This window comes from Hypomesus nipponensis, chromosome 1 (genome assembly GCF_054491055.1).
Source record: "Hypomesus nipponensis isolate SF chromosome 1, ASM5449105v1, whole genome shotgun sequence".
Taxonomy (NCBI): Eukaryota; Metazoa; Chordata; class Actinopteri; order Osmeriformes; family Osmeridae; genus Hypomesus; species Hypomesus nipponensis.
In genome coordinates, this window is record NC_140361.1 from 10,757,783 (window position 1) to 10,829,871 (window position 72,089).

At 44.1% G+C, this 72,089-nt stretch overlaps 1 protein-coding gene and 1 long non-coding RNA gene across 3 annotated transcripts; one reads left to right on the top strand and one right to left on the bottom strand.

Annotated features, from left to right (window-relative positions):
- Nucleotides 1–3,476: 3,476 nt before the first annotated feature.
- On the bottom strand, nucleotides 3,477–6,666 carry LOC146302544 (uncharacterized). Of its 2 annotated transcripts, none has more exons than XR_014746441.1 (3): nucleotides 6,439–6,666; nucleotides 3,701–3,764; nucleotides 3,477–3,561 (listed from the first exon to the last, which is right to left on the bottom strand). It is a non-coding gene; the product is annotated as an uncharacterized LOC146302544 (long non-coding RNA). The 2 variants fall into 2 exon arrangements; XR_014746452.1 differs by lacking the exon at nucleotides 6,439–6,666 and adding an exon at nucleotides 3,862–3,999.
- Nucleotides 4,227–56,244, top strand: pcdh19 (protocadherin 19). The gene is made up of 5 exons (XM_084690918.1): nucleotides 4,227–7,405; nucleotides 9,934–10,261; nucleotides 33,200–33,258; nucleotides 35,065–35,237; nucleotides 53,490–56,244. The coding sequence occupies exons 1-5, from the start codon at nucleotides 5,253–5,255 to the stop codon at nucleotides 54,047–54,049; spliced, it is 3,273 nt and encodes a 1,090-aa protein (XP_084547044.1). The 5' UTR covers nucleotides 4,227–5,252; the 3' UTR covers nucleotides 54,050–56,244.
- Nucleotides 56,245–72,089: the final 15,845 nt, after the last annotated feature.

Here is a 72,089-nt window from a genome sequence, read left to right on the forward strand (position 1 = left end):
GAATAAGATATGATTTACAACATACTCATTTGGTAAATGTTCGGATCCACATAATTGCCTAGTGACTGCAGAAACAATCTGGGGGTTATATATAATAGCAGCTAATTAGTCAGACATCTTGGATGTTTAGCAGTAAAAGAGCATTTTGCAACAAACATGGGTATATGACACACAATATGGTAATTGCTAACTAACTGCATAAATATTCTGATTAATCATGCACAAACAGGGCATATTTCTCTTAAACATGTTTCATTTCAGAAGCAAATGGGTTATTGGGTTACAAATTATTAATTGCTTAAATATCCACAAACTGCATACTAAATCATTTCAGCTTTGATGACCCAGAACCTGCCCAACTCTCCTGGAACTTCAAACACAAACATTCAACAATGACTTGATTCATTTGCATCTCATTCTCCATCTAATGATCTGCATTTCCCTTCTCATACAGCAACATCTGCATTAGTTTTTTATTTTACCATGCCAGGAAAACATGGAAGGCGAACATTTGTTGAATGAAACCCTGGACAGCATGCCCAGCAAAAAAAACCTCATAAATAAAAACCCAGACATATTTGATAAGAGAAACTTCCAAACACAACACAAACTGAAACGCAAATGCTCAGTTTTTTTCTGAACCAATAGTAGCCAGAGCCACATAGTGTTATTGACAGAAGCCATGGGGAAAAAACACTTATTTTTGGCAACAATGAATAATAGGGAAGGGACATAGCTCAGAACCGGTTTCCACAAATACTTTGGACGTAATAGTTACATGCCATCACACACATACATCTACAATATTTCCACTCTATGAGAGGCGAGGAGTGGGGTATTATTACTGGGTGAGTGACAGAGGGCCAGGCTGAAACCTCTGTACTATGCCTTCCTCTACTGACACCATTAATAAGCCCCTTTGGTTTAACTGAGAATGAGCATTCAGAAACAACTAAAACATCCGACTGGCAGACAAACAGCATGGCAGATGGCACAGTAAAAAAAAAAAAAAAGTTTAAATGTGAGACTCGGCAGTGTGTAATGTGGGACGAGAAGACTTCCTCAGACGGAGAGCACAAAGTGGGGACATTAATTGATGTATCCTGAGCGGGCATGATGTGCGATCAGATGTCATGGAGTGGAGGGCGTAACGTCATTGAGGACAGGCCCGTAGATTAAGCCTGTCAGTTCCTGGGCCGCATGCCTCTGTCCAGGGGCACTGGGGAGGAATCAATTTCTGGGGATGAGGACCGTAATAATAAGGTCATCCTCTGCCTCAGCCAAAACAAGCACGGCCATCTTGCCCATTCCGAATCAATGGGCTGCTGTCGGTCTCAGTCTTCCTCCAGCACCTGTAAAGCCATGTCTGTCTTAGCCTGTGCCAAGTTACAGCGGCAGACTGGCAGGCTAGGGGCGCAGGGTGATAATGCCAGCATGCGTCAGAGAAACTCAGATATTCCTTTCCAACTGAGCAGCAGGGACAAGGATAGAGAAGTGTGCCATGCCTTGGCAGTAAGAGAGAGAAAAAAGCATTACATTAAATCCGTCATTCTCTGTGTACTCTGTGTTCAAATCTTGAGGCGAAAAGGATTCAAAAAATGGTTAAACCTTGACTGAGTTTGTGAGATTGGGGTTGACTTGAGTAGTTTTTGGCATACTATCTTAGATTATGTACTTCCAAAAAACTTTCTTAGGTGTAGCTTTCCTAATTACAAAGTATGTGCTTGTACATAATGGATGTTTAATTAAGACATACAATAAAACGGTTTGGGTTACTTTTGGTTCATCAATGTCAGTGGACTAAACTGTAATCGTCATCTCAGGTTGACAGTCCTTTTTTCCACTGTTAGTCACTTCAAAGTATCTTTTCAGCAGGCCTGGGTTGTTGTTTTGTACATGGCTATCTTTCCTCTTCTCTTGACTGACATCTGGAGCCTTCTCTGATTGTCTCTCAGCACGTCACTTCCTTTGATGGTCATTTGAGATCCATTCAAATAAATGCTACCATAGACTAGAACTCCCTACATATGCATCACTCAGTGTGGCAAGATCAAAAGCCCTTGCAGACTATCAAAAAAGGAAGCAGATTGCTAAGTGCAACACACAGAGAGAGGGAGAGGAGAGAGAGAGAGAGAGGAGAGAGAGAGAGAGAGAGAGAGAGAGAGAGAGCGAGAGAGAGCGAGAGCGAGAGAGAGAGAGAGAGAGAGAGAGAGAGAGAGAGAGAGAGAGAGAGAGAGAGAGAGTTTATCACATAATTGCAACCATCATGGAAGAGACAAATCAGTAGTATTAATTGCTGGCCAACTCAAAATATTTAGATAACCTGTTTAACCTTCCCCCCCAAAAAGCTACTTTATGTTTATAAACTCCATCACCAAATAGAGTGCATTGTATCAGACAACAATCTGTTGAGATTCAATTTCAACTGTCTTTTCAATATGGCCTTAAAAAATCACAAGAAAAAAGCCTTGCCATTATATGGTTTATAATACCCTATCACTTTGTGATAGGGTATTATAAATTTGTCAAGCTAAAGATAGTTTGTCAAGCTAAAGATAATTCTGAATTTGTATGTACAATCTTGAACTTGACGTGTGCTGTGTCTTCACTTCATGTAAGTGTGTCAGAAAAAAAAATCTACTTGAGGGAAGATGGAAAACGTGCTTGGGTCAACATCGAGCGCAAAGTCAAGCAGGAAAAGGACGCTAGGTGTCACCCTTGTGACTTTAAAACGTGGTTCCTCTAGTCTTGGATATCGTGAGCCAAGTTTACCTCAGTGAAGAATCCAGAGAATGGGAAATTTTAGGAGTTATGCAGACAAGAACACAGAGCACAATGATACAGAGTAATATGTTGAAACATGTACTCTACAACAAAAATGTTTTAGGTATTAATCTTGTGCGGTGCCGCCTAATCAAAATCGGATTACGAGCGAATATCAAAAATATCTATCGGAAGAACCCGAATAATATTGTGAAAGCAGAACAAAATCATCAAAAGAACCATGTATTGGGCCTACCTAAATTTTACATGAGAGCGGGTATTGGGGAGGTTCCCATGAAGCGACGTGACACCTGTAGGATTAGATAGGCTACGTTTTCTCATTAACTTCCTCTCTTACTTGCAGATTGTATTCATCTGACTAAACAGAACAGACATGCAGCAGTGAGCTTTTCTTTGAGACATTCTAACGGTAATATACCATGATGCTTCCAACTGTATCTTTGTTTCCTAGTTCGGATTCAACCATTCATAGTAAATACATAGAGGAAGAGAGCGTACCATGTGCTGATTTGTGTGTGTTTGTGTGGAGAGAGGGACAGACAAAACAGACAACGGAGAGAGAGAGAGAACAAGGAGGAGAGGGGGGGAAGAGAGATAGAGATAGAGAGATGACTTACGTGGACCTTTATATACTGTCCTACAACTGAGTTGACTACAAACACAACCTAGCCAATTACAGTCGTGTCATTTTTCAGCACAGTGGGGGTTTTAATGAAAGAGCAGTTTTCATCTTCTCTGTTTATGTCATAGTCATCGACAACAAGTGTAGCCTATCCGCTGTTGAAAACAAGAAACAATAAAGATATCTTCACAACATTTCTTGTAAAAAAATAAGAAAAACATGTCTGTGCGCAAGCAACAAGCCCATCGACTACAAGCTCAACATGATGCTGTTCTGCGCATTCGTTTAGCCTACGTTGCAAGTGTTGCCTCCCGAGTCCTGATGTCCTCCCGTTTAAATTGGCCGCAATCACCTGTTTCTGCCAGAGGAAAAATCCATTCCCTCTATGTTAGACCAAAATATATGTTTTATATCTAAAAATGTGAGTGCATAAAGGAATATGCATGCATACATACCCTGGAATGGAAAGTTGAATGAGGCTACTAATCATTCAGTTGTCGACTAAAAAGATAAATGAAGCGACCAGACCACGAAGTAGCCAACGCCATGTTGTGGAGCTTTGGAAATACACACACGAGCCTACCTTATTATGATTATTAACATCCAGAAATATAACCTATGTAGTGCCATTTAACCCATTCCATTCTCACGCAGCAAAAGTACAGGTAGTTGGCAGAGTTTCATTGCTGTACTTCGCCCCACCCACCAGCAAATCCAGCCCCCCTATGTAACCTCTGATTGGTTGAGGGTATTGCGGGTCCTGAGACGGAGCGCTAGGCGCTGAGCTGTGCATTCGGCAGTGTTCACTAGTGATGCGAGAGGAGCGTGTATTGGAGTCAACTAACTGGCTACTGCCAACGAGTGGAGATTTTCGCCTCATCCAGGCTGGATATTCTAATGCTTTTAGTTCTGCTGCATTCTGACATGAACTGCTTCTTCTTGTGACAGCGCTTCATCTTTTAACTCTGGTTGTGCACACAGTGGATTTTACACGGACAACACTGGGATTTGTTAAACAGCATTTTTTCCAAGTGACAGATTTAAGGAAATTAATTAGCAGGAGAAAGCTTCTTGCAATAGTGAGAGGAACCTAAAGCTCCGCAGCTGGAAATAGAAAGGTAACTGTGGACATCAATGAGACCATTCCTGCTACAGCCTAAAATAACTGGACTTATTCCATGATTTTCTCAATCCGGAGTCGATTTTGATGTTTTCATCGGATGTGCAACTTGATTTAATTGCTCAAGAGGAATAAACGCCACAATTTTATTCAATCTATCAATTAATATATTATTCTAAAATACGCTTTAACAATGGACAAATCGTGATTCTGATTATAATTAAACTGGAACATTTCTAAAACCTCTATTCATATCTACTTATCATAGGGGACTTGTTAATCGGAATTTTCCTTTTTGAATAAATCATTGAGCTTATTTTTTTTATTTGATCGAAATGGTCTGTTCATCTTTTCAGTCGTGCGTACCAGGTTATATGAGCTGCGCCGATTTACATGGGTAAATCACTGTTCTGAGACCATTCAGTATGTTTTCACGTTGCTGCCCTCCCCAATATCTCGCGCTCTGCAGCAGGCTGGAGGATTCGGTTTAGTGCAATGAAGTGCAATGAAGTAAAAAGACTTTGAACTTACATATTGATTAAAACAAATCTGCATATCGGTCAAGAGCTATTCATGCCGTTAAATCTATTCCCCGGACAACTTTTTGATTGAAATGAACACATTCGAAAATTTAGCCTGTTATCTCTAACGTGAAGGCGTGCGCGTTATTTGTTTATATACAAGATCCTAATCACGGAAAAGGAAGAAAGAACATCAACAGGTACAATGCAAAACAGAGAAATGGATTTGATACAATGTCTTTTGGTCGTCCTTTTATGTTGGACTGGGGCTGAGGCTGTAATCAATTTGAAATATTGGATAAACGAGGAGCAGAAACCAGGTTCAGTCATTGGAAATGTGACAAAGGACGCACAACTGCAAGGATTTCAGATTGCACCTCAACCTCCGTACTTGCGCGTGATCTCCAATTCGGAGCCGCGATGGGTGGAACTCAGTCCGGCTGGAATCCTTACGACCCAACAAAAAATCGACAGGGATGTAGTGTGCCGACAAAACCCCAAGTGCATTATCTCTCTGGAAGTGATGTCGAAGTCGAACTCTATGGAAATCTGTGTCATAAAAGTTGAAATTAAGGATTTGAATGACAATGCACCTAGATTTCCAACAAACCACATTGACATCGAAATTTCAGAGAATGCCTCTCCAGATACAAGGTTTCCCCTAGAGGGGGCAAGCGATCCGGACTCTGGCATCTTCGGTGTGCAATCATATTCCATCACCCCGAATGAGCTTTTCGACTTGGATGTAAAGACTAGAGGGGATGGGTCCAAGATTGCTGAGCTAGTGGTGCTAAAATATTTAGACAGGGAGACGCAGTCTCACTACACATATCAAATCAGTGCGGAAGATGGGGGAGACCCTCCTAAAATTGGCGCTGTTCAGTTAAACATCAGAGTTATAGATTCGAATGACAACAATCCCGTTTTTGATGAGTCTGTCTATACTGTTAATGTGATGGAGAATTCTCCCATCAATACAGTAGTTATAGACTTAAACGCAACGGATCCCGACGAGGGCACTAATGGCGAGGTTGTGTACTCATTCAACAGTTACGTCACAGACAAAACGAAGGATGCGTTCAAAATTGATCCCAGGACCGGCGTTATCACCGTAAATGGTGTCCTGGACTATGAATCCATGCACATATATGAGATTGACGTTCAGGCCAAAGATTTAGGTCCCAATTCAATACCAGCGCATTGCAAAGTCACAGTGAACGTGATGGACTCTAATGATAATCCACCTGTCATTAGCTTATTGTCGGTGAACACTGAGATGGTGGAAGTAAGTGAAAACGCACCTCGTGGATACGTGATTGCTTTGGTGAGGGTTTCAGACAAGGACTCGGGCGCCAACGGCAAAGTGCAGTGTAGGCTTCAGGGCAACGTACCTTTTAGGCTGCAAGAATACGAGAGCTTCTCAACCATACTTGTTGAAGGCAGACTGGACAGAGAGCAAAGAGACACGTACAATCTCACAATTCAAGCAGAAGATAGTGGTATTCCACCTTTACGCGCCACAAAGTCTTTTGTCGTTAGAGTAACTGATGAAAACGACAACCCCCCTCATTTCCTAAAACCCCACTACCAAGAAATGGTCCTGGAGAACAACCTGCCTGGTTCATGTTTGCTGGCAGTATCAGCTGTAGACCCAGACCTGGGTATGAACGGAACCGTGTCTTACACAATAGTTCCAAGTGAAATAAAACACATGGACGTTAACACTTATGTCAGTATTAATCCATCAGGTCGTATCTATTCCATGAGATCTTTTGACCATGAATACACAAGGACATTTGATTTCAAAGTGTTGGCCAGAGACAATGGGAATCCATCTTTATCAAGTAATGCAACAGTGCGTATTGTTGTACTGGATGTCAATGATAATACACCTATTATGACAACACCCCCTCTGGTAAATGGCACAGCCGAGGTGTCCATTCCAAGAAACGCTGGAGTAGGTTACATGGTGACACAAGTTAAAGCCGACGACTACGACGAGGGAGAAAATGGAAGGCTAACATATACCATCTCAGAAGGAGACAGGGCTTTCTTTGAAATAGACCAGGTGAATGGCGAAGTTAGATCAACGAGAATGTTCGGGGAGAACGCAAAAAACACCTACGAGATCACAGTTGTGGCACGAGACCATGGGAAGCCATCGCTATCAGCATCTGCATACATTGTGGTCTACCTGTCACCAGACTTGAACGCACAGGAGTCTATCGGACCTGTAAACCTGTCTCTGATCTTCATCATTGCCTTGGGTTCAATTGCTGCTATCCTGTTTGTCACCATGATCTTTGTTGCTGTGAAGTGCAAAAGGGATAACAAGGAAATCCGAACATACAACTGCAGGTACTGACAACATTATACATAATTTCTTATTTAATGTCAAATATTTCCTTCTATACATTACAACATCATTCCACCTTATGGTGTTTGCTGTGTGTGTGTGTGTGTGTCTGTGTGTGTGTGCCTAGGATGGTATTAGTGTGATGGTTTAATGGTTCCACGGCAGAAGGCCTAATGCACGACAATATACGCCCAAACGTAAATTGGCTTTAAGGACTGTAGGCACAACATAAAGACATGTAAGACATGCAACGGGGTTCATAGGAACATACAGGTGTTTATTTAAGCTATTATGAACAAAATATATCGAGAGGTTATGAAGAAGAACAATTCAAAAGATAGATTTTAGTGTTTTGGTGTGAATGTGACTTTGGTGATCTAACCAAATTGAAATTGTATCAGTGGTGCCTTGGTTTATTGATTTACATAGTCAATCTCTCCTGGTAAACAATTGGCTCATAAATATGGGAGTGGAATTGCCAGGTTCAATTTGTGGGTGTGTCACAGGCCAATTAATAACCCACTTGTCCTAATCAATCAAACATTACCCACAAATATTGTGCCACCCACCATCTCCCAAGCTCCTTTTCATAAAATTAATGATGATTTGATTCTTGATAAAGCAGATAGATATAAGATCATTTACCAAATCACTTAACTGTAACATCTCGTTTCTCTCCTAAGATAATGAAGCTAATTACAACAAGCAGCTCATTATCTTTGAATAATTCAAAGTGATCCGCCTTTGACCTCTAACTCATGAACCTTTGGGCTGATGACAAGCCTGGCCAAATACATAATTTGCTTGATTTTTCATATTGAAAAGGCAGTTTTCTTCATAAATCTGTAACATCAGCTCCCACTCTGATTTCCCTGTGCTACATTACCTCTTCAAATTTACATATAGATTGCATTTATGAATTTAACCTGGAGCCATTATCATATTTTCTTCTGAATGTAATTTTGTTGATGTGAAGTTGATTTAGGCCAATCATGCAAAGACTAGGATTTCCCCAAGCTTGTAAAAGCATGGGAAGTGGTCCATATTTTACAAAGAATATTATAGGCCAAATGGATTGCAATATTATCTTAGATAAATCTTAAATATCTTAAAGTCATACATGTCCAAGATTACTTTGTTGGTCAGAGCTTGTCTGAAAAAAACAATACAACGTCTGAATTTCCACAGGTGTTTAGGCCAAACGTTATGTGTGACATGACACCTTTAAGGCATCCTTCTAGCTTTATCATAAAGAGACATCATCTTGCGGGTAGACCACATGGGAGTTTGGCTTGGTGGCATTAAAAGTAAAACTGAAAATTCACAATTTTCAAAATCAGCAATTTATTCTGAATCCCACATACCCATCTATTTGAAAGTCCTATGTGGGAATGAGTTTTCCGTCTGGCTCCTTCAATCAGTATTGATGTGCTGTTCTTCTGAATAGCTACAGTACTGCGAATATGAGCTGTGTTTTATCTGCACTTCATTGCCTGTCCTCTGTCAGTCGGAAGATGTTTCTAGACAGGTTTTCAATTTGGGCCAGGACCAGTATGGACAATGACAGTCACTTTTTTATTTTTACCCTCACAACCTCCCTTTTTCTCCCCTTCTGAATCTAGGGAGAAAAACTGTTTTCAGATGGCCTGGAAAAGATTACAGTCCAGTGCCGTTTTCATACATTTTCTTTGATAATGTGCAGAGAGAAGAAGACATACAATGACAAAACCTTGTTAGTATGTTTAATATATACAAGACATCAACGATTGTTTTTTTGCATTTACAATATAAAGGTCTAATATATCTTTCCACTCAGGCTATATATAGTCTTTCTAAAGGGGTTTCAATGCAAATGTTAACAACATGTTAAAAAACCAGTAGACTAGACCATGGTCAGATGGGATTCATGGCCTGAGAGCACAAGCTGATTAATATACAGGTTCCATTTATACATTTGCAAGCCAGAATGAAGAATGGACATTTTCCAGTTTTGGCATATTTTGATAAAAAAAATCTCTGGCTTTCTCATCTGGGCTGATTAGAGTCAAAATGCTTTTCTCAAGTTAGCACCAGGCACATATAATTTTTAAATTAATCTGAATCTACAACTCTCCTGCACTCCATATTGCCAGTGGGGCTTGGTAATGAAAAAAGGGAATTAGTGTGGGCTGCGCTTTGAATATGACTGCATATTCTGGTGGTGCTCTTTGATATCATGTGTTCTTGTGTGTGCGCGCGCTTCTGTGGTTTTGGCATGTTTGCATTGTGTGTGATTGTTTGTGACATGGTGACTTGCAAAGCATGCAAATGCAAACAAATGAGCTTTGACGGCTCCATTGGTGGCCGGGAGAGGAAGATCATCCGAGCGTGAACTTCCTCTCTTGGACACGGCCAATGAGCGTACGTCTGGCATGTCAGAGGTCAGTGCCCTGGCATGGCGGGCATGGCGGACCCTGGCTGAATGGGTGGGCGAGAGGGGAAGATAGAACACTGCTTTATTGAGTCTGTTCAGTTTCTTCTACCTGCGCAGGGTGGCGGAGTACTCCTACGGCAACCAGAAGAAGTCCAGCAAGAAGAAGAAGCTGAGCAAGAATGACATCCGTCTGGTGCCGCGCGACGTGGAGGAGACGGACAAGATGAACGTGGTGAGTTGCTCGTCTCTCACCTCCTCGCTCAACTACTTCGACTACCACCAGCAGAGCCTGCCGCTGGGCTGCAGGCGCTCCGAGAGCACCTTCCTCAACGTGGAGAACCAGAACTCGCGCAATGCCGCCCCCAACCATGGCTATCAGCACGCCTTCACCGGCCAGGGTCCCCAGCAACCCGACCTCATCATCAACGGCATGCCACTGCCAGAGGTGAGACCCTCTCCGCTCAACTCCGATCTGCTCTGTCCATCTACAACCTGCGCTGCCAGTGCCAGGCAAAGGGGGGGGGGGGGGGGGGGGGGGGTTGGTGGGGGAGGGGGGAGCAAAGGAGGATCTGGGGGATATAGGGAAGCAGGTACTGGAAGGGCATAGCTGACTTTCTCGAGTCCGGTTTCGTGATTGGGTGCAGAAGGTCAATTATCAAACCAGTGAGGACGCCATTTTTTTTTTGTTTATCTGTTGTACCTGATCCGAGGTGATGGGAGAAATGTCCTCATACATATTAAATCACAGGGTTTGACATTTTCGGTGCCAGTTACAAGGTCGAACGTTATGGAGCGTTTCAGATAATACTAGGCCAGGTATCAACAGACTAACGGTTAATTTTCTATTCATTTGAAGCCAGGCCTATTTGAAGTGCCATGTGTGGCCTGGTATAGGGCCATGAGAGAGGATTCCATCCAGCCATTTCAAGGGACAGGCGACACAGGGACTGACCTGTGGCTGAGAGAGCAGTGCCAAGCTGAATTTGGAGGCCTGACAAAATGGATTATTTGGCTTCCCCTACCCACTTGTTTTTTTGTGTGCTGAGCTATTGCGAAAGAACAGGAGTCTGAACACCTGCCAGATGCATTGACCCAGCTAATCAGCTCCACCACATGTCATTTCAGGTGCTAGCAGAAAGAATAATCATTGTTTAAATGCTCTGTCTGCCAGAGAACCGGTCGGCTTAACGTTGTGTTCAGAGCAAGGCAGAGGTTGCTGTGTGTAACTCTGTACAACTATGTCATACTATAGTGAGTCCCCATGCATTCTGTTTATCATATTGACGTTCAGTGCATGGATGGAGATGGCAAAGGTCTCAACCGAAAGACTATTCAAGCTGACAGTGTAAACCTACCAGCGGATCTTTAGTTTATAGATTTGCTGATCTTTTGTTTATAGATTTGGGGCTCTATGAACTGGTCTGTTGAAGTCCTAGGACAGCTTCTCTCCCTGACCCACTTCTGCTGTCTGCGTAGTCCCACAGGGCGAGGGTTTTCACAGCCATGCTTAGTCCTTAAGACAGCTGCAAACAAAGCCTCTCCACATACACGCATACACCCAACCGCACGTGCACACACACACACACACACACACACATATAATTGATGATTCCAATCTCCAGTTGACAGTCACTGTGAGGAGTAAAATTTAAAAAAAATCCCAAAACAAAACAAAAAACATGGCAATGGTATTGATCTATTGATTGGCTGATCCATGGAGATCTGGGCACCTATAGATCCCGAGAGGTCGATAAGACCCACTTACAGCCATGCTGATTTACAGACACTGTCTGGATTAGATGGGAGAGAGAGGTAAAGAGAAAGAAATAGGGAGGGAGGAAAAAAAATAGAAAAATGATTGAAGGGTGCACTGAGTTCATGCACTGAGCAGTTTTTTTCATGTACCTGAAGGTAAACATGCAGGTCACAACCCTCACTATAAGTAAAACAGAGGGAAGAATGGAGAATCCAACTGCACAGAGGAATTGCCTAGTGTTGTAGGAGCTGTAGCAACGGCCTGTGTCTGAAGCTTAAGCATCCAATAAAAGCACCTGTGCTGCAGGATTAGAGAGCCTTTATTTGTTTCGGTTAATGAAAAAGAGGAGAGGGAGACAAATAGCACGGCGGACTGATTTTGATGATTTCATATGCAAAGCTTGGAGGTGTCTGATAGGGCTGTATTAGAGCAGTGTGCTAGATAGAGAAGGATGAAGAGAGGGAGGGGGGAAGGGGGGGAGGGAGAGAGGGAGGAGGGGAGGCAGAGAGTCTTAATGCCAGGTGTCTGGGCCCCACCGCGTTTTCTCATTTTCTCAGAGCCGCTTGATTGGCCTGATAAAGGCAGCGGCTACTTAACATGCAAGCTCCATCGCACCCTGCGTTCCACATGACGTTGACAAACATCTCTTTGACCACAGGCCGTGCATATTTTTTTTGGATAAAAAAAAAAGTGCTGAAGGCCGTTCAATTGGACCAAGGAAAAGAGAGCAAGTGAGGTAGACAATAAGAGAGGGAGAAATTGAGAGTTTTCTACCGGGAGTGTTTGTGTATGTGCATCCCCCCCCCACCCCCAAGCGAAGGAAGGCAAGCCCAAGATAGGCTTTTTATTGACATTTACAAAAAGCTAGTAGCTCCATTGTAAGACACTGCTGTTGAATACGATGTTGTCATTGTAATTCTTTAGCCATTTATGTGCAGGACAAACAAATGCCTCTGCTGTGAAATGACCGATAATAGCTTTGTCACGGTGAGCAAGCCAGGACTTGAAAACCCCTTGACTCCACTAGTCTATCCATCTCCCAGAAGGTCTGCTTAGAACACACCGGCTGCTGCACTATTGTGATTAGAGATGCTGCTCTGTCCCCCCCCACCCAAATAATTGTTGTCACTCTCAGGATGACCTTGCAATCATGTGTGATTTAGCCTTCCCACTTGTTTTTTTCTGCCATAATCTCCATATTTGTTCACAAGCAAAGCCGTAATTGCAGGCTTTGTCTCATGGAGACAGAAGTTGTATGGAGACCAGTTGACTTTGAGCTTAGAGGTCTGCAGTGTGAGAAGGCTAATAATACAGAGAATACCCTGTAGTTCCTGTAGATCACACCACACACACCAGAGCTACACACCAAGCACGCTAGAAACCAAGCAGATGCCCAACCTGCTTTGTAGTGAGGGAGAGCAAAATACACATTACAGTAGAGAAACAGCGGACTGGAGCAGAGTTCGCCATGACAACACTGTCATGTGTCCCAAAGGGTGCAATAGCAGTGTGTGTACAGTATCCCCCTCCTGTGACAACTCAATACTAGCACCGGTTTCCCTCAGAACACTGCCTGTTGTCCTGCAAAGCTTCCACAGAGAACTGTTTGGCTGACCTGCTTGTGTTGGGCAGGAGGAAGATAGTTGACTGGAGAATAGAACAGTCTTACATGGCTTAATTAAGGTAGATCAGTTGGTCGGAGAAGACAATTATACAGTAAAGGAATGGCCTCTGGCTAGCATGTGTTTTTGAATTGGTAATGTGTACTGTGTCTCTCTGCACCTGTGATATCAGATAATGAACGTAGCGAGAAAATACGTTTCCTGGATATTGATTCCTTTGACATTAGCCTTGTGGGGAAAAATAAATTGCAGATTTATTTTATTGAGTTTCATTATGGTGCTAAATGAAACGGAAAAAGGTAGGTGTTCTTTGCACTCCTCGTGTTAAGTACTAGATTTCTTTGAGGTGGGAAGTCTACAAAAAAGCCTTATTCCTCAGCCCTCCGATTTTGTCAAGTTCAGTTCGATGTTAATTGAAGTAATCCTCTCCAAGATGCTTTCATTCTGCTAGCTAAAAGATGGCAACAGAAATGCCACTGTAAGCATATGGTTGCATACCATGTAGTTGCTGTCCTGGGTTTTGTACAAAGTAGAGAAGGCACTCAGAGCTTGGCTTTGTTAATGAATCTCAGTCTGACTGAATTTCCAGCACCGCCCAAGTGACTCAAGGAACTCCACAAACAAAAACAAAGGTGGCCACTGCAATATGATAATTGTTCTGTTTTCCCAGTTAGTGGTTAAGACATTTTAATGTCGCTTGGTTGGAAACTGACAGGGAGTGGTCCCAGCTTGCCTGCACATCCCCCGCTATCTCTTCACATCAGGACAATATGCAGCAAATGCATTCAATTGTGTCATATTGAGCATGCAAAATAGATGTCATGCTGTCGCCACGTACTACACATCTGCTTGGCCTGCCAATCACTTATCTTCTCTCACTTTTGCTTTTAAAAATAGTATATATATATATATATATATATATATAATTTATATATATATATATATATAATTTATATATATACATTTTAATGAAGAGATTCCAATCTGAGTCTGAAATAAATGTGATGAAAATTAGTGTTTTCTGTTTTCAGCTATTTGTTGTCAGATCTGGTACTTTTGATGTTTTGTCTCTCACCAATTTGGGTTGTAATTTATCGAAGCAGTCATTACTGTTTTGAGCTAGTGTTCTTCACATCCCTTGACCCATTGGCTTTCACGAGAGTGATGGATCTGGTTGAGTGGTATTATACAAACTCAAGTAGCTTCGTTAGCCTGTGATCTTGATGTCTTTTGTTGTGTTCTGACAATCTAAGCCCTTCGTTTCCCCATCACATTTCAGTTTTCCAGAGTCTTTCTGTCTTCTTTAATCTGGTCGCTTTCCTTTTAAGCCACTGAGATATGTGGCACATGTGATGAGCACTATGTGGAGAATGAGATTTTTGACTTCCATTTAAACAGACAGCCTTTTTGTATTTCTCTAAATTTCATCAGACTAATCCAATTAATCACCCTAAATCCCAGACAAGATAAAGTAAAGGTCACAGCATGCCGTCTCAAACGTCAAGGCTTTCTGCAAAGACTCCATTGAGCTCAGGAGAGTGCTATTCAAACACTTTCAGTAAGAGGTGTCCTCTCCCTATCATGACAAGGAAGAGAAGAGTTGTTCGGGGAAGAGGGGGAAAGCCAGATCTCTCACACGTAGAGGCTGCTGATTCGTGGAGGCCTGAACGTTTTATCTGCTGAACGAGTTGCGGGCGTACTTCCCTGGCTTTAATGTCTTCTCTTCTGAGTTTGGTGAGAGAGCTGCATCTTATCTTCGACCCTTTCCGATGCACACTGATTGAATCCTGGCAGATGAGCTTGGGAATTATCAAGAAAGGTTGTTTGTATGCCAGAGACTTTAGCGCGTGCTGAGCCTCAAGTGTTTCTTTTTTGTCAAAACAAATAAAGTGCCAGTCACGCAGAGAGATGAGGAACACAGTGACATTTATGCACATAGTGGAGTTGTTATGGTGTGTTGTTTTACCGTTGCTTTCATGATGAACCACTGTGAGGGAGGGGCCACTGTTTGATATACTGACGTTGTCCTATTCGACGTGTCTACACAGGGTTTACAAGGAATGGCAGCCCTGCCCTTGGTTGGGTTTATATAGCCTTGACCTGCCATCACTGGGCGTTCTTTTCTATGTGGGGGAGGTACTGTAAACATGTCAAACCAACCTGAGGCAGCCAATCAGGACTCTTGAAGCCTCTGGACTGTTGCCCTCTTGTTGAGATCAGAGCGTGCAGGCAACAGCTGAGGTGTCAAATCAGACATGAGTGACAGGGCCTGACATACACGTCACTGTAGTCCCGGCCTAACCATATCTGATGACAGAGAGCTAGGCACGTCAGGCAGAGAGAGAAAGAGGGAAAGAGAGAGAGAGACCATTCATTTTCTACAAGTAATTCAGCAAGCTCTCTTATTGCTCTACCTCCTAAACAACATTTTCGGTTCAAAGTCAATACCTCCACAAAGATGTGCATTTCAGTTGATGAAGTGTAAATAGCTACTCACCCAAAATGTTTGCATGCACATGCTGTGCCCTAAAGCTATGGGAGTCCAAACAGCAACCATCAGATGGTTGCAGAGTTTATAATGTCAGCACTTCCTTGCTTTGACCTGATTGAATCTTGATAGTTACGTTTTTAAAATGAAAGCAAATAAATTGCTTTGGTATATTTAGAGGTTGTTCTCATACCAAAAGAACAATACAATTGCTATAATTACTTTCCTACAGTGTCTTGTTCAACATGTGATCTTTAGTGGTATGATCTTAATCAGATTGTTGCCCAAAATCCCCCACATTAAAAGAAAATCAGATGATACACATTTTATTTCCCACATCTTAGCTGTGTTCCACACCAAAGAAACACAATACTTGGAGTTTGTCATGACTAGAGGAGAATGTAACACAATCTAATAAATCCCTGGCAATTTAAATATATTTAATCAATACATAATAATCATAATTTAACATCATTTTGAACGCATCCAGTGTCCATCTTGGACATGTGAGTAGTTTCTAATGGTGTTGGGCCTGTCCTGGCATTTTCAACCCAAACAAGGACAGTAGAGGCCACCAGAATAAACGGAATGAAGGAAAATGACATGGTGATGTTTATCACCAGGGAAGGAGAACATCATTATGCACCTTGTTAAGCCCTTCTAGCAACGTTGGTTTGGACGTAATTACCCATTTAAATGAGTTTCCTGCAGCACTGTTTTTATTTCTCAAATTAAACCCTATGACACAAATATGCCACACTCCATTTTCCTTCATTGCCGGTCTTGGGCTATCTCAAGTACATCCTTGGGCAGGTCTCAGGGCAGCATGTTGAGGAAACATACCTTTGAGCTATTAAATGTCTGGTATCCGTCTGTACTTTGACTCAGCATTTACTGCTCCAGTCAGTATTCTAAAGATAGCCCTGGATGGATCATAACAATCAAAAATTACAAACAATATTCCTGTTGAAATCCTTTAAATGAATGAACACGGTAGACAAGCTTTGCCCCACAGTAAGAGCATGAATGCATCTTAATCTCATTTTAATCTTTTGTAAAATTTTACATTTTGTGTATTTGGCTCATGAGAATTCCCGCGGCTGTCTGTTGCTTGGTATGATGGAAATCCACCGTACTGGTTTAGCCCAATCCCGTCTCATTTAAGAGAAGCACAGGATCAAGTGCAGTGTAAAGCATTTCACAGTTTTGTGTACACAATTCATGTGTAGGATTTCTTTGTTGGGAGAGGAAACAAGATGGCAGAGGTGAAAGCAGGCCTAATAAAGGTGAACAGGTCGAACAGATTGAAGCCCAAATGGAAGTGAAAGCTTCAGGAGAGGGAGAAAATAACTTCATTAAATGATTTTTGTCTCTCCTAAGCTCATCTCTCATTAACACAGATTTGGCTGCCAGCGTTTAAAAACGCCTGCAGTTAAATTAATAGGAGACAAAAGGTCGGCCTACATTCTTAAACATGAGCCGTACCTCTTGTTATTGCCTGGAGGAAAGGTTACTGTATATTCGGACTGGAGGACACAAAATATTTTATTCTATAGTATTTTTCCCGTATATTCCTGTATTTTAGAATCAGAATCAAGTTTAATTGGTAGTACGCAAGTAAGTGTACACAAACAAGGATTTTACTATGGTGGGCAGGTGCATACAGCAAAGATATACAAGTATAAGGTGTTGTTTACCATTCAGAGCTGTTTCATCATGGGATTGAAGATAGTAGACTCCCCTCCAGTATGTTAGCGCCCCTCGGCCGAATAATATCAAGTGACAAGGGACTTTAAGGCTCTTTAGGGAAATTAAGATAATTCTTTTCATATCCAATGTGTGAGGAACAACCAAACCAAGCTATTTCCAATCGTGAGAAAGAGCATGAAAAAAAGTAATTATGACTTAGTATAATGACCATTTGAGTGCACAAACATTCATTTTGTCAAAATGTGTAGAGTAGAAAGGTATTAACTAAAACTCATGGATAACGATAAAACTTTTACGAACGAAATCCTTTTTTGCGCAGTCCTCTGTTGCCTTGCCAGTTAAGAAATATGTCTATACTCTCGCTACTCTCTCTAAGGGGGGTTCTCACAACCTCAATAGTAGATGGTGATGTTGTTAGAGTGATTGAGAAGTGGGGGATGGATGCAGTGGAATGTAACAATGCTCATTGTGAGAAGCAGGGTCATAGGAAAGCTGGTCTTTCCAGGCACCTAACTCCAACACTAGGGAAGAGTGACCTTTCCAAGTGTCCTGCTTTTTGCCTTAAACAAGAGGAAGTAGAAGGATGTTAGTTAGCATCTTCACTATCAGATTAAATGTCAACTTCTGCATTATTGGTGGAAATAACTGCAGAGAAAGATTGGAGAAATATAAATGTCCTATTTAGCCACTGCAGTGCAGAGGTATATGTCACTGGAGCCACGCAATTTCAGTCTTGTTTGGTCACACATTATTGCCACTTTACCTGCCTTCAATATAGGAACAAGAAATGCGCATCATTTAATTTGGGAATAATATAATAATCCAGTTATCTATTTAATTCTATACAGGGACAATACATATTTTTGAGATTAGTTCATTATAGTTGTGTAACTGACTTTCTGTTTCTGTCTTTTGAGGAATGCAGAACAGATTTTATTTTTTGCGTAGCATACAATACATAGTAGCTGTGCAATGACGGCGTAGCCTAGCTACAGCGATAGCTGCAGGCTCAGAGGCAGGCAGGATAAGGCTAAAGAAACAGCAGGCTAGCGTAATTGCGCATTGTTCATCCACAGAACAGGAGGCAATGCATGTAATGAGCTGTAGCACTCTCTCCCGACCTGCCTAATGGGCTATGACTAGCCATAGGCCTCTCAGAGGGGCCCCATCCCCCTCGGAGTCTCTGCCCGCGCCATCAATACCACGACCATCGTCTCAGACCTCATCTGTCTTTCTCATCTTACTTTTTTTCTCTTCCCTTAACCTCTGTCGTTCTCTCACTCCCTCCTCCACCCCTTCTTTTTGTCACTCTGTCTAAGGAGATGGTGGGGAGCCTTAATGTGTCACGTTGTTACAATGCCTGGTTCTCTTTCTTATTCATTATGTCAAGGCTTTGAGCAGTCATTCTGATGCACAATGCTATAGTATGTATTCAGAATAGCCCACTGGCTGTGCAGGATTGTTTGATGGGATACTACTGCGTAAGCGAGCAAAACACACTGACAAATGCAAGTTTCTGTGGGGAAATGCTGATGTTACGAGTAAGGGATTTGTTTTTAGAAATCGGTTTACTTTTTTTTTTCTTCTTCAATGTCTGTTTAGCATTTTGATTATCTAGTTCTGAAAGCAATTCAAGTGGGCCTTGTTTTGCTCCGAATTGTTTTCCTTGGATTAGGGCTTTGGAGAGAGGCCCTATGACATATTGTTTACGCCCATACAGTATCTTGTTTAGTGGGAGACAGGGAAACTGTTTCCTGGGTTGAGTTATATCAGGTCAAGTTAGAAAGACAAGAATGTGTGCCTTTGAATAGATTAAATACACACTTTCAACTGAGCAGGGCAGCTGAAAGGGGCAATAATGATAATGGCTATGGTTGTCTAGCTCTGGAATTCATAACTACATCGCTTTTATCACCTCGCTCATGTCGTCAGACAGCAACGCTCCGCATCCCAGCCAGTGTTGGTGCAACACAATAGGATGTCAGTCTTTGGGTTTCCTGTCACGTACGCCGTTTGACATCCCGCTGCACAAGTGACCGAGTTAATGAATGAAAGCGCTCCGGCTCTGACGTGCTTAGCTGTTGCGAGCGCAGTGGGTTTCAACAAGAGCCCTCAACTTCCCTTGCTCCCCTCTGCCCCGCCAGCTGTTCTTAGACTGGCCTTAGAGGGAGCTAGAGTGCCAGGGAGAGCGCCCCTAGTGGTGCCATGGGAGACTACAGCTTGTTGCTGTACTGTAATGATGGGGGTTTAATGTCCCTCCAGGGAGCATGGTGGCAGGGTCACCATGGAGTTGTGCTCGCTCACTCTGATCCTACCCAAGTGCTGAGGGATCATTATATTAAACCGGGCTGACAGGGCTGTTAATAGTACACACACATACACACACTCACGCAGTCGCACACACCCACGCAGTCGCACAGATGCACATGTACACATACACACAAAGTCAGGAATATATGGAAGGAAGGTAAGTTAATGTTTTACTCAAACACCCAAACTTCATCCTAATTAAAACAATGTCACTTTCTCACATATATCATGTTCTTGTAGTTTTTTTGAGAGCATCACTGGTGCTATCCAGGGATTTTAATATAGCTTCGTGTTGCATGAGCAATGTTATTGCACTGTTGGGGTACTTTGTCCTTTGTCTAAGAATGGGAATGGAGATGGTTGCACTGGGATCGATTTGAACCCTCCATTGCACACTCCATACTGTTTGTAATTTCCTTTAAAAAAATAAAAACCCAAAAATATATACCTAGAACATCTTGAATCTAGTTTCAGGGGTGTTTAGTGGCCCCTTGCCTACAATAGCCCTTATAAAACCATTGCCTGACTAGTGTGTTTGCTTGTGAGCTTTTCTTTCTGTTATTGGAGTCTATTCCTAAAGAAAACCAGCAACACTATCGGGGGAAGGGCTACAGAGGGGAGTGACTTTTCATTTATTTGCTCCTCGGTAATGATTATTGTAGCCACTAAGCCCCAGATTTGGCCTTGTTTTTCTGTGAGTAGTAGCAACGACAACAGGGACAGGACAGCCTAGCACTGGCTGACAGTGTTGTCTGGAGCTAAGCTGGGAGGCTAGTGGTGCCAGGTGAAGAGAATGGAAGACAATGGCTGGGCAGTCACAGGAGACCAGCTGGGCAAGGGCAGAGAAAAGGAACAGGGGGGGATTTGGATGGGCAGGGACCGGGCTTGGCGGGTGTGGTACCTGAGGGCTTTGGGTTGTCAACGGAGCAGGATTTTTATTTATTTATCAGAGCCCACTCCAATTGGTCTGTTTTGGTGGGACACGCCAAGCCTAGTGACTAGGGTCAGAGCCAGCCTGCATGAGCAACTGCAGAAAGATGACTTTTGGTTTAATTTGGAAGACCAGCCATAATCCAGACTAAGTCTCTTAAAGCTGTAGCCCCCCCCACCCCCCGGAGGATTATGGGAGCGTCTTTAAAAGGATAAGGGGCTCCTTATCAGTGCCTCCCTCAACACTTCTTAGCAAACATGGGGGTGGAGGGCTCCCAGTCACCCAGTACTGACGCGTATTCATGTGTTTGTGCCACGGAGATTGCTGATCAAACAAGTGAGATCAATAAAAATCACAATTGACCATTCTAAACCTCTAAAGTCATGAAGGCAAATGGATTATAACAACCTCCAACGTGTCCCACTAACTGTGGACTGTATGTAAATCTGGAAATCTGGACTAAATATAAGACCATAAGGGGATGTCCAGCTGTTCTTTATAAGCTGAATGCTTCTAGCCTTTATAATCACCTTCACATGCACACCGAGTAACTCCATTTGACACTAGTGCCCCAGCACTTATTAAAGGAAACATTTTAAACATGTGCATTTAAGCCCAAATGGGAATGCATAAATGCTTCAATGTCAGAGATATGAGGATCAAAGCCAAAGTATGAAATTAGCACATTTCCTCAAGTTTATCTTGTTAATAAATGCACAGCCTCCACAAAAACACACCCACTGTTTTGTTTTGCAAACAATTATCTTAGTCCTTTCAGGAAATGTATTGATATGAAAAACAAGATATTTATATATATTTTTTGTCAGAATGAGAACTTTGAAGATTGGCTTGAAACACTCCTTCTATTTTTAAAGTGCCAAAGCAAATGGCAATGTGTTTTTTTTTAGCCAATTAATAAACACTTGTTTCTTGAACTACCATGCTGTGATGTACCTATCACATGGCACATGCCAAAATCAGTAAATAGAAAACTTGTTTATATTACATGTTCAGAGATAAGAGGAGAGTGAAGGAGGACTCCAATTTAAACCTGTTTGTCTCACTAGTGCTAATGAAGTATTGTTTTGGAGGCCTGACTGGCTGTCAGAGTTGCAAAGGGAATAGGCACCAATATACCACTAGCCATCGTACGTGTCGCTTGAGATGCTATATTTGAGTGCGAAGCTGCTATGTATCTCATTGGTGTGTGGAGAGGGAGCAGTGAGGCTTCCCTGGAGAAACCATCCTGAGGATCCTTGGTGAGAGTTTTTGGAGTCCAGGGAGAGGGGTGTAAAGCAGAGGGAGCAGATGGAAATAGAAGTGCTTCTGAGTCTGCATACTTGTTTACCTGGTGACACCATTTCAGGCTTAGCTCATTAACCCCTGCACCTGGGCTTGGCAGCTCCATCTCTCTCCATCTCTATCTTTTTCTACTGATGTTAATTAAAGGTGACACTAAAACACAACACAAACAATACAGGGCTTAGGACAGCTGGAAGGTAGAATGCAATGTCTATTTCACCTAGTTCTATTTCCAGTATTCACCAATTTTCTCCAGCTCCTAAGCTTGAAACCTTTCAACTGAACTATTTTATTAGATGTTGGAACACAGGCAACATGATAAAGTAAAAGGTCGGTCTCAGCGATCCCCAGATGCCAGGTCCCTTGCTCTCACAACATCTTCTCTACCCTATCTCTATGCAGTGAACAAGCCTACAAATTGTTTGGCTTGACCTTTGCTACAGTAGCACTAATTATTACCATCACAGAGGCCCTGGAAACCACACTGCTAATTATATTAGATTTATTTGAAGGGACGGCCATGCCATTTCTTTCTGGCCTGTCAGCACTGCTGTCAATGTGGGTGATCGAAACCCAGACTAGGTTCATTTGGGTAATTCAGTAATAGCAATTAGTGTTACAATAATTGCTTTGCTGTAATATCAACAAGGAGCATTACCATCAGTTCATATGGACCTAAATTAGCTTCACTCATGCAAACAGTACCCCATGCAAATGATTGACCCTAGACTGTCGAATAAAGAGTGATCAAGAGCCAGAAATGTTGTGTAACACGTGTAGTTACCCTATTACCCTGCTGTTTTTAGTTTCCATCTCCAACACCATGTATAGGTGTTTTAGAAAGGAAGCACTTTCAAAGATTTCTTATTGCCCATTAAAGTAGGACCTGCAACCTCAGGTATCACATCTTTTGTATTACATAAAGAGCAGGGATGATAGGAAGCGATATTTCTCAAAGCTCCAACATGAATGAGCAGGGGCAGAGGGAGCGGGCTTTTGGCTGGCGTGCTACTCATGTAATGAGCCTAAGAGGAGCCCAATTATTCCAGTTGCGATCAAAAAGAGCCCAAGATTACTTCTCTTCCCCTTTTTCTTTGACATTTCCCACAGTAACATCTCTTGATGGGGATAAAGAACAGAAGCAGAGAAAATAGAAGCTGCCAGTGAACAGTATTTCGCAAGTGCTTAAGAGTCTTTGAACAGTTGCATGGTGGTAGCGGCCATAGCCATGGTAGTAGAGCGTTCTCTTGTTTGACGTTGTTTAGCTCTTCTTAAAACAAAACTCCCTCTCCCTGTCCACTGTAGATGATCTGCTTTAGCGAGCCTGTCACTTGGCCAGGACAGAGTAGAGGCCTTCCAGTGACTGCCACCTTTAGTTGTGGTAGACCGATGGCTGCACACAATAAGCTATTATTCAGGGTTAAGGAAATCGCAGGGAGGCAGAGATATAGTTCTTTACTGGCGCTCATCTCCGAGACTTCTCCTTTCCATCCACAACTTAACAGTGGAAGTCGACTTCCAGGCTGCACAAAGAAAAGCAGAAGTTATTCTATTATGTTCAGATTTTGCACCCTTTTCATTTAATTAATTCCCCAGATTACAAGCAAAAAGCATATTAGATGTCTCAGGGTAAATAAAATGATCGCTCTGCCGTAGGATATCAAACTACATCAGCCTGCGAGGAATTAGATTGGCTGTTAATCACAAAGCCATGAATATGGAAAAATGAATAACATTATTCACTGTTGCGCTGAGACAAAGACTAACTCCCCCAATCTACATCAAAACAGATAAACATCCACCCGTAAGATATGTTCTCCACTGATAACCATGCTGTGTATGTAGAAGACTCCCTCCTTCTCTCAGTTGCTCTCAGACAGCTCAGATAAGCAACAACAATTACGGCATGTTGTTTACGGCAGCAGAACAAAAGGATTTCAGGTCTTCATTTCAAGGAAGTCGAGGTGTGGAGAGATGTTTCGTCGGGTGTCTTACTCATTTCAAAGCGACTGCCGGGACTTCATTATGTCTAGGCAGAACAGTCAGACAGCAGCAGGCATGAGTGAAGACAGTACAGGACGTGTTGAGGCCGCGGTGGCCTGTGTCCTCTGTCCCCTTTGGAACCAGGAGCGGTGGGAGAGAGGGGGTCAAGGGGAGGCCTGCCGTCTGTTGTTGTTTTCAGCAGCCCTGGATTTCCTCTCTGTCCTTCCTTACATTCCTCTCTCTCTCTCTTTCTCTCTCTTTCTCTCTTTTTCTCTATCTTTCTCTCTTTGTATCTTTCCATCTCTCTCTCTCTCTCTCTCTCTCTCTCTCTCTCTCTCTCTCTCTCTCTCTCTCTCTCTCTTTCTCTCTTTCTCTATCTTTCTCTCTTTGTATCTTTCCATCTCTCTCTCTCTCTCTCTCTCTCTCTCTCTCTCTCTCTCTCTCTCTCTCTCTCTCTCTCTCTCTCTCTCTCTCTCTCTCTCTCTCTCTCTCTCTCTCTCTCTCTCTCTCTCTCTCTCTCTCTCTCTCTCTCTTCCTCTCTGAGTCAAAAAACCTGTTTTCCCCCCAAAGACGGCCCTAATATAAATTCAATTAAATGAAGTCGGAAGCTAATCCCTGTGTGTTTCAGCTGCTGGAATCCCCTCTGCCCGCCCCCCCCGTCCCCCGGTGTACCAGCGGGTCAAGCCCGCCGCATCTGGCCCCCTCTTTGCCGGGCACGCTCTCAAGCTGCTTCTCTTCTGCTCTCTGACGGAGTCGACAGCAGGCCCCACTCTACCCAACTCCCCCACTGAGACTGCTGCATGTGTGTGTCTGTGTGTGTGTCCACCTCCCTGCAAGCCCATTGTACGCTTGGAGATGTTTAATTGTGCATTTACAGTATAGACAGACCAGCACTGTGGTCTTCTTGTCATGTTGCCACTATTAACAGCCATAGTTGTCACGCTTACGTCTGTAAACACTGCAAGTGCTGAAACAACACAAACGTGGTTATCACATGAGATAAGTAGACAATGTGCAACTAATAATAATGCTGAAGAGGCTGGCTGACCGGTAGAGATGTCATTTGGTATGTTATGCCCTGTTGGTTGTCTGTTGTGGCTCTGCTTTCCCATTTTGGGAAAGATTCCCCCCACACACACACACACACTCCAGCCCATCCTGCAGATGTGACGGCCGGTGACATGCTCGAAGCTAATGCGCTCTCGTCAATCCCGCTGCTGACAGATGCCCAGAAAGGCCATCCTGAAAATGAGCACCAGATGTGCATCACATGTAACCACCGGCAAACAGGATCAACAAGCTAACTAGGGCTCCATTACTGGATCCCTGATTGGAGTAGCCTTGTTGTGGTTGGAGACCAGGATCTATGCCCATCTGGCCTAAGCTCTTATGTCTGATGCCCCTCACAGCATCAGACCCTACACATCTACCACTGCTCTGAGGCCTGCCTCTTATCCACCAGACAGAGGTCTGGTAACTGGTTTAATGCAGATATTGGGTGCAGATATTGTGTGAGTGTGTGTGCGTGTGTGTGTGTGTGTGTACCTGTGTGTTTGTGCTTTGGGTCTCAGAACTAGCACACGTGCCTTAGCAGGGTTCCATCAGCCCTTTGGCCAGATCGAGCTCAGTGTAAACATCGTTTGTTTGAGTGAGTGGCCTGGTTTGCAGGATTAATGAGTACTGATGAAGTTCCACCTGTATCCAGGGTGCTGCCTTCCTGTTTGCCTGAGTGTCTCGGCCTGGTCTGGAGGCGGTGACTCATGCCTTTACCGAGTGTCAGATTAAGGCATGTCAATAACGAGACCGACTCAATCCATCTCAGAGTGAGTGCATCCGCTCCCAGAGCCTCCCAGTCTGTAATGAGCTGCCGCAAATCTCCATCCAACAAAAATGTCTGGAAAGATGCCTTGTCATGGTGATGGAGCTGGAGAGAGAGAGAGAGAGAGAGAGAGAGAGAGAGAGAGAGAGAGAGAGAGAGAGAGAGAGAGAGAGAGAGAGAGAGAGAGAAAGCATGAAAGGGAGAAAGAAAGAGATGGGAAGATGGAGAGGGGGCGGCTGCGATAGAAAGCTTGTCTGCCGCCCGCCAGCCATTTGGGGAAAACACAGCCCAAAGGTACCATCTCATGACTCCACTACTCCATATTGTGTCACACAGTTGAAATACACCCACAACAATGGCAGGAAGTCCTGAATTTACAGCTTGCTAGTAAACAAACTTGGACTCAGCAAGTGTTGTGTACTGTCAGTAGCTTTTTTAAATAACTAATAATAACTATTATGTGCAATACCACTACGGTTAATTTAGTTCAACAACAGACTGACTGAGACAGTTTGTTCTCTGAACTTAACTGAAATGAATGAATTACACTGTACAGACACAGTGGCAGTAGAGGTATACTTGATTTCTGAGACTGCTTTAATTTTTTCCATGCAAGATTTTGCTTTTCTGAGGGGGAACATTCAACAAATCTCTGAAAATTTTTAGATCAAATAACAGTGGCCCCTCCTCTGTGGAACTGTGTTTAAAAGATCGGCCACAATTGAGAACATTCAAAAAGTGCTTCCTGCTAATTCACTTGGAAGGCTAAAATGGCTGCTACAATAACAGCTCCTGTTTGTCATGCTTATTGCCTGAAGGACTGAAAGCCTAGCAAATCTGTGTGGATTAAATACTCCGTATTTCCTTTGACAAAGCCTGTGCAGAGATGTGCTACCCACATTTCTCAGGTGACGCCAAGCGGACGCTGCCGGAGTTTAGGAGGAAGGGTGTGAAAAGTTTTCATCCTGACATCCAAATTAAGGAAACCCCCCGGGACTCGCCGGAGGGGAAGTTTCTACTATTGGAGTTTGATTAGGTTCTGCAAGCTTAAAGAAAAGTAAGCCGATTTATCCTTTGGAAAAAGCTATGTGATAGGCAAGTTTTTTTCTTTCTCTCCCTCCCACTTCAAGTACAGTATGTAAAATGCTAAATCTTAATCTCATTGACTTATTTTCTCTTTTCAAAAAGACAGGGTTGATAAAAGTAAGCTTTGACACACACATGCACGCACACAGACTTGAAACCGCAGGTGTCAGATGTAACCATCTCCCCATCCTGACGACCGTGGTTTGGAGCTGTGGGGAGTGAGACATGATGGCTCCCTATTCTCAGTAGAAACATTGCCTGTGTCTAATTTCCATGTTGCCACAAAGGCAAAACGGACGACAACACAGGTGCTACTTTGCTGCTCTCATGACTGGCACCTAGCAACAGGGGTGCAGTGGGGTGGAACACAGATTCCCCCGTGCAACAACAGGCAACACTAAACCCCAGCCTTGGCTGAATGCGCTGGAATGCAGACGTCTGCAAGGGGGGTGGGGGTGCGGGGTTTGGGGGTGGGGGGGGGGCGCTATTATTTAAAATCTTTTCATCATCCTGAAAGAGAGGAAAATAGCTTTGACGTTGAAGACCTCATGAATTATGAATGCTGTTGCTATTAATGTATGTATAATTAATCACATCTCCTCTGACTGCACTCAAATGGAGTCTATAGGGCTGAGTGTGGGGAAGCCTGTCCCAGGCTATTGAGTAAGTTACAGGATAAAACACAAGGGCATGATCTGCTTCCCTATCTCTGGCTAACACAAAGGCAGAGCAGGGAAATAACTCAAAATACCCCAGCCTTTTTCCCTCAGTTTATTAGAGCAGCCGGTGATAGTTTTCCACAGAATGGGTAAATATTTGTTTAGTTTCACACGGGAAAGAAGCTAGATGAAGGGAGAGAGAGACAGAGAGAGAGAGAGAGAGAGAGAGAGAGAGAGAGAGAGAGAGAGAGAGAGAGGCTGAGGCAGGAGGGAGGCTGAGGCAGGAGGTGGTGTTCTGTTGACGTACGTATCTGTTTCATTGTGTTTCCTCCTGTCTTGCCGTCCGTCTAAACAATGCAAGGGCTTCACACGTGGTCAAGGCCATTCTCATGATAGTCTCAGATTCTATTCATCACTGTCTCTTTCCCATTTAAAATACAGTAGTATCTGCAGGCAAACAAAGCAATGTAAAATGCTCAATCCAGTGCAGCTTTAAAAAGCCATTACAACATTTTCTCTCAGAAATCACTCATGTTCATAATAAGATTGATTCCCAATTGGGTAAATTGAGTTTGGGCTGAATTGACAAGTGATAAAGTGAAATGATGCAGAGAACGTGACAGGTTATTTGTCACTTGTGCCCCCTTGTCACGATTGATTGCCTATAATTTGAGTTTGCAGGGGAGCCAGTTGATATTAAATGGTAACAACTCCTCGTATTCATCATCATGGCTCCTTTTAGCAAGCAGAAATAGAAAATGTAATCTCATCCACAAGCATGGGTGTGCCCGGGGCGCTCCTTCACCCTTTTTATCGCTGATCCCCCCAGAGGGACCCTGCCTTTTCCAGGGGAAGAGACAAATCTATAATCTAGCAGATGGCAGAGGATCTATGGGAAATTCTATAACGGGGGAGGTGAAGTGTGTGTGTGTGCGGGGGGGGGGGGTTAGTGGAGGGTTTGGCAACCTAACAGAGGCTGAGGAGTGTTGCCTCCCTCTCTGGGGTGGTAAACACCGGGGATAAATCCTCTCCCACTGCAGCAGGGGCTGTGGTGGTCTGTGTCACCATTGTCAAGGGTGCCACACAGAGCGGAGCGGAGCTACTTAGAGGTGCAGGGTGCAGACCTGGAATGCCGAAGGTGCTGGTAGAAGCAGCAGCATTGGTGGGGGCGCCGGCACAGGCGTGCAAATCGGAGCTTGTCGGAGCGGTGCTTTTTGGAGAGGGAGAAAAGGGAGACGCTCTGTGTGTGTGTGTGAGTGTGCGTGTGTGTGTGTGTGGAGAGAGAGTGTGAAAGGCTTGAGGGCGAGCGTCTTTCTTCTCTGTTGTTGGTTGTTGGAACAGGGGGTGTAGGATGAGAGATCTGCTCAGCTCTCTCATGTGTTCTTGGTCATGCACACACACACACACACACACACAGTGACGACATGACCAAATCAACAGAAAAACAGAATCTCCCCTGCTCTGCAACTTCACTGCAGCATTACACAAGAAGGAATATATGCATATGTAAACAGCTGCCTCAGACATTGACCTTTTCCCAGCCAACAGAGTTTGCCCCTCTCCTCTCTCCCCCCCCCTCTCTCTCTCTCTCTCTCTCTCTCTCTCTCTCTCTCTCTCTCTCTCTCTCACTATCCTTTTTCTCCCTCATGACTTTCACAGTCCTGCCTTCCTAAGCCTGGCCTGACAATAGGGCTTCTGTTATTTCTAATTACCAATGGCTTGCTCCACTGACAGCATAAAACCTCACCTACACGTTCAGAGTCTTAGTGTCCTGGTAGAGTATATCAACAACAGTTGCAACAGAGTGTGGTGGCTCATTACATGTCACAATTCCTCCATGGACTCAGGGGACTGATGAGTAAGTTCTTACGATGAGTCAAAACTAAACCTATACACTGAAACTGTGAAGACCAAATCTGCAATCTGTTTGTAACAGAGGTTCATGCTACCGTATGTGTTTTCAGACACTAGATGACATTTGGGCTGTTTTCCTATTTGTAAGTGGTTAGTATAGGGGAAAAGATATAGCCAAGGGCAAGCCTGTCTCCAGTCATACACTGCTGTAGCTGAGTGTGTTTGCAGGCAGCTTGATGGGATTAGAAAGCTGCATCCATGACGGAACTAAAGCATTCCTCTTCCAGACCTCATTTTTCAGTGCTTATTTTTCAAAACACGTTTTTATCTAACCCTTTCCCATTCCATCCACATTTGAGGAAGATTTAGTCCGCGAATGAAGTAGTTTGCTCTCTAAAAAGGAATTATACAGTGAATTAACAGGCATTTTATCTAATGCTTGCAAAACAAGGACACAGTCTGATAATTAATAATTTGCTGTTAAAGTATGCTGCTTCAATTAGTCTTTTCATTTTTTTTTGCCGCAAACCTTCCATGTGTAAATGTGCGTTTAATTGTAATGGTTGATGCATCGCCCTTGGTAGAGATAATGCGTAAATTGCTACCGCCGTCTGACATGTTTTTTCTTCTTCTTTTTTTTCTATCTCCCTGACACCTGCTTAACTTGCTTGGTACTTGTGTCCCCCTCCCTTCCCCCCAACCTGGCACCCTGGCACCCCAACCCTCTCCGCTCGCTCCCTGTGCCCCCATACAATGAATACACTTGCATCCAGACTACGGAACCAATTGTCACGCTGGGAGGAAGGCAAATCAAATCTCACGGCAGCAACTAGGCGAGGAGATTGCTTTTCCTCTCTGCGGCAGAGAAGTGAGGCCCAGCATCCCTCGACTCACTTTACGGAGGAAGTGAGAAGAGGGGCAGAGAGGGAGGTCGAGGGGGTACATCTGGGGCAGAGAGAGGCGTCCTCTTGGTCATGCTTTACCCATCTTGCTCTCTTTTTCCCCCCCATCCTCCCCTCCCTTCATCACTTTCTTCCACTTTGCCCCCCCAAAACCCCCTCCACATCAGTCACCAGTGAGAAAAGGAGCCTCTCCACTCTCCTGGTACCCCAGTCCTCTCCAGATGAAACGGAACAATAATTACGGGGATAGAGTGACTCTGGCCGCCAAACCGGGGCCACTCGGATCACAACAACACATTGTCCAACCTGATTAAGTAGCCATTTGTGGTTGCTGGCTGTAGTTAAGCAGTCCTCATCCTCTAGCCTGAAACTTGACCTCTAGGCAAGAAATATTGACATGCCTTCCAATTTGAAGTCAGTCAGGGGCACAGGGTACATTTCCTTACAGGAATCCCTTTGCTAATGCATCAGATTCACAATCAGGTCAAGCTTTTCAGAGAGTTTCATGAATGCACACGTTTATGCCCTCTCATGGTTTGTGTTGGATTGTTTCCATTGACCCTTTGACAAAGAGGAAATACATAATTTTGTAGTTTTTTTGTTAAAGTGTGTCAAGAACTATAGCTTGATTTCAGATTGATCATGACAATCACAGAGACCTTGACTTGGTCTAAACAGAACCAGGGATGGACAAGCATTGCAGTATTGGCACAGTAAATCGTACCACCATTACACACCACCGTGTTTTGTACTTCTAATGAGACCATACATGAATAAAAGAGATTGCAGTCCAAACCAATTACAGTTCCAGTCCAGTTAGACTTACACGGTTGTGTTTGTAGCCTTTAGCATTACGGGTGTTTCCCTGTTACTCCCTCCATGTATGTTCAGTAGCCCCTCTCTGGGTGCTATAGATAGAGCCTTTCTAATGACTGCTCACCAGAATTAAAGTGGGGCACAGGTAGAAGATAAATAAATATACACACGTGGGTACACATACAAACCTGTAAGACTAGCAAAATAATTGGCAACACCAATTACTTGAATATTAATGGAGTCAAGTCAGACAGGAACAAAGCAGTGGAGTGTCAGGAGTGTGGTGGTGAACAAACACAGTGTGATCCAAATTAAGGGTCGCTAATAAAATGTTAATTAGAATGGCTTTTTACAAATTATCGTCTCCTTGATAACAACGAGTTAAAGTTTAATTAACTGTGGACCCAAAAAAGGACACCCGGGCGTTAACCTTCAGTGCGTCCAGATTGCATCACCATCTCGCGAATCTCAATCAGAGGCCTGCCCTGCCGTCACCGCTAATTACAGTATTATCTGTCTGCTGAGATAATTAGGACGCGGAGAGGTGCAACGACAAACAATGCCTTATTTGCCGGTGATTGAAGGCATTGCAATGGGCCTTGGGTACGTAGGCATGGCCGGTAAATGTGATATTTTGGATGATAATTATCTCTGTGACACACTTACATTGTTAGACCTGCAAGTTTCGGCAAGGCGAAGCCTGACAATACTGCCGCCGAGCCTTATGATAATAGTTCCATTGTGTTGCCTTTGAAGCTTTCAAAAATGGCAAGACTACGAGTGAAACAAACACAGACATGCATTTGCTAGCATTAACAAGCTGTTACATTTTCAAAGACCGCAGCAGGGTCATGGCGTGCTATTTGCCAGAGGTAAACAATACACAGTCCCCTGTGATTTTACTGTTTCTATGCTGTGACTTTTAACAGTGGCAGATTCAAGAACACAGGGGGTTCCACATGCATCTAATTTATCACCCAACGTCGGCACTGTGCTTTAAATTTGACTGCTGTATAAGTTGTACGATGTAGAAAATCAGATCTGGACCCTAATACTGGCTAACAAGGAGAATGTGCGCCTGCATGACTGCCATTTTTAATCTAAATGTGTTTAGTCACCCTGTGTTGCGGTTGCACACGACTGCTAGTCCCTGAACAGCAGGGCTGTGTTGAACGTGTCCCTCATTTGATAATCAGTGACTTTGTTCCAACACCTGCATTAACTTCTTATCGTAGGGGTGACTTTTGTGTCTAGGTCTTGATAGGTAGACTTCCCCTAGGAAGTCAGGCATTGACTCCATTGTTTATCTGGCTGCATTATCGCTCCAGTGGAATTTAATGGGGAGGGGGCAGCTTTTTACTCACCTGCATCTTATCAAGACTTGTCGACAGGGTCGTATCCTGGCCTTCCTTTGGGCAGCAAAAGCCCTGAGAGACTCTCCATCTACCCCCACTGACATCTTATCTGGTGTGAGTGGAGGCTAACCAGACACAGGGGCTACCTGTTCAACGTCCCCTCACCTCTGTCACTGCCTCTCTCTCTCTCTTGAAATGTTAATGGGGAAAAAAAGTGAATGCCTTTGAACCATGTTTTCTAATGTGGGCCAGAGATCCATCGTATGCAGATTTTCTGAGGCTTTTCATCTGCAATTGCAAAGTTAAGATTCCCCTGGTATGCTCTTAATTTCATCTCCTTCTCCTACATTTATTTATTTAATATTTACACATTTATATCTGCTTGAAAATTGTTAAGGAGAAGAGTTTGGAGGAAAAGAAAAAAGGGAAACTTTTCTATCTCGCCCTGTCTGCATGATGCACTGTCCTCCCTAATGACTCCATTTTGAAGACTGTGGTCTGACTGGCTGTGGAGGAGAGGATGGAGGGAGGGAGTGAAAGGCGGGGAGGGGAGAGACTCACTGCAGCACTCTCTTCCTCTGCTCTCTCAGTCAGCCCGTCCTGATGTGTGCTTTGAATGGGATTCAGCCTTTGAAAGCTGAGGCTGCTCACTGGGGCCTTTTGTGTAAAATAACATTTCTATTGAAAGCCAATTACTGGTTACATTATTTCGGTTCCCTCCGTAATTAAATGCATCTCTGTTTTTCTCTCCCTCTCTTCCTCCCCCACCCCGCCCCACCTTGTCTTACAGACAGAGAATTATTCCATTGACTCCAGTTATGTGAACAGCAGAGCACACCTCATTAAAAGGTAGGTCTTGATTAGACAGTCTGTCTGTTTCTTGCTCATTGTTGTGGTGGTCGTATTGGCTGCACCTGCATGGCTATTGAATGTGAGCATGCTGTAAAACCAAGGCTTATTATTTCTCATCCTGCACAATGAGCATGAAGGAAGAACGGGTCTTTAGAACACAGCCTGTGACTGTGAAAAGCAGATCCTCCTCTAAAATGCGCACACGGCCCTATTCAGAATACTAGATCACTCATCGTCTTCAAAACATTAATTCTCACTCACCATTAAAATTGTATCCAACTTAGGAGTAGTAGAAAAAAAAACTCTTGCATAGGATATGACATACATAAGATTTTAAATGGTATTAAATATGTCAAAGAGAATTACATTTTACATGGACGTGCCTTGAATGTTGGTGAACATGGTGCAAATAAAAAGTACACTATACAACTAACTGATTTAGGAGCACCCATTTGGGCCGGGAACAAGGCTTTTCATTGTGTGCCTACGGAGTCCGGCACATTCCTAAGTCAACCTAAATGAGAATATTAGGGGTATAGGGTAGGCATCCATAATAATGCAGTGCCTGACGGGCATTTGTGGCTGGGCTGTATTCCAAGAGTATAATTCGTCCCTTTACCTGCAGTCATGGGACATTCCAGGCTTCCTTTGTTTGAGGCCGTCCCAGCTTTCTGAAAACCCATTATAGCAATTTTCCCCTAAAAAAGATTCCCGGTGTTTATGTAAACAAAGAGCATTCAAGTGCGGGCTCTGCAGCACAGTACAAAGAGATCCCCTCAGGAGCCTGTGGGCCTGTGGGCCTGTGGTCTGGGACAGGTGCAATTACACTGATAACATCACAGAGAGCCAGCTTTACCTCCACTGCAGCCCTCTCTCTTCCAGGACGAGCTCTCACAAGAGAACTGGAGACGAGAGCTGGGAGTCGCTGTCTTGCATCTTCTTTTCTCGCCTCTCTTCTCTCCTTTGCTCTTTTTCCTTCTTTCCTTCTCTTTACTCCTCCTCCTTATTTCCAGAGGAACACTTTCTGAACATACATGCATGGTGTACATTAAATACAATCTTCCTATAACACTGTTTGCAAAGCAGACTATGTTCCAGTGGGGTATCAAACAAATGAAGGGAAATCATGCTTATACTCTACAGCTGTTGATGGAATTTCCCCCCAACCCCCTCTCTATTGTCTAGACCTAAACAAGCCACAGATGCAAGTTGCAGATGCTGTTTCTATGCTCTCAGTACTTCCTGTGGTATTCCCCTTTTCCTACGAGTATTTCCTCATCATAACCTTTCTATTTAGTTGTAGTGAGTGAATGAGTGCTTGCCTCTTGTTTGTGGAACAATGACTGTTTATATCACTGCCATTGAAGTCACTGCACCCACACCAGCCCTTTAAGTAACATCCTGCAGCTTCTCTGCTATCGCTGAAGTTTAAAAATGGTTTCCTAATCCAAAAATGCCCCAACACTTTAATCTTCGCCTCCTCCCCCTCTCTCATATTACCACTCTAAAGGAGCTAGGTGCTGTACTTTATGTTCTCTGCCGAGGAACAACATTGTGAAACGTTTTGTCTTCATATGCCAGCTGAACCCAGAACTTTGTTCAGAGGAAGTACTTGAATAATACCTCAAGGTTTTGTTGTCCTTTAGATAATCGAGCTGGAAAACAAATTATCTGGAACAAAAAAGAAACAAGCAAAGAACTAATAAAAAAAGAGAGAGTGGAGAGTGAAGGAGAGGAGAGAGAGAATGTCTGAAAAGTTGATGTGACAGTAAATCAACATCTTTCCCCCATGTCCTTGTGTAGCACGTCGACATTCAAGGACCTGGAGGGGAACAGTCTCAAGGACAGCGGGCATGAGGAGAGCGACCAGACTGACAGCGAACACGACGTCCAGCGAGGCCACTACGTGGACACGGCTGTCAACGATGTGCTGAACATGACCGTGCCCCCCAACATCTGCCAGCTGCCCGACCAAGGTAGGAGAAAAGGTGTGTTCATGCGACGAGACAGTTCATGTTTTAGTTTATGTTTGAAAAGAGCAATCAGGCATGTTTCTACTGTAGATAAGACCTCAGTGTCTGTGTTTATAGTATGTCTGTATGTGTGTCTGTGTTTGGTTGCATTTGTGTGTGTGTGATTATGCCACAAGAGCATACAAGCAGTGTATCTTAGCCATTTCTAGATAAGGCCTCAGATCTTTTAGCACCTTAATGTACACCCTTTGATGTCCCGTTAAGGCAGCTAATGTTGAGGGATCTCGCCTAGCCTTTGATACAGGCCTGGGTAACATTATTGACTGATAGTACCCATGTCTGTATTCCACAGAAGCCAACTTCAGATGCGCTTGAATGGCAGCAATTAGGCTGACAAAGGTGGAAGGTGGAAATCTACATATCACGCGTCCTCTCATGCATTATTCAGACGGATCATTTAACAAGGGAATTAATGTTGATGTTTCTTTTTGAGTTGGCGTTTAAGAAGACATCCACTCTGCTGGCACGAGTCAGAGGAAGGGTCATGTTCATTATTAGCTACTCCCTGTCACTGTACCGGGCTAGTATGGGTCTCATTGAGAGAGGGAGCGTCCGTAAGGAGGAGGAGGGAGGATATGTGAGATGAAGCAAGGGTGAGAGACGGCGTGACAGTGACGAGAGGAAGGTGGAGAGAGGGTGCAGGGAAGGGAGAGTGCGAGACGGAGAGATCTGTGGATGTGGATAGTTGGCACAGACCTGTGTGTAACTGTATGCACCTGGGGGTGTTTATCCAGCTCAGAGGAAACACACAGGTGTTCAGGTTGGGAGAGCAGGGGAGTCAGTGTGTGGAGTCGGCAGCCATTTCACCACCTCTCGCTCCAATAAGCATTTCTCTTCAAACAGAGAAGGTGGAGGAGTAGGAGGAAGCAAGATTTGCAATGTTTTGTTTGTCTTGGTGTAATGATCTTTAATCTCTGTCACTTGAAAGAATGAGATGCCTTCAGCACTCAAAGGGAAGACAATGTTAGATAATAAATGTTTGTCCTCAGTAGTACACCTTCCTCTTCTGTTTCGTTGAATTGGCTTTTGCTACAAGAGGAGATCGTTTAGAATGTCTACGGAGGAATGAGATTGAATTGGAGCTGTATTGTGATGGTGTCCAACCAACGTTCTTACCCTAAACTCATTTCCCCTCAGCTAACCCCCACTTGATTTTGGTCCCATTTTCTCAAGCTTCCCCAGTGAGTTCCTCAACACATTAGCAGTTCCTTCGCCCTACATTTTTGTGTTTCATGCCATTACTCTGTAACTTGTGCAGGAAATAGTCTAATGAGTGAGGAGGAATGACTCAAGAAAAGGAATCACACTTTCTGAAAAAAATGATGGAAAATTATTTATGAGTGGTTTTATGTATTTGTTTAATATTTGAACTAAGGCAGATTGTGAATGGTTAGGGATCGGCAGAGGAACCAATTAGGTACTTGTTATCTCAGGATCATCTGCCCCTCTGGCTGCTCTTCCATGGCTAATTCACCCACCACTTTAGGCATTATGGGTAGAAAAGAATGTCACCCATCATGATTGGCGAATATATGCTTCCTGTTCCTGGTTCAGGCAAACTGCCCACATATCACACAGGGTCTAGTTTTGAAAGGAATTACGATGATTTGAAATGTGAATTTAACAGAGAAAAAGGTAGTGCTAGGGAGCAGGAACAGGAGGATTTATCTGCAAGGGATTCTGGGAGTGCTGCTTCGGCAGTGTCAGATGGTAATGAACAATGATTAGTGAGTTCGCAACTATTGGTCGCTGCCCGTAATTATTTCACAACCCGAAAACTGCCAGCGCCTTTTAAAATGCATACTGACAGGTCCTCTGGTCCAGGGATCTCATTATTGGAGACAATTAGGAAAGATGTACATGAAGAATATAACAAGTGGGTAGAGCCCACGGAGCCAGCTGTTTTTTCATCAGCCCGGCCTATGATTGTATCTGTTTCACCAGGACGGATGCACGCCTCTTGAATGTATAATGTGAATAAACATTGTCGGTAAACAGGATGAGAGGCTATTTCACACTGCCATCCACTGTTTTGACCATAGCAAATAGATAAGGACGACAGTTCTGTTTGGAATTGCAATTGGATCCTTTGCGTTGTTATTGCATTCTTCCCCAAGCCCAGTTATTACACCATCCATTAGGCCATTTTCGCTTTAGTTAAGGAGCAGTGAGCGACGGGCAAAGTGGCTTCATTTGGGCCTGTCTTCTCATTGTCTTGAGAGAGACATTGTGGCAGCGGTGCTTCTCTGCGGTAATGAGGGCCTGTACATAATTATTAAATGAATTGACCAAAGACCCTTACACATCCAGAAATGTAATGACATAGCAAATGGAATTGTCCTTCCATTACGATCTCAGTGGTCTAATTACACAGTTGAAGTGTATGAAGGGCTGGTTAAGCTTGACCGATTCAGCACAACGCACAATTGAATCTCCTTCTCCTGGCATCATCCTTTCTCAAGAGGACATTAGCCGAAATCCCTGTTACGTATTCCTCTGCGATAATCGACCCTGTTGCCAAGAAACAAAATGGAGCTACTCGGTTTCGGATAACAAGTGTGATTGTCTTTGGTCACGAGGACCTATTCCAACATACTCATCTGGCTTAATTGACACCAAGTAAATTAACACCAACCAGCATCTTGGGTGAGTGGAGTGAATTGCGAGAAGACAAATAGGCATGTTCAGAATCCTTTGGGAAGGCCTCCAGGGATACTTCTGATCTGCCAGGGTCGTCACCTGTTGCTGCTAAACAAGTTGGGGAACCACAATTGCCAAAGGACACAAACATCACAATTCAAAGGTTTAAGTGTTTGTCTTGTGTTTTCACGTGTCAGGACTAAGGGAAGGCAGGAAAGAGTCGAGTAAACATTTCTCTGCTGCCTCAAGGGACTTTTACAGTGTAAATGTTTACTATTCTCACAGCAGCATGTAAAGGTGGCGTTTGCACTGGGGACGTACCATTACCTCTGTACAAAGACCCCCCCCACACACACACACACACACACACATACCCATGTGGGAATCCCTGTACGATAGCTCTCCACATACCAAGGCCCTATATTCTTTACACAATGAGCAGGCATTCTTCCTGTCGAAGACTGTTTTCTGATTCTATTACCAGTGTTTTGTCAATGTCCTGTTCTATTCATCCTCTCTGTCCTACTGCTATGTACGGCAATGCACTGTGTGTCGGCCATCTAGTTCCTAGTACTGTAGCTGCTCTTCTCTGTGTCCATACAATACTGAGAGCCTGACCTTCAATCCCTTTTGTCAGTGGACTAGACCCTGGATGGATTGGACATTCTAAACTGCATGACATATCTTAAAATCTATAATTAAATGTCTATCTTTAACTATTAATGTTCCCCATGCATCTTCCGAAACATTCAATATGGATGATTTTGCAGCTTTGTAGATGCAGAAAGAGTGGAGAAGGAGAATGAAATGAACCCCCTTACTTTATCTTTATAGGCATGTCTGTGAAGTCGGTACCATTTTTGTGCAAATGGATGACATGCTAGCTCTCACTCCAGAGAACCATTAGTGTCATGGGAGAACCAGGAGTCGGAGAACAGGCGCAGAGGGGACCTAGTGACTAAGACAAGCTAAAGCTGCTATTTTTTCCACCTCCTTTGATTGTCGCAGTTCTTCCTTAATTCCTCACGGATACGGATGAGCCACGGCTTTTAAGGCTTAAGATTCATGTATTGCTAAGCACTAAAGTTATCTGCTCAAGGAGACTGTGGAATCTTGATGTATTTTTCTTGGTGGGCATTGTTTTTGGTTTATGAGCGAGCTGGGGAGTTTCAATTGTTACTCCCAGCTTACAGACACAGAGGGTCCATTGCTGCTTCAATTAGCTGCTGAAGGGAACCACGCTCTCTCATTCCTGACATATTCCATATCCTCTCCCCCTGGAGGATCTCACTCATCAATCTCTTCCCTCTCCCCGTGGGTGTGTTCCTGAAGCTAAGGCCCAGGAATGGAAGCCGCTCCCTGGGCTACAGACTACTCTCTACTCCCCTCTCTACCACCTGTAGATCCACCAGGGCCCAACTGCTCCTAATTGATTTGAAGATTTTTCTTCTTCTTCCTCTTCACTCTTCTAGTCTCTGTGTCTCCATTGTCGGAATATCTCAACCTCTTCCTACCCCTTCATAAAAAAAGAAAAGAAAAACATCTAGAAGCTTCCTGTCAGTCGAGCTAGTTACTTCCCCTGTTGAATATCAGAAACAGTAAAGCATTCTCACATGTTTATACTGCAAACCTGCCCTAAATCTACTACGGCAGCATTTCTAGTTTTCAGTTCTCTGATCTACCATTGAAAATGCTGACAGGTGTCACACCAAGGACAGCAGCATGAACCGGGTTGGGAGACCCTGAGAACCTGAGAGATGGGGAAAGAGAGAGAGAGGGAGAGATAGAGAGAGGGAGAGAGAGATGCACAGGAAGAGGAGTTTAGCCTTGTAAGCAGTCTAGTGAAAATGAAAAGGTAAGAGAGGAAATTATTTCTGACAAGGTAACGGTGTTATCTCTCCTTTTCTGCTTCATACCCCATGAGTGCATCAGAAGATATCCCTGCAAGTCATACACATATTCGACCTGAATTATACATCAAACTCAACATGGTGTTTCTGCCTGGCAACCTTTCACTTCGCTCTGATATTTATTGATTCAATAAATGATCAAATGGTAAATTGGGACTGCCCGTTTAGATTTTTTGACTTGCTTAGTCAAATGATAAAACCCATTTGAAACTCGAGGCAAAAGGGCCGCCAGTGAACCCATTTCAATGCAGGCTTTTAGTTTTTAATGAAATGTAAAACAAAGCAGAATTGAAATATTCTGTCTAATGAAAATCAAGAGGACAACCAAGAAGCACAGTTGCTGTGCTATAAGGCGAGGGAATATAAAAATTAAATGTCTAAATCTAATTGTGCCAACCTCATTTCTTTTGGGCACATTTATGTATCTCTTAATTCAGTAGTTCAGAATAACTCACTAGGGTCTCAGTCTGTCTGTGTCTGGTAATAACCACCCCCTGGTATAACCAGGATGTAAGCAGAGACAATTCTATAACACTTCCTCTGTTCGCCTTTAGACAATTATAAAAAAAAGTTTCTGCATCCCTTAAGGTTATTTTCCAGGTGCCTGTTGAGTTTATTATCAGCATATGCCTTCAGGAGGCCCTCTGAGTAAGTCTGTGTGTTTAGTGATTCAGTTTGGAAGAAGCAAGGCTTGGCCTCAAGGCCTTTCCTTCTCCTTCTGACATTCAAGCACACACACACACACACAGACAAAAGAATCCCAGTCTCCATCCCATGGCATCCCCTGATCCCTGGTTGTGCCGAGCCCCCTAGATCTACACCAAACATATTTAATCAGCTCAAGAGGGGACTGCTTATCTCCCTGCACTTGTCATGGATAGCGTATTGAACATATCAAAAGGAGAAATGGGAACGGTTCATTATTTTGTAGGGCTCGCAATGAGCCTGATGTATCTCATTGCAGGTCCTCCACTGACAGCTCATTTTCTAGACAATCCTGGCATTCAGTTAGGAGCATGCCGGAGTGAGGGAAAATAGGGCCCCCGATCTCCATTGCTTATTCATGATGCCGTGGCATGCTAGGTGTGTTAATAATCTCCTCAGAAACCGAGTGAATCACAATTGTTTGTCGAACACCTAGCCAGGCTGGGCCCCAATCGACAGCAGATGGGAAAACAGGGGGATGAGGATTCTCTGGGACAGAGGGAGGAAGATTAAGGACAGGTAATGTGCTGGAGCTGATGGGGACTTAGAGAAGGAGAGAGGGAGGGATGTACGGTCTCTGCATTTGAATTGTTTGCGTGTTGGTGTGCATGTGTGTTTATGAGAGCGGTGGGGGCGGGGGAATGTGTGCACATGGCTATTAGAAAGAGAGAGGGAGGGAGAGTGTGTTTGTGTGTGTGTGTGTGTGTGTGTGTGTGTGTGTGGGTGTAGTAGTAGTATCAGAAGTAGAGCGCTGTCTGTGTGTGTTTAAAGGTTAATGAGGGAGAGAGAGGGAAAGAGAAAAATAGAGAGAGGGCAGGGAGAGATAAACACTGAGGGAGAGAGAGAGAAGGACCGTCGGTGGGAGTGAAACCTGAGCAGGCGGTCCGTCGCACTGTCTCCAGTCTGCCAGCCTATTGTGGTTCTGATTGATTCTGGCCACTGTCTGGGAGCCAATTGCAGAACGAGGACTCCCCTTTCCCCCCTACCCCCCAAAATGCACCCCCGTTCTCTAGGGGCACCCCTTTTGGCACCATCCTCTCTCAACTGCAGCTGTGCTATAACAAGACTCAAGGGTAAAATAGTCTGGAGGCAGGGGAAGCTGTAGTCTCATCTATACCCTGACCGCACTCTAAATACCATCCCTGGGACCTGGAACCAGAGCCCAGTGCAGCTCACCTGACCACAGCTCCTCTTAGGACCCTTGATCGCGATCATCTCGTTGAAGCTCGTTACCTTATTCACCACCCCAGACCAAATCTAGCCTACTCTGAACCGCCACCATCATGGCCTTGAGTATCTTCAGTAGCGGTGGAACTGTCCAGGGCAAGGTTATTGCTGCTGGTAGGACGCTGTGCTGTAGACTCTCTCCTCTGCGTGTGGTGGTACTGTAAGAGAGCAGGACAGCAGTGGAGTTTGCTGCCAAAGCAGGGCTTGTATTACAGAGATCCTGTAGTATCAGACGCCCGCCCGCGCCCGCGCCACCCCCTCCCCACCCCCCTCCTCCCCTAGGCTGGGCCTAGCTAGCTGGCAGCATGCCCACTCTGAGCTATAATCAACCCCATTAGCCATAGCACAGACTCCCATTCAAAAACAGTCTCACTGTAGGCAGCAATGTTCATAGTGGGAAGCAAGTGTGTCCTGTAGCACGTAGTGTGTCGGATGTAAATTAGCAGACAACCGTCCAAGTAGTGTGCACACGCCACACACCATGCAGCCATTTATGATTATTCTCCTCATGCGCGAGCACACAAATACCATCTTGCGTGGGGGAGATTTTCTGGACATTATGGTCTTTGGCGATAGGCGTTTGTTTTATCTTCTCCCTCACTGAAGTGAAAGATTAAGCATATACTGTGCTCTGTTAAAGGGGAAAATCAGCTGTCTTCTGACAAGTACATTGTAGCCTCCAGTTTTCTGTCCAGAATACAAAGAGACATTTATCATTGCAGCTGCTGAAAGAGAGAGAGAGAGCGAAAGAGAGCGAAAGAGAGCGAAAGAGAGCGAGAGCGAAAGAGAGCGAGAGCGAGAGAGAGAGAGAGAGAGAGAGAGAGAGAGAGAGAGAGAGAGAGAGAGAGACAGAGAGAGAGAGAGAGAGAGAGAGAGAGAGAGAGAGAGAGAGAGAGAGGGCGGGCATGCCATTGCTGCAATGTGTACGTTTCTCTTTTTAACCCCCTTCACTTTCTCTATCCTGCATTTCATCATTGCCTTTTTCCGGATAACATTGCAACTTATTTGGAATTTGTTGCAGTAAAGTCATGTCCTCCTCTTCCTTGGTCGTAATTTAGATGGCAACAAAAGGTTAGTACCCCTGGGCATTTGGCATTTCCATATCTTGCTCCTCCACTCATGTATATTCAGTGGCAAATGATTTATTCTTTAACATTAAATCATTGGGAAAGTAGACCTTTCCTTGCAGAAACACAGCACACAGACGAGGCTATAAAACATGTGGAGTGACAGGCAGTATTCTATGGATTCCCTTGCTGGGGCACAGGTTGAGGAGAATCTGGCCGAACCCTCCTCCGTCCTCCGTCTCGGCCATATATCCCTCACGGATTAGTGTCTGTGTCCGCCCAGTGTCCCCTCCGTACGACCTTGGCTGGGTGAGCTCACCGCATTGAAATTCACCATTTTGAGCTGCGGCAATGTTGATAAAGCGAGGGAATTTCCCCTCTGTAGGTAAAGGAGTGTAGGTAGCCACATAGCCACCTGGCTGGGCCAGATTATCAGCTATTGATGAAAGATTAAAGCCCCAGGGCAGCAGGGTGGACGGGAGGAGGAGAGAGGGGAAATGGTTAGGATCAGTGAAGATCCTGCCCCCTCCCACTGCCCCCTCCCACTGCCCCCTCCCACTGACCCCTCCCACTGCCCCCCCCCCCCCCCCCTTACTAGAAGGCCGGTGTGAGTGCCACTGATAAACCAGACCTGCTGAGGCCACTGCCTCCACCACCCCCCCCCCCCCCCCCCCCCCCCCGGCCATACCTTCATGTGCAAATGCCTCCCTTTCAAAGCAGAATGCTTTCCTTCAGGTTTTCTTTTTTTTTTGCAACCTAGTTTTTGGATGAAAAACATCAACAAATACCAAAGTGCATTCTGGGAATGCCAATGAAACATTTTGCAGTCTGTGGTGGTTGTTGTTGTTTTTCCTTCTCTAGAATGAAGTGCATGGAATTCCATTCTTACACTGTTAAGGCCAGCCAATTATGATATTCAGACCCCTTCCCCTCATACCCCTTTTCAAAGGAGTATAAAATTAATGGGAGATGTTGACTGTTAAGTTTAATGGCAGGAAAGCCTCAAAATTGCAGTTTTTAATGATGTGCTTGTTGTCATGCACTTCCTATTAAACAATACCCAGACTGTCCGAGTAGATGGCAGATAGAGGGCCAGGGCCAGACCTTCCACTGCCCCAAACGGGCACCACAGTGGGGGGCTCAGGCCCCTTGTTCTTCTGTTGGCCAATTGATAACAGCACCATAACCACGACTATAATAGATATCTTGTGCCTCAGTTCAACTCATATTGCATTAGCATCACAAAGACCTAAAACAAGAAACCTAATAAACCAGAATCAGAACAGAATCAGCTGACATTGATATCCTGCAAAGCTTACAATAGACGTCTAATTTAATATCCTGCTGCACAAGATTATTAGTTAATTTAACAATGGTTTCCTTAAGGACATGTCTGGGGCTTCTCCACTCCCTGACCCTTCCAGGACCTAACCTTGTTATGTGCGTCTGTCTGTGCCTTTAAGCCTGGCTGTGTCTTTTGTGTGTGTGTGTGTACACATTTGCATTTGACCATGCATGCATGCACACATGCGCATCTCAACCTACTTCTCAGGGCCCAGTCGAGTGACGGGCAGAGCAACAGGGGTTCTAGCAGGACTAGGGTTCTAGGAGGAGCACCATGGTTCCCTGACACCAGTCACTTCCCCTCCAGTTCCTCTGTGCCTCCCTGCCCCTCCACATGGGGAGTTTAATGTCACACCTCAGCGTGGCAGCAAGAGCGGGCACAGGACCTAGGAACTCCAATTAAGACACCACTACCGTGCTCCCCTTGTGCCGTAGTCGTGCTTCTCAAAGCAGACATGTACTGCTACGTTTTCTTTTCTCTCTCTTTCTCTCACCTCAGTCTGTCTCCCTCCTCTACTCCTGTCTGCGTGTCTGAGATACCGACAGCCTGCCTGGGATTGCCTTGGTGCTGACAATCTACTCTGTAGCCTGCCTCTGGGTGGGTGGCTGTACAGAGCGACGTGGACATGTGCTCTGACTGTGATATTAAGTGCCTGCCTCTGCCAGGGTTCTCGGATGGGAACAATGGATAACCTGGTAGAGGATCAGACTCCCAGATGACAAACAACATATTTTGAGGCTACAAAAGAAAATGGGACGTCCAACACAGACTAAGACCGCGTTTACACTTGGCTCTAATACAAGGCAGCAATAGATGTCTTTGCAAGCACAATTGCTACTTTTCATGCAGTGTGCTGGAGGTATAAATACAATGCGTGTGTGGGCGTGCGTGTGTCGATGAGTGTTTTCACTCCATTCCTTGGAGACCTCATCTGTCAAATTCACAGAGATTTTGTTCAGGTTGGACTGGCTGGGAGTGCTCTGGTGAACCTGTGGCCTCAGAAGCAGAGTGACCTGAGCCTGTAGCATAGCGGGCCCACTGGCTGGCTCTCTTATCAGACTCCACTGGACCGCTGGCTCTTCCCAGGAGGTCCAACCCTGCTTAAATGTTTCTGCATGCACAGCCAAACCTGCCTTGCCTGGCGCACCGCATGCTACATTGTCCTACTTCCAGAGATTGTTAAAGTAGCAGAAAAAGGGACAAGGGTAGTGAGAAAAAGGAAAGAAAAAAATGAAGGGTGGGGGGGCAGGGAAGAAAAGTAGAAGAAATAACGGGAAGAAATGGCATGAGGGAAGAGAGAATGCTGGTACTTTTTACATTGAGATGAAACAGAATATAAAACACATATAGTCCTGGCTGACACAGAGCGAACATGACTGAATGAGAAGGCATATACTATTAATTATTGAAGAAGTCTGTGTTGAAGCAGTGCTGAGTCTCACACAGGAAGCTGGGAGAGGGTGTCTGGAGATGTTAATATGCCGGCCCAGTGAATGGGGCTTTGCTCTGGAGGACAAGATACAGTACATTGATTCGTTGAGGGCTGGCTGTGAGAAGTCCAGGTGGGTTTGTGTGTCTGTCTGCATTTCATCAGAGTAGGACACTTGGGATGAGGGAAAAAAAAGAATCAAAGTACTCCACAGTGAGAGTGTAATGGGTTTGTGTATTAGTCTGAGGTGGAGGTTGAAAGGCATGTTCAGCCTCAAATCCATTCCCCTCAACTGACTCGAATGTTTCGTTTTATACATCTCAAGTAGTTTTGCACCAAAAATAAAACCCTACCCCATTCAGAAGCCCCTCCTTAAATATGTTTGTTTCCTTGGAGATGGGAGAGAGCCTCGGCAGACTGCTCCTCACAGATCATTTCATCCTGAGCAGAGCTGCAGTCGAGCAGGGGGCTTTGATCCCTCAGCGCCACCCCCCCCCCCATCCTCCCCCTCCCTGGACTCTATCCTCCATCCTTCTGTCCCCTATCCCCCATCCCCCACTCCATTCCAACCCCAAAAGCCCAGCTCGGCCCCCATTTGCAGATGTAATTGACTGTCTGCTGCCGTCCCCGTCGCTTTTCCCAGACTCAAGGGTTTAGGAGCAAATTAGCTTGCTAGCTCGGTCAAGCTTAAACACAGAAATGCAGCATTTGTTCCAGTGTATTTAAAGATGTCCTCTGCCGGATGTATTGCAGGCAAAATGAGAAAAACGGGCATGCAGTAGGATGGCATGGCGGGCAGCAACTAGGAGTGACTATCGGTTGGCGTGCGATGCGTTGGGATTGCATGCCGTTGTAGTGTGCCTGGAGCACCGCAACCAGGTTAATTTGAGGTCTGCCGTTAGGAGGGTACTTTGGTGGGTGAGCACCCACTAGACTGTGTCCTCCTTCATCAAAGGAGCCAGTCAGCTGGAAGACCACAGCAAGGACTCCCAGAAAGGGATCCTGTTCTAGCCCTCCTGTCTCTGGTACCTTGGCCTAACCCACAGTGTGTGCATGCATGGTTGAACAGCAGGGCTCCATTCAGTACACCCTGATCCAGGCCCGTTTAGGGCGCTACAGTGCTCGGCCTGGCACAGTGGGGGCAAATGGATGCCATCTTTGATTGCAGACACATGCGGGTGCACACACAGACACACACACACACACACACTTCCATTCTCAGCCCTGTTTAGTCCAGTTCAAGCAGGCTGAGCCCTGCTTGGCTCTTCAAGTGTGTCAACCTGGGTTAGCTCCAGTTCAGATGTGTGCTGTCGTGGTGAAGGCCTGCAGCCCATGGCTCCTGTGGCATCATGGGAAGGCCGCTGCATGAATTATTACCTCCACTGATCCAAGCGACCTATAGATCACGGCAGATCAGTCATGATCACTTGTGAAATCTGTCCCTTGGAGCGCTCCGGATCTCCATATGTCATGTTTGAGGCCAAGGGTAAGGCCCCACAGACATGGCATTTCCAGAACCTTCACCCAAGCACTGTGACCTCTGGATGCCATTGATTGTAAGAATAGAGGCGCGCTGGGGAAAGGTGTGGAAAGATCCCTTTCAGACAAATAGAATAACTTATCAGTGGTGGCAGTATCCAGAAACCAGCCCCACCCCATCTACCCCCACCGCTTACTGTATGTCATCATGACAACCAGCTTGCCTTGTTACCACTACATCAAGCAGTCCATTGGCCGACGCCTCTTCCTTTGAACAAAACATTGCACCACGATGACAAAGTGATTTATAAAACGACACAGAAAATGCCTTTTCTCTCTCCCGCCGTAGTTACACAGCTGTTAAGCAGATGCTGTTTGTACCAATTTAGAAGCTGCTGCATTGTTTGTCAACACCGGTTTGGAAATTCATTCTTTAAGCTCGACCTGCTATGGAATTCTCGAGGCAAGACCAACAGACCAGGAGCGAGGACGGGGAGGGGTGCCTATACTGAATCAGTCATGATTTAATTATGACTGCTAAAGTAGTTGATGAAAGCAACACTTAAAAAATTTAATAAAGAATAGATAAAAATTGGGTCGGGTGTTGTTGATCGCAGATAGAAGTGATGCTGTCAGTTTGCATTAGCTTTCCTGGAGCCGCAGCCTGGCTGGGTAGAAGCGACTAGCTGTCAGACACACTCACCAGCTCTCCACAGAGCGGATAGCAAATCACTTTCTGATAAATTGACTGGTACTAATGTTCAGAAAGGGCGGTAAGGCTGCATCAAGCCCTCTGCTTGGCCGTCCGTACGCCAGCCTTAACAAGCCCGCCCAGAGAGTCTCATTTCCTTAATAATTAATATCTAGCAAGAAGAGGAAGTGAAAGTCTGGAGGATGGGATACACAAGAAAAAAAGAAGAGGTATTTTCAGTAGGATTTATTTAATTAAACTGATGTACGTGAGACAGACAGAATGACGCAGATGAGATAAGAGAGGAAGAGGGAAGAGGGGCGGGTTGGGGGGGGAGAATGAGGACAGAAGATGGGCTGGCCAGGGAGTGGGAAGGGGAGGAGGAACGAGGATGAAGAGGGGGGAAAGAGGGAGTTGGATGTGAGTGAACCAGATGCTACTGGGAGAGGGAAAGGCCTCTGCGCTGTGCGGAGAATGATGGCTTGCATGGCGCGGCTAAGGGTGCCCCTCCACTGTTTGTAAAAACAAGACCATCACACTCCATCTTGTGCTCCCGCAGGAGCCAGGGCTCCGGGCTGATTTATGGCCCACAGACGGAATTGGCGAGTAGGGATGACAGCAGTGCTTGGACTCTCCCTGGTGTGTATTGGAGGAAGTCTGTCTGGCGTAACGCAGCCTTGTCAAGGGGGCTAGTCCCTATCATCTCTCTGCTATCTGCCCCCTAAAACAGACCAGACACTAAGTCCCACCCTGTGCCTGGATCAGCCTTGCTCGAGCCAAACCAATCCTCAGCAGGCCTCAGGTTCTGGGATGTGGTCTCCAATTCCAACACCAACCACACAACCACTCCCGTCCATTCGGGGCGAAAAAATTCTCTCCATCTCTTTCTTTCCCTCTGTACAGTAGCCCTCTCCCTCTTTTTCTCTGCACTTCTCGCTCTCTTCTGTCCTTCTGCATCAGCAGCGTTGAGAGCCTGTAACCACTATTCAGATGTAATCTCTGTAATTTGGTGTGTGGCTGCTAGAATGGAAAATTAATAAGGAGAGCAATTAGAAAACAGCAATTCCGCTATTACAGATATGGAATGGCACCTTGAGAGCAAAACCGAGGAGTGCCAACGCGGCGTTGCTGTAGCAGTGGTGCTCCGACTGCCTGGACACTTGGTGAAGTCACCCAGACATGACAGAGAGTCTGCCACCAGGACTGTGCTCAAAGGGGTCAGCAGGATAACTGCCTTGTTCATTTCATTCTTATTTTGTTCCAGTCCCTAGGACCGCTCATGCAGTGAAGTGAAAGAGACAAAAACAAAATGTCAGCCCTACAGTAGCTGGCTTTTGCTCTCTCGTCGTCTACAGACGATTATTTTGTCTCTCTACACAGACCAGAAGGAAAGCAATATCAAAGACAGCAGGGGACGATGACAGTCAAAAGTAAAGCCTTTGTCGCAGAGTTTGGAAATCTCCCCAAAAAGCATGAATCTCTGCATTATATTGTCTAACCGTACCGTAGGGCGGTATAATTATGTGGACTTATACCTGACCTTGCAGTGTAGATTTGAATTTCGACTGAGTCTAATCCAAAATGGTGGCACTAAGTGTATCCAATTATCTCTGTGTATTCTTTCTTTCACAATTATTACTTTTTATACACACAGTCTGCTCTATATTCTTTTTAGGGCTCATCATCATGTGGTAAAGCCAAAGTGACTGAATGGTGTCATACTGAGATTCCCCACAGCCCTATGGCCGCAATTAAACCCTCCAATTGAAAACGAGAGTTAGTGTGTCCAGAATATGAGCTCCTGTCATGTTCCTTCCCCATCCCCTATCCCTGACTCCAGTAGATATGACCCCTTGTTCATCCCTGACTCCAGTAGAGATGACCCCCTGTTCATCCCTGACTCCAGTAGATATGACCCCCTGTTCATCCCTGACTCCAGTAGAGATGACCTCCTGTTCATCCCTGACTCCAGTAGAGATGACCTCCTGTTCATCCCTGACTCCAGTAGAGATGACCCCCTGTTCATCCCTGACTCCAGTAGAGATGACCCCCTGTTCATCCCTGACTCCAGTAGAGATGACGTCCTGTTCTAGAACATTACGTTGGTCGCTTCATGGGATTACATCATTGTTGTACCTTCCATTTGGAGGGAAAAGCATGTCTGTTTCGTGAGACCACGCTAGCTGCCAGACGTGACGCAAAACTGCCCGGAGAGTTTTAGGGGAATCTTTTCCTTCAATTAACGTCCCTTTCCTTTTGTGTGCTTAGGGTTTCAATCCTCATATCTGTTTCCTGTTCTTCACTTTTGCATCAAGTTCCTCTGGTACCTTGGTGTCAAGGAAATAGCACCTCCAAGTGTACCAGATTGCTGGAATGGAGCTTAGTAATAGATGGACTGGTGGTTGTGTCAGCTTCATAAAATGAGATGCTGACCCCTTGAATGCGGTGATGCATGGTTGTGACACATTCCCCTGATTGAGAGAGTGAGAGTGCACTGAGCTTACACAATGGTTGAATAGGTGTGATTTTCATCCACTTGTTGACTTATAGAATGATGTTACTCCAGGTAACACCGGAATAATACATGCACCGAAACATGGTCAATCCTGTCAGGAGATGCATGTGGCAGTATTTATTCTTCCACATTGTGCCTTGTATCAGGGCATACATATTTAAAGTGCTCCCCAAAGCCTTTTGGTATTCTTTGAACCCTGACTCAGAATTAAAGCGCAACATTTCCAATTTGTCGCTGCTGTGGGACTTTGAGTCCGCCCATTTTTTAATTTATTTTTTATTTCCTCCCCACTATTTAGCTTGATTTCTATTTCAAATCTGGAACGCTGAAAAACACAGCCGGCTTCCGCATCCCGACGGAGCTCCCTCAGTAATTAATAGGTATTAAATCCTAGATAGGAAACGTTCCCACTGATATACGGCTCTGTTTCGTACTTTAAGACTCTTCCCGGAACTGATTGGCAATCTTATTTTGTGGATGACTTTTAATAGACATTCACAACAGGGGGTGCCTCCTCTCTGCTCTGCTCTCTGCTTGTCGTGTTTCAAAGCCTCCCCAGCATTGTAAAGAGCATTTAATTGCTTCATTTAGCTAGCATTAGATTTCACTTCTTTTTTTTTCTCCCAGTGATGAGAAGAAATTTCAGTTTTGTCACAGGGTCGAAGGCCTTTGGGCTGTCTTGTTCTATGAATTTGTTCTGTTGTTTCTTTCTGGGGGTCTTTGAGAACGACATCTGCTTGTTGTGGGGCTCCAAGCGGAGGCAGGATGTGTGAGTGCAACATTAATGGCGCTCGTCTTTCAGAAACGATGTCATTTACAACCCAATCGGTCCCCCGGAGACCCCCTAAAGGAGAGAGGGAAAAAGGGATATTCACTGCATGTGCATGGGCCACTCGGTTAGCAGCATAAGACTTGAATAAGTCTCTTTGTGCCCTAAGACCTTTCAAGCTGAAGCGAAATGCTTGGATTCTATTTGAGGAAAGTGGTATTGATCAAGCAGATGCTGATAAATTCCTGTCCCTAGAAAGTAGGAAGCACCCGGTATGAGAGATGAAGTTTTGAAGGGAGATTGTGGAACGCCAGGTGCTCAAGCTAGCTGCTGCCACTCTACGAATAAAGGTATAGCTCACTTCTTGTTGCCATGGCAATAGCATTGACTTTTGGTGATATAAAGCCCTTTCAAGATGTGGACTTATGTGTGTTCACAGGGTCTGGTAATTACAGACTTAATTTGAGCCACTTGAGGCACCGCCATAAAGCTAGAGTTTTATTTCCAGAACCATTTGAATTTTTTATTTTGCTTTCCTTTATTTGAGATGAATGTGTAGGTGGGAATGGGTATGAACATTGTGTGAGGTGTATGTGGTTGTCAGTTTGGATTTGTGTGTGTGTGTGTGTGTGCACTATGGGAGACTGAGTACGCAGAGTCAGGGTACTCGCACACACACACACACACACACACACACACAGAGACACACACACCCACTCACACACCAAAGCTCAAGGTAATCCTCCAGCACAGCCCTCCATGAAACATTCATGATAGAATTGACATTGGTCGCCCATGGTCCTTGCCTGGTTGGTCTTTGCGCTGAAATGTCCCTGACCACGAGCAAGCCCCCAATCCAGCTCTGAGATCTGCCATAGCTGGGTTTAAATGGCCCACAAGCTCAGCCAGTCAGTCATGCAGTCACCCAGTTAACCGTCAGTGTCATCAGATCACAGTTTAACGGAGACAGCTCTGGCAGGCCAGCCCCCAGAACGCCTGTCTGCCATCTTTAAATATCGATCTCCGAGCCCTGAAGCAGAGGTGCTCCTCCGAGTGCAGAAAAGAGGGGAGAACTGATAATGAGTGATTTTAATTAGGTGATCTGTCAAGCTGGGAGCGCCAGATGTAAGCACACACACTTGGTCGATGGCAATCCCTCCCACAATCCCCTACCGTCACCTTGGGCTGGTTGTGTGGGGGAGGGTCCCTTGCCCCTAGGAGGGAAAACCAATAGGAAGTCTTAGAAATGTGGCATTGAACATCTGTGTGTCAGTTTATTTTACAAAGCTGACTCCAACAGAGACAACTCTGAGACACAGTGGCAGCCGGGATGCTTAACACTAATTACTGTAACTATTTAGGCAGTAAACTGTAATCTAGAAATGGTGCTACTTATTTTGTCATTGATGCCATTGATGCTAAATAATCACATTAAAGGTTACATTTCCATTCTAACACCAGGCTGCTCTGTGCATATGCATTAGCATATGTTTTTTTATTTGATGTCTTTTGTCCTTTTCATGGGCAAGAGTGGTCTGGATAGACAAACACTGAGGTTAATTTACAAACACGAGGGCGTCTAGAATGCCCTTGTTAGTTTATCAGTCCAGGTGGCGATTAATGAAATATGTATGGATTCAAAAGGCTATAAGCTTCAAGTACTGACCTGGCCTCTGAATGGGAAAGAGAGCTTATTTGAAAATCAGAGAGCACCCTCTTGGATAATAGAAACGGAAGGAGCTCTTGTGCTTTAACACAGTCGTCGGCTTCTTTTTTTTCCTTGTTGTTTTAATGATACAGAAATCGCCTTGAAACCCCTTCCCTCCGACCCAACAAAGGCTGAGCGTACGTGATGATACAGATTCAGACAAATCTTTTTTCACAATGGTGTTTAAACATCATTATATATTTATAACGGAGTGCCGGATGACGGAGTGAGAGATGAAGCAGACAACAATACTGCAGCGATTCGTGAAATATCTTATTGCACTGTTTAAACCTCAGCTTTCATCAAGCCGTGCTACAGAAAAACGAATTATGTATGAGCAGGAAATTGACTTTTGATTTAACAATACATCCTTTAATTATCGCATTAGAAGTGCATTAAATATCCAGGCAGCAGCAGAGTTTTGCAGCGTGTAATGGCAGGAATGCCACACATGAAAGAGAGACACAAATCCACAAAAAATCTAAACTAAGGCTGTTCAGATTACCACAAACTTTGCCCTTTTCTTCTTTTTTTGACGCCTTGCAGCAAGATGAAAGCCTGTGAACACACCATGGTGAAATCCATGAAAGCGAGCACAAATGATTTAAAGCAGTGGAAAATAGTCAGCTTTAACAGACAAATCTAACGATTCCTTCTTTTTCTCCTTCCCTCTACCCATCTCTCCCCCACCTCCCACCATGCATCCACAGATCCCAGCGAAGGCTTCCATTGCCAGGATGAGTGCCGTATCCTTGGCCACTCCGACCGCTGCTGGATGCCCCGCGTTCCGGCCCGCGCCAAGTCTCCGGAACATGGCCGCAACGTCATTGCCCTGTCCATCGAGGCCACCACCGTGGACGTGCCCCACTACGAGGACGGCACCGGAACCACTAAAAGGACTTTTGCCACCTTTGGCAAGGATGGGCCCGAGGATGTGGAGCGGGGCGAGCTAAGAGGCAAGCGGACAGCCGAATCTCAGGTGTGCAGCCCCAAGGCTAACGGCGGGGCGGTCCGCGAGGCCGGGAACGGACGTGAGGCGGCCAGCCCCATCACCTCCCCCATGCACCTGAAGAGTCCCCTGTCCAAGACGCCGTCGGCCTACAACACGCTGAAATGCCGCGACGCCGAGCGAATCGCCAACCACAGCCTGCTGAGGCAGCCAGAGGGGAAGGACAGTGAGCCGGCCGTGAGGGAGATCAACACACTTCTACAAGATGCCCGGGAAAAGGAGTCTCCGAGCAGCAAGCGCCTGAAGGACATTGTGCTCTAACAGGCACCAGTCCCACACATACTCTCACACTCATACACACACACAGTGTAAACACATGTATACATATGTGTGTATATATATGTATGTATATATACACACACACATATATATTTATATATATATATGTATGTACTCCGCAATAGCTGTGTGTGGTCAAGTTAAGGAATTTTAGAGAGACAAACACAAGTTTCTGGCACAGTGTACACTCCCAAAGGATCAGGCCGCACAAGGCCAGATGAGGAACTGAAGTGTTCTGAGCTTGCTATGTGCTCGAGAGCCAAGGCAGTTAATGTGGCTTTGTTGTAGTCGCAGTACTTTTGCTTTTTGTTCAGTTTCTTTGCGTGGGTTCCTGTAAGTAGACCAGCAGATGACTGTTGACTGCGAGACGTGCCCGAGCGTGCTCTTTGGCCTGTTTTGCCGCTGTAGGACACCGTCGAGATTTGTTTGGACTCTTATGACGGTTCTAAGTACAGTTAGCCTTTTGAACTTTTTTGGTATCAAGTGAACTGATGTTTGCCTTCCACGGTTTGCAGCTTGTCTCAGCTGCGAACTCGCTCATTGTTCGTCTGTAGAGCGAGCTCCCACAATGCAACAGATGGCAAACGAACAGACGTGCCCGGGATTCTGTCTGAACCGTTGCCTCTATTTGCTCCTTCACCAGTTCTCTTTGCAGAGGGAGGGGGAGAGCTCCACACACCCTAGTCTCATTTCCCCCTCTGTCTGATAAGAGGATCCAGATCTGCGCCCCCCTAAGGACACCCCAGTGTCATCAGACTGTGAGGTCTTTACAGTATTTATGTTTTATCACAGATGGAGCTAAATGAACTCTGCCTATCGGCCCAGCCATTCTGAACGCTGGAAGTGGGACAGACCGATCCTTCTGTTTCAGCTGAGCTGTATGAAAGAAAAAAGACTCACTGCTTTTGAAATCTCCTCTGCCCATTCTTGATTGTAGCCAGTGGAGCATAAATTAGAACTTTGTGCTCTGGTCTTGTACTTTTTCTGACTTTTGACTATGGGGCTAGGATAGAAGGGATCGTCACTCACGTCTTGCTATGTGGAACTCTGTATAGGGTTTACTATTATCATTTTTAATAACCTGTTGTTATGTGACAATCCCTTTAATGTTTTGTTTTGAGAGTAAAAAAAAAGACAAATAAACATTGGTGTTCAACTGAAGCTACAGTAGCGTTTGTTACACAAACACAAAAAGAAAAAAACATATATGCCAAAATATATTTTATAAATAATTTAAAATGTATAATGAGAATATTTAATGCTGTGTAGTTATTTTGTCAGTAAGTTATACTTGAAATTAACTTGCTTTTGTTTATTTGTTCTTTTTTTAAATTCTGATTGATTTCTTTTTCTTTTTCAAATGAAGTTTGAATTTTTTTGTTAACTGTGTTACCCCTGGCAACTGTTGACTTGCAGTCTACCTTGTTGTAAAGAGTTTCTTATTGGTCAGTTCTTGTGCCATCAAGTTTCCGTGTGGGCAAATAGAAAATGTAAAAAGACAAAAAAAAGCAATTTCAGCACCAACAGTAGTGTGTCAGTTCAATGAGCTTAGAGTGAGATAGCAAAAGAAACCAAAAAAAAACGCAAACAAAACCTTAAAGATAACAGGTCGTTGCTTAATCTAAATATTAAAAGTAAGTGAACGAGGGTTAAGCTTGGTGGTTAAGCAAACAAGGGCATTCCACCGATATCTGTGTCTAGAGAATGGCCACTGGCCTTGTGTTCTGGTTGGAGTGTATGAGCAAGGCGTATACTGTATACCGTAACACAGGAACACAAGGTCAGAGTATACCTAACTTTAGGCTATGGGGATTCAGAGACATTCAGAGACTAGCTTTGCTCAACAGCCTTGTCATTCTGCACTTTTTGCTTTGAATTGAATTCAAGGATAAGCTTGAGTAGAGAGTGACACAGTCCAGGTTCACCTTACAGTTGGGAAGTGGAACAAAGGCCTTTGAAGAAACTTATTGCAAATCAGCAATGAGGTTTTCTGTTGCTTTGCAGTTCACTATGTACAACTTGGAAAAATGTGAATGAAAAAAGGACAAATTGCATACAACGAAATAGATGGTGTAGCTGAATGTTTTTTGCTGGTCTCACCCATGGCTTTTGGCAACATGAAAATCGGAATAATCACTGAATGTATACAGCAGCTTATTATTAAACTATTAAATGTTCACCACTTTGTTTCAGTGTTTTCCGTCATGAGTTTCTCTTCATCTCAAAATTACCATCAAATAGTTCATAATGAAATGCACGCAAGTAGGGTGAGTGAGTGAGTGTGCATTGTTGTAAATTAATGAGCATGACTACAACCCTGCATATTGCAATTATCCGTTTTCATATTATCTTTTGTCTTGCCATAATTCATTAAAATCTATAATGTGATCTGAATATCTGCCAGAAGCCTTCCTTGAAAACCTCATGATATGACATAGAGTGATGACTATTATATTATCTATCACGATAAAATGTAAATGAACAGTTTTTCTCGTCTTAATTCATACTGTAGCTGCCATTACATTTTCCAGTCAAGCACCGATCTGCTCTCATTATAAAGTGCCTTGTGACTTCAGTTTTAGGTATCTCGATGTTCTGATTATATGGAAGATGGGAACATTTGACCAATAGCAGCCACTGGTGTTAAGTAGGTTCGATGCTGGTACCGTCAAGCAGTCTGGACATTCTCCAGTCACTGTGTCTGATCCTAACAGCAAACCCATTTCATTTTCTGGAGTGGGTCAAATATGCCATTCTCGAGGCATTTGACATGCTCCATGTCCTCTTCGCTGCCACAAACAGAGATTGAGAGGAGCAGTGAGGCCCGCAATTGAAACTCACTTAGATGAGTGAGTAATGCTCTTTCACAGCCAAGAACACGATGTCATTATGACAGGAGAACCCAGTTTGATGCAATAGCTATTGATTAACAGCATTGGTTGGACTGAAATCCTAGAGCTAAGAAATGAGCCAAAAAGCCAAGGCAAGACCCCTGGTCCTACATTTCCCTGACATCCTCACTCGATAGCGCTCCACTTTTCACCTCCCTCAGACATGCAGATGACTCCCTTGAGTAAGTGAGATTGGATTGATGCACAGAACCACAGAGCAGACAGTGCACCAAAGACATTCCAGAAGGATTGCTCGAGAAGAAAGACAGAGAGAGAGGAGGGAGAAGAGCAGGGGCCACCTGCAGCTGCCACCCAGCTGCCCACTCTGATAAGGGGAGGAGGGTGGTTTTATTTCCCTAATTAACTTACCATTGCCTCTCCCCTCCGGTAGAGCAAACATGAAAGTTGGTCTAAATGTGCTCGATAACACAACCATTAATCTATTAGGGGGATCTGTTGTCCTCCAGCTAAGACCTCCTCTAGGGCACAAGCTCGGCCCCACTCACACCAATGACTTATGCAGTTCTAATTATTCTTTGGAACCCTGTTTTTCCTCAGCTAACATCTTTACACCTAGGGCTAACTTGCATTTAAGGTCAAAGCATGCACTTCAAAGATTTCCCTTATAATTCTCATTAACATTGCAAACTGATAGCACAAGTAGCACAACAACACAAACACCAAAAGAAAGAAAGAATGGAAACCTGCACCCCTTGTGTTTGTGCTGTGTCTGCAAAACGTGTAGTTCAAGCCTTCCAAAAACGAAACTTGTCCACTTGTTCTTAATTACTTCTGATTCACGTTGGTCAGGGTAAATTCCACCCCATCATGTTAAGATTTATATGAAAGGTTACCAGGACACACGTCCTATTAACATCCTATTAATGTTTCAATTATAGTTTTGCAAAATGGCGAGAGGGAAATCAGAGAACAATTAAACTGATTTATTTCTGACACAGACATGCATTGAAAAGACCAGGAGGGGGGGGGGGGGGGCCTTACATTCCTCAGATTGTGTGTCCTTTTGAAATATTCTCTCCCTCTCCTTACCCCCCTCCTACTCCCTCTCCTTTTCCCACCCTCCCCCTCTCCCTCTCTCTCTCCCCACCCTCCCTCTCTCTCTCTCTGTCTCTCTCTCTCTCTCTCTCTCTCTCTCTCTCTCTCTCTCTCTCTCTCTCTCTCTCTCTCTCAATCAAGCCCACTGATCGCTGTTGCTGCAGCGACCTCATTCTATCAAAAGGCCTGCAGCTGCTGCTCCTGCCTTAGGGACAGGCGTCATTGTGACCCTCCATTCCAATTCACCCTAACCTCTGGGGCACGCTCGGGAGCCCAGGTTCACTAGGGATTATCTGGCAGACAGCTAACAAAATGTCTCCTACAAGACACACATGTAGCAATGGCAAGTTACAAGGAAGCCTCAGCTGAAGTAATTTAAGTCTCTTGTATTTAATGCTGATACAGGGCTCTCGGAAATCTCCAGGGAGAAAAGTGTTTTTGTTTTGATTGAAATAAGGGTGAAACAATGATCTAAAATGGGCTCTGGTGGGTCTATTGTGGGACCAAAGGGGGTGGGGACCTCATGTTTTACTTTAGTCAAGAGACAATTGAGCTATTTAGCCCATTAAAATGTTTCAGCTATTCAGCGAGTCCCGAATGCCCAAGCTGTGTCTGACCACCAGTAGCCCACCATTGGACAGCAGTGGCTTTAAAGAGGTCCATTTCTTTTCCAGGTCCATAAATATCTAAAGCTAATGTTCTGCATTCTCCCAGTTCTCTCCCTAATTGCCAAACTCATTCAGTCTAAGGCATGCAAATGAGGGGCTAGGCTGGTTGACTGCAGGCGCTTCCCACAACTCCTCTTTCATTCTCCAGTCAGATCCCAGCTGGAGATCCACAAGAGAAGAGAGGCCCAGACATAAGAGGCATGCGGCAGAGAAACCAGGTCCAATCCAAGAGGAAAACGAGCCCAGGATTAAAAATCATCTTCCCTTTTTTTCAGTGATTCCACTTCCTTCCCCCCCAAAAATGTACAGATAAAAAACGAATTAGCATATTTCCACGTGGTCAAGGAGTGGGTAAATAGGAATGTTCTCTCATGTCTTGTATTAGCATAAGTGTTGCTACCTCAAACCCATAGTTAGGGACTTGGTTGGAGGGAGGTGCATGGAGAGAGGAGGGGAGTGTCAGGAAGATAATGGTCTGGTGTATAGATCCACACCTTTAGGCAAGGCCATTATCCTCACGGCGGGAGAGTAATCGGATCGACCCGGCACCAGGGCCCTACTTCACTGCATGCAGCCACACAGCCCATCTGCATGGGTCTGGGTATGGATGGGGGGAGGTGGAACTGGGCTGCAGTACACCACCCAGGAGTGAATCAGGCACAACGCTCACTGCTGTAAAGTCACAGTCATTTGAAGGTGACAAGCCCAGTGAATGGGATATTAGCTTAGAGACACTGGACGTAGGTGGAATAAGATTGAGAAAATTAGGAAGTATTTTAGAGCGATGGAGCTATTTTCACCATTGGAGATTGTTCTGACTTGAGGAAACTAGAAAGCTAACACTTTCAAAGAAATCATTTCAGATCATCAAAAGAGGTTCTACGTTGTTTGTGACTGTGAGAAGGGGGCTGGTCACTGCTTTCAGCAAGGAGACAGATTACCCTCTCCACCCCCCAGCCACCACTACATATCTAACAGACTTGGCCACTTCCTTTTGTGGCAGGCACAATGAAACTTTGATCGACCACTGAAATGAGAGGCTCAAACAATGGCTTGTATTCATGGTGCATTGCAGGGCCCCGGAAAGCCAGAGAACAGAGAGCCCACATTCCCCCGTACAGCCAGCTGTAATTGGGAGTGATGCTAGACAGATGATATCATAACGATTAGAGATGGCCTGATAAGACTGACCTGGGAGCTGCACTCAGAGACTTCTCTGTCTGAGAGGAGGAGCAGCTATTCCACCAGCCGCTCCCACAGTCCCCTGGCCTGCCAGCTCGAGCAGCAATCAGAGGCTAACCCCAGGCCCCTCTCCCAGCCCTTAATGCCCAGTACGCGAGATCCTCGGCTGGAGAACAGAGGCTGTTGACCTCCCGTCTCTGGAGGATAAAAGCGCTGATAGCGGGGAGTAGAAATTAAAGAGTATGGCCTTTGAAAGCCTCCATTATTGTCAGCGCAAGCAGGGCAATGAATCTCCCTGGCCCTCTCCATGGACGCGCATTATCAAAGGCCTGATTAGTTGACCTAAACTCCCCACCTGCCAATGATTTACTTTACCCTAGCACAGGTAAGCTCCCTGACCTGGCTGATCCTAATTGGTGGAAAAGGGGGACAAGAGGGGAACAAAGTCTTGCCAGGTGTTCGCAGGTGGGTAGTATGCCTGTCTTTCTAGTAGACCAGTTAGAGTTGGGGGATGGCACAAAGGATCAAAGTTCCTTCAACAAAGGACTTTTTGAGATCCAATTTAAATCCCTCGATGGATAAACTCATACATGTTCCTCACTCCCTCCAGAGCAAAGCCTTATACAGGAATATACAAAAGATTTAAAGTGATCGGATCAATTGTTCCAGTGCTACAGTTATTCAGAAAGATAGATTGCAGTCCAAAGTGAGGCTAGACAATGTGCTGTGGATAGCCAAAATCATAGGAGCATGTCACTTTAAATGTCAGTTTTCATAGTTATTGAGGTATACTCTGAGACGAGGGAGAAGAATTTTATGAAAAATGCAATATCTTCACAAACTTTCTGCTTCGGGCCAACTCCATTCGGTGGCTGTTCTGAAGTTGTTTGAATTAAGAGTAGTGATTCACAAGGTGATTCACTACTTGCTTCAAAGAACTGAACCCATTACAACTCTCAATTAAGAGTCAATGTTTTCTGTATTTAGAAGCAGAACATCAATCTGTGCCAGCTCATTATAATATTCTATTTTAGTAAACATGTTGACCACATATCACATTTCACTTTCTTTCAAACCTGGATGACTCACAACTTCGCAGCTTCTTTTGTTTTCCCTGTCCATGCAGTTTGTAAGGAATTATGACGGCAGAATGTATTTTCTCTGGGCACATTGTGACACATATGCATGTGAAAGAGCCAACATATTTCACACTGATAGGCTCTGCCCTTATCAATTATCACAGCCATGATGGACTGCCAGGGGCCTTGCCAGTGAACCAAGGTTAGCTCTCACAGGTAGCATGGAGGACATTGTTTCCTTTGTGTGTGGGTGAGTGGTTATGTCACCCACACAGTGAGAGGCAGTTGGATGGCTGACAATGGTTCTGGCCAGGTGCTTGATGAGCGCTCAGTAACAACTGAGGAAGTGGAAAGCAGGGAGGCACTTGAACAACTGCTGTCATAAACGATCTGGGCATGATGGAAGTGGGAGGAGTGGAGGTGTGAAGAAACATTTGGATGTACTCAGTTGTGGCATCAATTCTGAAATGGGGTCGTGCACAAGGACTTTGTTAGCTTTAAACATGGATGGAAGTACAACATGCACTCACACACACTTCTTTGTTGACAGTTTTGTAGCATTTGCATTCAAAAACATAAAGATGATTTGGAATCAGGTTTAAAGATGGAACATGTGTCAGTCAACACTTGTTGAAGTAATGGAGGAAAACAAAGATCACTATCCACTACGATATCTAGAAAGATACACTAACCACCTATAACAAAACCATCTGTCTAGCAAGGAGAGAATATTTTTCCAACATTATTACAGAAAATGCCAGAAATTCCAGAGTTCTTTTCTCCACCATTGACCAGCTGCTAAACACTGTCCCTGCCCCACCTCCATCCTCAGCAGTTAAATGTGAGGAGCTTGCTTTGTTCTTCAAGAACAAAATAACTTTGATCAGAGCTAGTATTATGAATGTATGCACCTTCCTGCCAAAGCAAATTCCTTGTCTGTGCAAACTTTCATGGCAATTAAAACCCTTTCTGATTCTGATTGTCTAAATCAAATTTTCTGTATTATTGCTGGGATGCATTTTTCTATGTTGGGGACAAGAATGACAACCTGTTGGATGGCACACAAACATAGCCAGACTTGTGCTATCTGACGATGATCTAAGTTAACTCTCTTCACGTAAAAACACAGTTGGCTCTGAGTCACAAACAAATGGTGCCTTCTGAAGACAGGGATTTGGCAATTGAAACAATGGAAGGAATCTTGAAACATTGACATGATGCTACATTTTTAAGGAACACAAGAAATCGCTGTCCTGTAATTTGTGACACAAATGTGACAAAGTGATTATAATAATATGTAACTGCAGTTATAGAACTTCTTCCTCTGGTGTGTTAGTTCCTCCCTGTAATGACTCCACAATGTAGGACAAAATATGTAAAGGGCTGTTCCATAAAAAGAACCTATTTACACATCAGATGAGGAACCTGATGGACAGAACGAAAGAACAAGAATGCGAGCCGTTGGACTAAGAGTACCTCTGAACCACTGATTTCCATTTTTTCTCAGTATCGGAGGCAGGATGAGTGATGCAATCAACGCTGGAACCCCAATCAAATTGTATTTTTTTGCATTCCCCCTCTAGCAAGAGCAATTAGAGTGAGCGATCAATTAAAAGGCTAACAAAGGGGGTGCAGATGTGTGTGACGGAGCTGCATCTGCCAGACAGACATCCGTTAGCTCACAGAGAGGCCTTGTTCTGCAGGGTCACTCCAAGCCCACAGGGTCAGACCCCACTTGAGAAGGGTTTTATAGAAGATGAGGTAACGATATGCTGAAATGGAATTCAAATTGTGCATTTTTGTTCGGTGGGATAGTGTTATTTACTGTGGAGAGATAAGGGTCATTCAGTGCACGCTTTGGCAATATGAAACAACATTCCACTCGTACACAAATCGTTGCACACATATGCATGTGTATATGTATGGGCTACGCATGCATATATGCAGTACATAACATATACAATCAGCCACAGTAGTATTCAGGCACATGTGCATGTTATTAATTCATTCAAGTCATTGAAAATGCATGGACAAATACATGGTGGAGTCCAGACACACTTCTGCTCATAATTCAACATAAATACATTTTGAAATGCTAATATGGAGCAGTCATGAGAAGTTATACACTCAATCCCTCTGAAATAGATGGGCTGAGGTAGGCATACTACCCCCAGCTCTGAACTTGTTAACATTTTAGAAATGTGGAGTGCGTGCCTCTTGATTTTTTCATGTTAATTAAGTCTCCTAACAAAAGTGGGGGGGCACGCCCGGAGCTTTGAGGACAGGTGTGTACACCCCCCAGTGCAGCAGGTGGAAGACATTGGATTTGGTTTCTCTTGAGCTTAGTTTGGATGATTGCTCCAGACAGATCACTACGCAGCATGAAAAATATATGTAGAAAAAAAAAGAAAAGGTCTACTATTAGTGTCTTATGGCTGAATTTGTAAAGGTTTGTACTGAGCATCTGGTAGCCTGTGTATATTCTAGTGGGGAAAAACGTGCAGCTGAGCCCCACTGCTGTAGCTGAGCCTGACGTTGACAGCCCTGGGGGAAAAACTGCCTTTGTTTGATGTGGTCACATGAAGAATAAGTGGCATGGTGTGCGGTTTTCTCTGAGCTCCTCAGCAGAGGAGCTACTGGTGGTCGGGATGATGCCTCCAACACAGAGGAAGGGAGGAAGCTGAGGTGTAGTGTAGATACACAGACCCACAGCCTCTACCTCCATCTGAGCAGGGCTGTCTATGATCTAGCAGGAATCCCTGCCGATGAATTTGCACCTCTGTTCCCAAAACAAGCTGTTTTTTGGTGGAACCGCATGCCGCCATTAGGAGGGACCCTTGAGAAATTCCATGCGGCCTTGCATCATCTGCAGTTAATCAGTATAGTCGTGTGGAGTGTAGGATGCTGGGAGTGCGGAGCAGGGGACTGGAGGAAGGACGACTGCTCCGGCTCGAGTGGCTGCAGAGTAAAGATGGAGGACGTGCGTGGAGGCTCGTTGAAGAGGATGTGTGTGTGTTTGCTCTCTTTGATTGAGGGGAAATGTCACAGCGAGTTTCCTTACCGATGTAAGGTGCCTCGTTTCCCTTTAGAAATCTTGTGAATCAAGGCTTTTTCATCAACAATTTAATAAATTTTAATTCATTCTACAGCGAGGACATATATCTTTCATTGAGCAGAGACTGCAGAGGTGCTGTATGATGCAAAGCACAGAGCAATGATCTATGATGTCTTAGTACTGCTACAAGAAAGGTAAACCAAATTATTCATAGTGTTGGTGAGCAGCAGACCTCTGTTTACACAGAGACCTTTAAAACATTTGTGCTGTATTTGTTTTAACTTGTCCAACTGAAGTCAATTGAGACACAACTTCAATAAGAAAGCCTGTTTCAAGCAAAGACACAAATAATATTATTGTTTTTAACTTCAATCAAAAATGTGCAACAAAAATACCATACTTTGACATAAAGGACAAACAAAATGAAGGATTCGAAATCAGTTGAAACAAGGCAATAGAAACAGTTGTATAGTATAGTGTATTATATTTGTATGTTTTTACCTTTTAATGTGATGTGCAAAATATAATATAATTTGTAGTTCGAAACTACAGAATAGTATTTGATGTTTCAGTGACTTTTGAAATATAAATGAATTAATATATCGGTCCACAGCATCCAATTATTACTTCCTCCGCAGCATGTTAGTTTGCTGATTACTGTGTAATCCAATGCAGAAGGCACACTTGTCTCCCACAGACAGGAAACACAAAGACCTGACCCATTGGTTCGGGCGCAGACAAAATCCTTTCCCTTCTGTGTCACTTTGTCAGAGAAGGCACAAAGCTCCTTTCTTCTCATACAGATGCACGCCTCAACTTTTTTTCGGTAATGTCTTCAGTTGATACCTTTTTTGTCCACCTGCATAGAGCCAGCCCTGGTTGCAGCACTCCTCACTGGATGTTCAGTGACAGACAGCCTCCTGGGAGCCTGCAGGCACGGTTGGGTAGTCTGAGTTGGTGCTGAGTGATGGTCGACTCAGTGTTCCTGCGGTTGGTTCTCTGTAGGACCCCAGATTGTGAAACAAGGCCTTGCCATATCACTTTAGACATGTGTCTGATGCACTTTGTGTAAAAGGGTTCCATCTGTTTTAAATGGCATCTATGGACAGTTTTACTTGCATAAAAAGTGTACAGTGTACACACCTGTTAGACTGACTTTCATTGAGATGGCAGTCATTTTTGTTGTTAATCATTGATACGTGTTCCTGTATTAAACCATTGGACCTTCAGAGCTTATTGAGCATTGTGAAGTGTATATTATATTGGCTGTGATTTTGTTAATCCTAAAACTGCACTCGGACTCATGGACTGTAGTAGGTCTTCACACACACATACACACATACACACATACACACACACACCTACACACACATTGTACACACATAGACTCGCATACATGCACACATTTGGCAGTACATCTCCACAAGTCACTGGCTTTGACATTTAATTTTAAATTTTTCTTCTAATAAAACAAAGCCTGTCAACAAAAATGATAATGGTCATTATTATAATCATTATTACAGAGGCATCAATCCACACAATTACACTCCAGTCTTGGGTTAGGGTAACAACGATAGTTTATTTGGTCTATTGCAAGTCTTAATTAAAATAGGTGTTTGGCGTGATTAATGGATACATACAATTTGCTCGAAAAGTACCAGCTATGCAGCAGGAAATAATAACTTGTTTATCAATAAATTAAATTGTTTGAATAATGCCTGATCACTATTTTCCCATTGTGCATCAATGTCATCAGATAACATTTATCTTTGTCCCCTTGATAATTCCATGATAATTAACGTAATCCTACACCAAAGCATATTTGTCTAATGACTGTTGTTGTGATATTCAGAGTTGGTGATGGAGAGGAGGCCCCTGGTGAGAGAAGTGGAGGCAGGATGCAAGGCAAGGGACAGTTGTGCCATGAGGGGAAGAGTGGACAAAAGTACTGTGGAAATGTACCTTAACTCTCTACAGTGTGTTGGATGGGGTGGGGACGTGGGGACTTGTACTTTGCATTCAATAGTACAAATAATGGGGTGTTACTGTAATAAGTCAACTGGATGCCCATTTCCCTCTGAGAGACAAAGACGATTTGGCGTGGCCCTCCCTCGGCCAAACTACAAATATTAATGTCTGGGGATGATAAACGAGGTGAGAGAGGGCTCAAACCAAGGAATTGTTCCTGACATTTCATCCGTGCAGAGATGTTATTTCTGACGTTTGATTTGTTTGACTCACACCACTTTCTACTCTGCCAGGTCATTTTCATTTGCCCAATTATCACCTTGCCAATCAAAATGAAGGAGATTCTTCGATAATTATTAAAGATAATTTAGTGAACAACTGTGTTTGCAGTGAGCAAAATCATGCCCATACACATGTACACATGTAAATACAGAACGTGGTCAAAACCTTTCAGGGAACGGTCTTTGTTTACACCAACGTTCCTTAAACACTAAACATCCATTTCAGTCTAATTGTCTGTACCATCTTTTCTACAGCCTGAACATACAGAAAACATTTTCAAAGAAAGAAATTCAAATATCTCACAGCAAAAACATGACAAACTTTTAAGTTTATGCTAGGTTTTGGTTGAAATTATGATTTTACAAAGCCCATAAAGATGGATAAACTCATGTTATTACAAACAAACTGTGAGCTTTCAAATTATTTTCAATGATTGTTACTCTCAATAGTCCTTCCTCCATATGACTGAGAGCACTCCTAAGGAGATTGCATTTCCTGAGGGTTCAACAGAGAATATGGGGAACACAGTTAGAAGAAGAATTTCTGAGGTAAACAAAATTGGTATTGTATTGATGAGTAAATTATTTAGCAGTTTTTCTGCAGGAGGGCCTGACAACTTTGTTGGACCAATTTTCTAAAACCGTATGTTCCTTTCATCAACAATGGAGAAAAAAAGGCAGAATGTACTGTATAGTTGTTATGTACTACAATGGTCACAATGACTTTTGACAAAGATCTTCAATGACTTGCTCAGACAACTCAATGCAATTCTTTACACTTTATAACTGCAACATTCTTAAATAAAGAAAGAAAGAAAAGTGGGAAAGATGAAAGGGTTAAAGGCTACAAAGAAAGCAAAGTCTTCACAAAATAAATGTTACAGCTCATCTAATTCACTATGGAACATCTTTGAAGCCTTAGATTCCAGCTGTGGAAGATTGAGCTGGACACAATGGAGGGAGACATGGTGGCCGCTCATTAAAACCTCCAATTTGCTGGGAGAACAATGGAATTGGGGCCCAAACATTCTCATAAAGCTGGGCCACCACAGTTCTTTCACTTGGAGGTTTGTATCAATTAAGGAGCTTGTCAAGTTCCTCTTTTGAAAGGAACTGAATAATTTAAACATGTGGGGTCAGATCCCATTAACTAAGGTGACATCATCAGCTGTCCATTGTGGATAGGTTTATTGAGCGGCCAACATTGGAAACTGGATGGAGAGGGAGCATAAAATGAGCTTGGAATGTCATAATATGAATGGCACACTGCTCATTTGTATAATAAATGAATAACGAATCAATTAATGAGTAGGTGAGTGGATGGACAAATTGATGAATACATCAATTAATGAATAAATGAGTACATGCCTAAACAGGATATAATTCACCCAAGCATCTCCTGCATTGGTGCTAAAAAGCATACACAGCATTTATCAGCTCCCCACACCATTGCTGAAACATGTCCTTCATGTCTTCTGCCCCCCCTACACCTCATTAACAGGTAACAAAAAGCAAATCTATGCTGCCGCCTCCAGAGATCCACCCATTCATGGCACCACAACTGTTTCAAATCAAAGCATCTCCACTGGTTTCCTGCAAAGGTGAGGGCAGATAACAATACATTGAGATCCTGTGTATATTACCCATCAGACCTTCTTCCGCTCACTGTCCTTCCATTCAAGATCAAATCAGGTAACCAGGGCCTACTTCTCTTTCAAGGCTTTCAACACCTTGTTAAATATTGTCTTTTTCAAACATCTCCACAATGTACTGACAAAATGTTCTGCTATGAACTTTGAGTTGTGCAATTTTGTGTACTTAGATTTTTGTGAAAAGTGAAATAAAAATAAATTGCATAATTTATTTACAAAAAACCCTACTGCAAAGAAGAAATGTCACACTTCTGTCTTAACTGTCAGAATTTGACAAGCAAGGTTACTAAACATAGCAATCATATAGCATCACCTCATATTAAAGCTTTGGGAAAATGGAAAATGAAGTTATAAATTGGCTTACCTACATACCTTAGACAACTCTCCTGCATTGTGTCTCACTAGACTGTGAAATAGTGAGATAGGTCAGGGTGTGGACCCCTGATGATTAATTGAAGACATCACAGCGTTGCTCAAATACGATGGAGGGAAAAGCTCATCTGACCGCAGGGCTTGTTAGGGTCTTTCACATCCCAATGTTTTAAACCTATTATGGGTATTTTCTGTTTCTTTATCGTGAAACAGTTAGTGTAGAAACCTATTTAATTTGACCTTGACATCCCTTTGTGGTTTTCCAGCAAGCCTAGAGTGCCGCTGTCCTCAGAGAATTATATGTATTCTATAATTAATAATTCATGAATCCCATGAAAACGGATAGCAGTCTGGTGGTAAACTGAAGTGGAAGTGACACAGTTCTAGCTGGAGCAGTCTCTGCCACACTGTCCTAATGAGGTGTTTGTATACCTGATTATGTAACGAAACCATATTCAGCATCATCTTTCTTCTGCTTCGTCTTGCGTTTCTCACCACACAAGCAGTCAGCGCTTACTGATCAAACCATCTTCTCCCCATTTCTCTTTTGATGTTGTCAATTTGCTGCGGGTTTTTAAACAGATTACCTTTTCACCGAAAATGCGTTCCTATTGTAATGATAGTTGAATCCATCCATTCTTCACGACTATCAACATCTTGGCTTCAATTGGCATCAATAGTCCAATATTGATTACCTCTTTCATCCACCTCAACATTACCTTGGAGCAAAACAAATGGCTCATCAGAGTTTGAAGGCTTTCCTATTGATTGATTACAAGGCTGACATGGTTAACATAAAACAATGCATATACAAGTGTGATGGGATTCTGTGCTCCTAGGGAAAGTTTGGTTTATTGCCATTAAATCCGTCCCAGTTCGGGCATGCAACTGTTCAGATATTGGAATAACGTGGCTGCCACACTTGGCATGTTGATTGAGCATAACTCAATAAAACAAGATCAGAACTTGTAGATTGGACCCAAAAACCATGACCACATACTCCGGGTAAGAGGCCCGGACTGACAACCCCCCTCTGCTAACACAGCTTCTAGTTTGTGTGACATTAATATTCATTTTCTTGGTTTTAACGAAGCAGGCAACAGGCATGGGGCGCCCCGGGTGCACTGTGTTTAGCATCAATGGAGATGCAGTCAAACAGTCAAACACAGGGGAGGAAGTCGGCTGTCTCCTTCCCCTGGGCTCCATATTAATGAGACAACGCCACGCCACCGCCAATTACAGCCACTCCCAGACAGATGCCTTCGGTCCACGACAACCTCCCACCGTACATGGAACAACGCCCTCCGTCTCCATCGCCCTTGCAAGCAGCCATACAAAATGTTCCCTCAACATACTCAAATATTCCTATTTGTGTATGTGTGTTTGTGTTTTACATTGTTACCTGAAATAGGGCCAGTGAGCCCCAAGGTTTTCCTTCAAATATGGGTGGAGCACAGTTCTTACAAACCGGCTCTGAAAACATTACATTTCAAAAGCTTTCTTGCACATGTACTCGTTTTTTTCTTCATATTCAACATATTCAACTGATCTGAATGGGCAAAACATCCTTGTTTGATAGGGTCAGGGTTCCTTCATTAAGAGTTGGATCAGCAGCTTCCTATTAACAGGAGGTGATAGTCCAAAGAGAGAGCACTGATGCATATGCAATTACTCTGAAAGGGTGAACAGATTATCCCCACTAAAGACGGCAAATAAATACAGTCGGATTGTACAGTGCCAGTGTGTTTATTTCTAAATAACCAAGATGAGTTGAAATTCTTTCAAATAGTCCCTCATTTTTAAATATCTGTCAGTTTTCCATTGCATTTTACCAGATATACTCACTGCCATGTTTCATTGAAAGATGGCAGTTGTATTGCTGTTATTGTGAATGGAGTTGAAGGCCAACTGCATTCCAAGCTCCAAGGTGAAATTGAGCAATAGAAGAAAAAGTGACGAACAAGCAAAATGCATTTTTTTCTGTCTGACTGAGGAAGTTCTGAGCCACAGTACAGATACTGTACAATGCAGTGCACCATTGCTACTTCAGATAAATTTGGACTAACACTAACAATAACACTACACTTCCACATTGTTAGCATGTATGTCAAGACCCATGTATGTTTAAAAGATGAAGCAAATAGTGTAACTCACACAAAAGTCATGCATATCACAAATTTGTTTTTGATGTCATTACATATTATGAAAAGTGACCTACAAAAAGTAATGAATATGAAATGCATGTGGATGTGAAAGAACACACATACTTTCAATTAGGCTACTACACACAACCCTGAACCATACAAAGTTAGATGCATAAACTAAATTCCATTTAGGAAATAGAAAATGTCCATTTAGGACAGTCACATTTTGTCGACAACCACTTTCACGTTCCTCTCTTTCTCCCTCTTAAGGTCTTTATGCTCTTGAAAGCAGGTCGGTGTAGAATGCCTCATCCAGTCTGCATGTGACGGCTCATTAATTGTCCATTACAAAGGCTCGCCACCCGAAAAGTGACTACCTGCCTGGCATCAAAGCAGGCACTTTATTGGACAGTGTGAAAACAGGCCTTTGAATGAGTAAGCTTTTCTTAGTGGCGAGGCTGCATTCAGAACACTGGGAGCAGCCCTTCTTTGTTGGCCCAATGTGGCCTGAATGGAGAATGAGTCTTTGGGGCAGCGACAGTCACTTGAATCTCCAAGACTAAAGCCTTATTGGTAGTCAGGCGGCGAGTCACGGATGCACAGACTTGCCGTGCACTCATGCATGTATGCACATAGGCACACGCATACACCATCACTAACGCATACACAGGACGGCCCGTTCATGCAGAGAGGCGCTGAGGGCTCTCTAGCTCCCATCCATTTGTCCAAAAACGTCCTTTCTTGACATGATCAGTACAGGGCGGGAAATAAAGAGAGCTTAAAGATTGCGTGATCCGCCAGCTAAAACTGTGGGCAGACAAAGGAGTGGCCCAGTAGGAGAATGCAGGCAGGCAGGCAGGCAGACAGACAGACGCCGATGGGGGCCTAGGGACCTTAGAATCGTTGGGGCTTGGCTGGTATTCAGGGTGCATCAGAACTGGTAGTACGGTGCATGGGGCCGATAGAGAAGGGTCGTGACTGGAATTAATTGGCTGTGATTGAGTCGATTGCCAAGGTTACTGCAGAGGAGTGTCACAGGAAGTGTTGTGACAAAGCACAGTGTTCTAGGTCACTTCTTGTGCTAAGGAGATCCTAAAGACTGGATTATTTTTCATCACTTTTAGAGACAGAACTATATAACCTACCAAGGTAATCTCATGGCAATGTGGTACTATTTGGGCACATAGCAGTTGTGGTATTTTGTTTATTACATACAGATATTTCTACAGTAATTTATTAAATTATTTCCATTATGGACATGTTTTATATCCATTGAAGAGTCTTCCTGAAAGGTTAGGGTTAGTCATGCAACGACATTTATTAAAATGAACTCTGCATACACTACAAAGAACTCTTCAATGACATTCACGAGACATAAACATGATGTAAAAAATTGATTACCCCGCTGATACATTTCACAGTTGATCTTGTACAGCAGGCCCTTGGAACAGTACTCCCTGTGGTGTATGTGTTCATTTTTCCTGTTTCTCTTACTGCCAACTCCCCCTCCCTCACTCCCTTCTTAGAGGCTGTAATCACATGCTCTCTCTATGTTAGTTAGAGAGGTGGGTGGAATGACCTTGAAGAATCTGCTTTTACAAAACATAAAACATTAAGCCGTTTTAGAATGGAACAAAATATCTTGCTCTTGTTATTGCTATTACGTAAGATGAA

Bases quoted from the DNA above. Each gene is read 5' to 3' on its own strand.
- pcdh19 (XM_084690918.1), top strand. From the start codon at position 5,253: ATGCAAAACAGAGAAATGGATTTGATACAATGTCTTTTGGTCGTCCTT. The intron at 7,406-9,933 runs GTACTGACAACA...CTACCTGCGCAG, and splicing joins ATCCGAACATACAACTGCAG to GGTGGCGGAGTACTCCTACG. The intron at 35,238-53,489 runs GTAGGAGAAAAG...ATGCATCCACAG, and splicing joins CTGCCAGCTGCCCGACCAAG to ATCCCAGCGAAGGCTTCCAT.